This window comes from Miniopterus natalensis, chromosome X, assembly GCF_054644295.1.
Source record: "Miniopterus natalensis isolate mMinNat1 chromosome X, mMinNat1.hap1, whole genome shotgun sequence".
Classification (NCBI taxonomy): domain Eukaryota; kingdom Metazoa; phylum Chordata; class Mammalia; order Chiroptera; family Miniopteridae; genus Miniopterus; species Miniopterus natalensis.
Window position 1 is genome coordinate 10508664 of NC_142103.1, and position 72089 is coordinate 10580752.

Consider the following 72089-nt stretch of genomic DNA (forward strand, 5'->3'; position numbering starts at 1 on the left):
TCTCTTCAGCTTATTCCTCTTCTCAGGTGACACATTCCTTCACGTGAGTTTATACACACACACTAACCTATCCCCAAATTTTTGTCTTCAACTCAGAATCATCCCTTGATAATTCTGCTACACCTCTCAACATCTCATAGATGACCCATAGGGCAAACAACCCGAACATGTTCTAAATATAACTAAAAACTATTCTTCCCATATTCTCTACGCAGAAACCCACACTAGAGAACTGAGCCTTATCCTAGGTACCACTTTCACATTTAATCCCCACAGTGAAGCAATCACCAACACCCCCCCCCCATTTTTTTGTCTAAATATTAATTAAAGCCATCTTCTCTTCTCCATTCCTATTGTCACTGTTCTTGTTATTTCTTTCTAAACTACCAAAGAGGCATCCTAATTGGTCTCCCTACATCTAGTATTTACTCCTAAGACTCTCTTCCATTTTGAGTCCAGAGAGATTAAACTAAATCACAAAATATGCACTTCATTTTTCCATCAAAATCTTCAACGGCACCCCAGCCAGTGGCTCAGTTGGTTGGAGCATCGTCCCATACACCAAAAAGGTTGCAGGTTCGTTTCCTGGTCAGGGCACATGCCTAGGTTGTGAGTTCAGTCCCCAGTTGAGGTGGTTAGTGGAGGCAGCCAATCAATGTTTCTCTTTCACATTGATGTTTCTCTCTATACAGATGTTTCTCTCTCTCTCCCTTCCTCTCTCTAAAATCAATAAACATATCCTCGAATGAGCATTTTTAAAAACCTTTAATGTCTCCTGTGTCCACAGGCTTAAAATCCAAGTTCCTGGGAAAGGTATTCAGTATCCTCAGTCCACCCCCATCTACCTCTCCATCTCATTTCCCTCCACTGGCCCTTACCCACAGGTAATATTGCAGTTTCTTGTTTTCCTGCATATATTTTGCTGCTTTGTCTCAGTATAGTTCATTGGAGAAGCAGATGTTAAGATGGGATTAGACATGCAAAATATTTATTGGGAGAACCACTAGTAAAGGATAAAGTGGGAGAGGAGCAGAAATAGGTGGGAAGAACTTTGAAACCATGATGCTGGTCTGACACTTGTGAAAGAAGGATTGAGTAGGAAGAGCCTCATCATGCAGTGCAGTTCTGAGAAAGTCCTGGACAAGGCTGATGGGAAGTGCCCAAGCACAAGTTTCCCATTAGAAGAATCCCACAACAGGCAAGAATAGTCTGGTACTAGTAACCCTGCCATGCCTAATCATTGCCTGAGAGTTCCCCAGGGGGAAGCATGGCCTGGCAGGAACACTGCAATAGACTCAAAGGTTCTATGGCTAGAGTCTATCAGTCACCAATGACCTCTGCAGCAGGTTCTCTCATAGAAAGGTCTGGGTGGGGTATTGCCATAGCTGCTACATGCTTCTACCCCCATAGAATTTCCTCATGCTGTTCTAGCTACCACTTTTCACTGGTTGTCTGCCACCGGTAATTTAAGCTCAGCTATCACTTCCGTCATGAAGCCTCCTCTGACACACCCAAGCTGAGTCAGGAACCCACTTGAAGCATACCTCTATCATAGTATTTAGACATTTAGGAACCTGTTTCTACCCCTTGAATGAAAGCAGCTTGAAGGCAAGGATTGGGTCCCATTTATCTCAGTATTCCCAACACCTGACATTGTGTCCAATAAGCATTTGCTGCATGCATGAATGAGTAAATGAATGAATAAATAATACCCAGACTCAATGTCCCTAATTTACAACATCTCTAATCAAAATGGTCCCTCTATAGTCTCAGAAAAGCATTATTCTCATTATGTCTCCTTACTTTCCTTCATGTCTCCGCTCTTACCTAAAATGTCTTTTTGCCTTACTGAATGTTTTTCATTCTTCAAGACGCTGCTTAGTCTAAATTCACCTTAAGACCAGGCCTTCCATATATACTTCCATCTGCTCTAATTTCCTGTTATTCTGCATTCTCACTGCACTTGACAGTCTGAACCACACAAAGCTAGTATACTTGATTACACATGTTCTTGCATTACTCACTAATCATTTCTGGGGTGTTGAGCCTAGCTTGCCAATCAGATGTTAATGCCATAAGAGAAGGGCCTATGCTATATATTTCTTTGTGCCCACCTCCAAAATATAGCATAATGCAAAGTACTGATTACAAAAATTTAAAACTTTCAACTCTGAAGGGCTGTCAGTCTCTGCCTGCAGTTACCGGAAGAATGTGAAAACTCTCTTTTCCTAGAAATTATAATGTGGATGTATCATGCTTGAGATTTATTCAAGAGCCCTCTACTGCTAAAGCAGTTTAATCACAAATGTGAGGGCCATAGAAAGGGCTTAGAGACATAGGTGACTAAACGTGTTACTTCCACCAAAATTTATGACAGGAGTGACTTTTTCTTAACGCGAGATTCATTCTACCAAGTATTTACCCAGTTGCATTTATTCTACATAAAGGCAGCATTGTTTAATATCCCCTGTTATTTGATATGTCCCCAAGAATCTTTTACCCCAGTCTCTCATTGTATCTATACACTTATTCATTTGTTTAACATATGATTTAGATCTAAAATCTAAAAAGATAGGAGAGTATAAATGGCTAAGATTCCCGACACCAGAACCAGAATGCCAGGATCAAATCCTGACTTTATCACTTGTTTTGTGTGACTGCAAACAAATATTGCTATCTCTGTGTTATGTGTAGATGGGGGTGATAAAAGCAATACTTTCCTGAAAAAGTGTGAAATAATAAATATTTATAAAGTACTGAGAACAGTGTTTAGCACACAATGAGTGCTATATAATTTTTTAGCCACGATTGTCATTGCTACATACCAAGTATCTAGAGCTACCTCTCCTGTCTTTCCTGTATTCAGTTTATTCCATTCACAAAAGTGTTCCATGGGGGCAATTCCTCTAGAATGCCCGCTCAGAATAAACATACATTTCCAGGAACTTTGGTTACTCTATCAGATGTACTACTTGACATCTTTGTTTTTGATGGGGTGAGAAACAGAACAGGGGAAGCTTGGGGGAGAGTTTTAAGGATAAAGTGGTCAAAAATCATCCCATTTCCTGTCTGTGGATTGCATTCTCACAAGGCATCCCTTTTATTATAATTTGGCTTCTCATGTACATTTCCTTTTTTTGTTTGTTTGTTTTTGTTAATCTGCACCTGAGGATATTTTTCCATTGATTTTTAGAGAGAGTGGAAGAGAGAGAGGGAGAGAGAAAGAGAAACATCAATGCAAGAGAGACACATTGATTGGTTGCTTCCTGCATGAGCCCTGACCAGGACAGGGATTGAACCTGCAACCCAGATACGAACCCTTGACGGAGAATGGAACCTGTGACCCTTTGGTGCAAGGGCCGAGGCTCTAACCGCTGAGCCCCATAGGCCAGGGCTGGGGTATGTTTCCTTCTGAGAGAACATTTGCTGACTGGAGTTTTTGGGTCTTCCTGGCCATTATATTTTTCAAGAAAAAAAAAGAATAAATTGAATTGGAATTTTGGTTTGGTTTATAAATGTTTTCTGGTCATCCCACTGAGGCATATTTGATACTCCACCCTCCCAATTTTAGTTCCTATGTGGAGGCACTTGACACTCGATACGCCCAGAGAATCTGAGGTAAATTTTATTACTCAAGGGCCCCTAGGAAAGAAGGGAATCTAAACAGATCTGGACTTGCTTGGGAGGAAGAGGGAGTGCGTTGGGACTTTATAGCCTCTGGACTGTAGAGTCTAGAGGATGGGACTGAGGTAAAGCTCCCCATCATGGGCTTTGGATTTGCAGTTTCCCAGTCACAAAGGAGAAAACTTTGGGCTTTCTTATCAGCCTGCCTAGAAGTGTGTGTGGGGGGGGGGGGCACCAATCCATAAATGCTCCAAGATTGTGCAACTTTTAACTATCTATGTTTGTTATTTTGATTATTTGCTCTTTTCTTGTAAAGGTTATTTTCAGGGCCAGTAGCAGAAGAAAGTACAGATAAGAAAGAAGAAACCAGCTCCAAATAGAATTGGTAGGATTTGTTGAGTGGCTGAACTTGCTATGTGTTAAGGAAGTGTGATGGCAAGGTTTTAGGTCTGGGTAGCTCTTGGGAGAACGACCACTGTTGCCACAGAACTTGTAAGGTAAATTGGGAGAGGAAACTTTCTTTACCGTTCAAAACACAATGCTTAGAAAATGTCTGTGCAAGCAGTATCTTGGCAAATGTTTTTCTCGTACACGTATGTCTTCCTTCACATTTGAATGACTAGTATGGATATCTGTATGCCGGGAATAGCATGGAAGCGAACCACGTTTAAACAAATGGAGGGAAATTAACCAATAATTTCAATAACATGATTTTCATTCCTTTTATTCCTCAGGTTTAGACTTTCACCTCTCGGTTATAGAATTTTTTTATAAAGTGGTGCCTCTATCCCTTACACAGAGAGAGGATCTAAAATTTGCGTTCTCGTGTGCTCAGATCCCGTGGGCAGCCTGAATTTGGGACTTGCACCCGGGTTGCACGGCAGGGATGCGGGGGAGCCGGCATCGGCGCCGGGCCCACGGCGCGGGGCTTGAGCGCCGCGGCCTTCGAGACCGTGTAAGGCCCTGCACATGCACGCGCCCTCCCTCCGCCGTCGTTCGGCAAACTCACAGAGAAACCCGGATGTGCGGGGGTGGGAGACGAGGAGCTGGCGTCTACCCATGAGGCAGCGCGCGCTTATAGTCTGCCGCCGCGAGCTGCGGCGCTCATTCGGCGCCGAGTCGTTGGGCAGCAGCCGTTGCCGCTGCCGCGGCCGCCGCCTAGTGTCTTCGCGCTCCTCCTTTTTCCTCCTCCTCGTTCTTCTCCTCCTCCTTAGAGTCCCGTTCTGGCCGACCTGTTCTGCGCGCGGTAAGTAGCCCCCACCCCCATCCCCACCCCCGCCTGCGCCTCGGGGAAGCGGGCGGAGGCTGTCGCTCGAGGCTGTGACCGCCAGCGTCCGGCTGGGAGGGCGGCATCGGCGGCCTGGCAGGGAGAAAGGCAGGTAGAGGGGCTGGGTGCGGGCGGGAGTTGCGGGGTCGCCGAGGGCGCGGAGGAGGGGACGGCGCGGTGGCGCGGTGGCGCGGTGCCGGGTGGGCCACCATCTTGCGCCATCCCTGGCGGGGGAGGGCTCTCGGGGAGGTGGCTGCTCGGCGGCAGGGTTTGGCGGGCAGCTCAGGCCGTGGTCGCGCGGGCTGCCGCCACCGCCTCATCTCCTGGGGCCTTGCGTTTGTCTGTCCCCAGTCAGGTTCTGCCTTTGCTTTCGGGAGGCAGCTCCCTTTGGTCTTTTGTACATTTCGTGCCAATGTTTAGCGAGACCCGCCTACCCCCGAAGTCTCTAAAAGACACCAGCGAAGGTTCCGAACGCTCAGGCTTCAGAGGCCCCTGGGCCCATCGTGCGTGTCTAGGTTTCCCCCACCCAGATTTCTGGTCGGAGACTGCTCGCACCCTTGTTCTTGCCAAAGGGACTTCGCTCCTCCGTCCTAGAAATCGTGCTCCATTCCGTTATTGTCTAGCGGAGAAGAAACGTGGACCTACATCCACAATTTTTAAACAATGAGCTCTGCAGGTTTTACTTAATGGAAAAAATTATCTCATTCTGAGGTTTTATCCTTCTCTAGACACGGAGGGAGTTCCTCTGAACTGACCTCAAGTTTTAATTCTTTTATTAAGGAGAAAGAAGAATAAAATGTCAAGTGTACCAGCCTCTGCGAGCATGGGAGATCATCACGGGATTCTCTTTGTTTGCAAAGAATTTTTTAGTTGTTGTTTTTTAATATGTGGACATAAATTTGGCCTTTTCAGTTTTGGTCTGTGAGTTTTAATGTCTTTTAGTGCCATTCAATAAAATTGAAACCAAGAAATAGAGCTTTAAACCTCAAAAGTCTCCTCTTAGCATTTGTGAGCTGTCCCGCTATGGGGGTTACTGGGAAAACTCAAACTGTCTCCTTAAGGATAAATTTTACCAAACCTATGAAAGCACCGGTTTGCTATTAAATTAAGTTAGGGCTGTAGACCCTTGATGTTTTAACATTGATTCAAATTCCACTGTAATTGTATTTTGCATTTGCATATTTCATGGACTATTACCCATTTTGAAGTGGGCTGTGGGGTGCTGATACAACTATTTGGAAGGTAAGGAAACAGCCTCAAGGAGAAGACTTGACGGAAGTCATAATGGGTAGGAATTGATAGAACTGGTTCTTAAACCTAGGTCTTCTAACTTTTCAGCCATTGTTCAATTTACTGTATCATGCCCCACTTTGCATTGCAATACGGTGGTTAAAGAGAATAAACAAGGAGGCTAACCCAAAGAAACAGAAGAAATATTTTTCAATTCCCCTTTTAAATTTTTAATACTTCATCTTTTTTCAACATTTTAGTATTTAAATAATAATATTATTTCCAAGCATGTTGAAAAGTTGGAGAATAGCCCACTGAAAAAAGTTCTGATGTTGAAAGGCTCCAGATTTCAGCTTCCCCTCTTCAGCCTATTTACCTCAGTTAAGTTTTCTAGTCCAATCCATTTTCTCCAGCCCAGAGTTTTACTATTCAGCATCAGCTTTTTTTAGTTGAAGAGATGAGTAAGAGGAAAGGGATATATAATTCTGTACCTCCTCTCCCATTTGTTCTCTTTATTCAAGAGGACATTTAGAACCATACAAAAATATTTTTGTTGCTGTTATAATAGGAAAGGGGAAATACCTAAATGAATAACAATTTTTGTAAATAAAAAGTAATCCATAGTTTTAGTGACAGGATATTGGAAATTTATATTTAAAATATTTTTACTTCAAAAGTAACTTGAAAGGTCAGAAATATTTATGACCTGTTCACTAATTAAATATATAACTGAATATTTTTTCTGTCTCCCTACATCAAGAAGGACTTAAAATATTTGGTTTTCAGTCAGTTTGTTTTAAATGATGACTCAGAAAGACTTGGTTTACTCAGTAATTTGTATCAAAAATGTATGTCTAGCCCTGGCTGGTGTGGCTCAGTGGTTGGAGGGTCAGCCCCAGACCCAAAGGGTCTCAGGTTGAATTTCTGGTCAAGGGCATGTACCTGGGTTGCAGGTTCAGTCGCCGGCCTGGTTGGGGTTCCTGCAGGAGGCAACCAATCCAATTGATGTGTGATATCTCTCTCTCACATCGATGTTTCTCTCTCTCCCTCCCTCCCTCCCTTCCATTCTCTCTAAAACTCAATGGAAAAAATATCCTTGGGTGAGGATTAACAAAAACAAACAAACAAAAAGTGTGTCTAGACTTTTGATTCATTTTATGCAAAACAGTTTTCAGGAGTTGATTTTATTCCCTCCAAGTATGTCAGGAAAAAGTAGTCATCTCTATGTACCATCTGGGTCCAATGGACCATTTCATTTTATTTTTTATATTTTAAGTCATTTTACAAATAACTTACATAAAAATAAAGAATACTGAGCCCTGGCCGGTGTGGCTCAGTTGGTTGAGCATCATTCCACACACCAGGAGGTCTCGGGTTCAGTTCCTGGTCAGTGCACATGCCTAGGTTGGGCTGGATCCCCAGTAGGAGGCAGCCAGCCAATTGATGTTTCTCGCATTGATGTTTCTCTTTCTGTCTCCCTCTCTCTCTCCCTTCTTCTCTCTCTAAAATCAATAAAAAACGTTTTTTAAAAAAAGAATGAAATAAATTTTATTAGATATTTAATAAAATTTTAGACATGGTGTGCTTCTTTGTATACACTTAGAAAAACAGAAGATACGTTTCAGAAGCTGATATGTGATTCCAACTCTTTTGTTAAGACAGATATTGAAGACAGATGCAAAAGTGTAAATCAGTGCTGCCCTTCTCATTAATTTTTTTGTTTTAGAAAATAGTTACTTTCATTAAAACTTTTATGTGGACATGTACTGAGCTTATTGTTCCTTTAAATAAATTAATACATACTTTTTAAGTTTCAATTTCTAATATGGTAAGTTTCTTTAGATATAATCCACATAAACAAAAAGCTCATTGAGGTCCTTAATAAGTTTTAAGAATGAAAAGAGGTGACGAGACCAAAAATTTTGAGAACTACTGACCTGGTGTTCTTTATTTGTGACATTTTAACAGTTCTTTTACATGAACTAGAATTTGTTTGTTTATTTACTTATTTTAATCCTCACACGAGGGCATTTTTCCCATTGCCTTTCAGAGAGAGTGAAAGGGAGAGAGAGAAACATTGATGTGAAAGAGAGACATCCATTGGTAGCCTCCCTCACTGGTAGGGGCTGGGGATCGAGGTACATGTCCTTAACCAGAATTGAACCCAAGACCCTTTAGTCCTCGGGCCGACGCTCTAACCACTGAGCCAAACCAGCTAGGGCTCTTTTCTTTTAAGTGCAAAGTCCTGCACAATAATTTTTCATGTGCTTTATTTTATCTTCTCAGCCAGTATTACTGTTTTCATTTTGCAGATAGAAAACCTAAGCTCAAAGACATTGATTAAGCATCCTGTAGGTTTGATGGCCAGAAAGTCTTAGACTCCAAATTCACACTCATTTTTTCAGCCCATGTCCAGTGTTCTCATCATTGTACTACAGTTTTTTACTCAACATTTTCCCTACTGGATAAAATACACCTTTATAAGATGTGTGTCAGGGTCCAGCTGATCAAAAATGGGGGCGGGGGGGAAATCACAGCCCTTGTACCCAATGATGATTGAATTTTATTGAGGAAAATGATGAAGTTCTGTTTGCTGGATTTGGTCACAAAGGTCATGCTGTTCATTATATTTCTGTAGTCCACTTTAAGGTTGTCAAAGTAGCCACTGTCTCTCTTTTGACTTTACACAAAGGCAAAAAGGAAAAAAAACAAGATCTTAAGTTTTGATGGTGAAAGCACAGTAGTAATAAATTTTCATATTCCAAAAAAAACCCAAAACAAATAAAACTTCAAAATCAATGATGTCTGAATCAATGCTAATCCATTGAATGAAACAAAATCACTGCCTAATTTTTTCATACCTATAATTCATATCTATCTAAACAATAGCAAGATTTTTCTATTTGAACCTTTTTTATACCTTCATTTCTATAGCTAATATTAAACCATATTGTCACTTGCTCTTCAATTTAGTGCAGATGTGTCGTTTAGATATCCTCTCCCTCTGATCTTTTATTAGCCAGCAGCATTAAATGTTCTAGCGCTTGATGACAATGCAGTAGTAAATACAGACAAAAGCATGAGTACTGATAGGATCCAGCAATTCCACTTCTGGGTGTTTATCCGAAAGAAACAAAAACACTAACTTGTAAAGATATCTGCACCACCCATGTTTATTGCAGCATTATTTACAATAGGCAAGGCATGGAAACAACCTAAACATCGAGGGGCAGATGAATAGAGAAGATGTGAGATACACACACACACACATATATATGCCAGCTTATTAATTTTTAACAGCTTTATTGAGATCATTCATATACAGTTTACCCATTTGAAGTGTATACAGTTCATTGGTTTTAGTATATCCACAGTGTTGAGCAAACATCACCACAATCATCACCCCCAAAAGAAATCCCATACTCATTTGGAGTCACTCCCCATCTACCCCCAGCCCCAAAAAAACCACTATTCTACTTTCTGTCTTTATGAATTGGCTATTCCTGGACATTTCTTATAAGTGAAATCATATAATATGTAGTCCTTTTTACTGGCTTCTTTCACTTAGTATAATGTTCTCAAGATCCTTCCATATCATAGTATGTATCAGTACTTCATTCCTTTTTATGGCTGAATATTATTTCATTGTTTAGGTATATCACATTTTGTTTATCTATTCATCAATCAGGCATTTGGATTGTTTCCACTTTTTGGTTATCAATAATACTGCTATGAACATTTGTGTACAAGTTTTTATGGGACATATGTTTTCAATTCTCTCACCAAGAGTGGAATTGCTGAGTCATATGGTAACTTTATGTTTAACTTTGTGAGGAACTGCCAAAGTGTTTTTCCACAGTGTCTGCACAATTTCATATTCCCACCAGCAGTGTTGGAGGTGTCCCTTTTCTCCATATCCTTGCCAATGCTTGTTATTATCTGTCTTTTTTATTATAGCCATCCTAGTGGGTGTGAAATGGTATCCATTAATTTTTTAAATATTTTTCCTTGTGATAAAATACACATAATACACAATTTACCATTTGAACTATTTTAATCCATTAATGTTTTTAATTTTTTTTGTAGAATGAACTAAAAGAGTGTTGAATTTTAAATATATAAATCTGAAAACAAAAACTATCTAAATAGTAATTACAATTGTTTGTATAGACAATCTCCAAAAACTGAATGGGTGTGTTCCAGGAGGTGTTTGTCAGTTACTTGGAAGTCAGTTACTTGGGATTCATTTTTCCGCCATAGGACCAGTATATTAAACATGGGCATAGTATCTCTTCTGAGTCAACAGCTGGAATGGAGAGTTCGTTACTCTTCAGCCTATTTTGATGCCAACTCTGAGTTGCATAACCTAGAGACCCTTTGGGGTTGCTACTATAGGAGCACCAAGATTCTAACTGCATATTTTGCTGAATATTTCTCCAACAGATTATTTAAGCTCCCACAGAATCCTTTGCCCTGGAACCAAAACTCTGAAGTGGTGATGACTTAGATTTTTTGTGGTGATAGTTTTGGAGGGCTCAGCTACCTTACTGGATAGCACCGCTTTAGACTGAAGTTGTAGTTCTAAATGGCATCTGAGAATTTTTCACTTTTTAGAGTGTTTGTGAATGTATTCATTGAAGCTCCTCAGTGGCTGCTATGGGCCCCAAAAGCCATCTCCATAGTCATAGGCAGTAGATAGGACATGTTTATATATACTATTTGTACATTTAGTACTAATGTTAAGGTATTTGTGTCAATAGATATTTTATATGATCATTTAATAACAGTTCTTTATGAGTCTCATGGGCTGTGCAGTTGTGACTGTTAAAAAATATTCTGTATTCTTTGTATTAGCAGTAGGTCCTTAATGCTGAGCAAGAATTGTCATGTATTTATCTACTTGACGTGTGCATTACCTTAATTCTAGTTGCAGGACAAGTGATAACTATTCAAATAATTGAGTTAAAGACATTTAAATAGTCAAATCTCAGAACTACGGAAATTTACTTATATTGGGCATAAGTAGATTCTAGAGATTGTTGTACTAGTAATTCAAACATTTACAGCAGTAATTTCTTTTGAAGTGAAAGTAGTTTGTTTCCCCTTTGGTCTAATTTAGTCTAAAAAATTTGGAATTGGAAAAACCAGGAAAGCTCGCTTTTGCAGTCTGAGGATAAAAACAAATGTGAAGACTCAATTAGCTGTTTATCCTAATATTTTATATTTCTTATGTCTGATTTTTTTACTTTTTTGTTTTATAACAAATCGTTTTTAAGTATGTCTATTTCATACTTAAAAATATGTTGCGTGCATGAGAATTCAGAACACACATTTCTTTTTTAAAGAAAGCAACATTTTTGATAATGTTTAATGTACCACCTTTTTTAAAAGCCCAAAGACTCATAGACATATAAGTTTGTAAACTTCCAAAGGCAAGGCTATGATTTATTCATTTAAATTTTTTCCCTAGAACTGAGCACATTACCTTGAGCACAGAAGGCAATGAGTAATTATTTTTTAATCAGTTCATCTGTGATGAAATTTATCCAGTTACTTTTCTATTCCTTTTAGTTAGCATTTGTAAGAAACAAACAAACATAAACTAAAAATTTCTTTGAACATATTTTCATATTATAACTGTTTATTTCTGATATGAAGAATAAGTAGCCCGGCCGGCGTGGCTCAGCGGTGGAGCATCGACCTATGAACCAGAAGGTCATGGTTCGATTCCTGGTCAGGGCACATGCCCGGGTTGTGGGCTCGATCCCCAGTCGGGAGCATGCAGGAGGCAGCCGATTAATGACTCTCTCATCATTGATGTTTCTCTCTCTCTCCCCTTCTCCCTTCCTCTTTCTGAAATCAATAAAGACTATATATATATATATATATATATATATATATATATATATATATATATATATATATATAAAATAACAGTTAAAAGATTAATGTCATTTAGCATTTCAAAATTCACATTTAATAAAACATTGAAGAGTGATTACTCATTTTTACAAAACGATGCCTTTCATAGGTTATTTGTAATTTAATAATTCATTAGATTTCTTCAAGTAATAAATGCTTTATACATTCAGCATTTGATTTACTAAATTTGCATTTATTCAGATATGAACCAGTTATGGAAAGTGAGTAGCATGTGTGTATATCAACACATCAAACTCAAAAGCTAAGCTTTCCGTAGGAGAAAAGTATTAAATGTGTGTACATTTAATTTACAAATCCACCCTAATAGTAGGTATGTTTATTTTATAGATCAGAAAACTAAGACCTAACTTGCTACCTTGTCTGGAGTCACATGGTGAGTTTGCTGGAGATTGAAATCAGACCCAAAGATTTCTGAATCCCAAGTTTCATGTTTCAATATTTGGTGTTAAAGTGACTCATAAAATTGATTGATGTCATATGTTGGTGCTTAGGTGACTCTGCAACTTGATGGATGACAATAAACCTTTTCAACCAAAAAGTAAGTATTGGTGCTGCAAGTGATAACTCGTATGGGTGACTTTGTTACTTATAACACTGCTTCATGAGAGAAGGTGAGAAAGGTAGAGGTAGGCACATTAAAAAAAACACATTTATTAAAGTAATACATATTCATCATAAAAAAGAACAGTATACAATAAAAATGTTAGTAAACTGGAAATGAAATGTTTCTTCATCTCCACAGATAATTACCAATATTGGTTTTGTATACCTAATCAAACTTTTTATGTATAGACAAACTAAATTATTTCTAAATAAAATCATGCTATAAATACTGTTATATGCCTTTAAATAATTCTTATTTAACAATCTACCTTGAAATATATTTACAGTGGCAGTACCTAGTTAAAAAAATGAGGAAAACCTATGAAATAGATGTAAATTATTTTTTTATTATCATTATACATGGGTCTTCCTCATTTTTTTTAAAAGATAGCATTGCCTGGCTTTGCCTAGTTTCTTAGCCTGTAAACTATCATATGTTAAGTGCATATCCAGTAGACTACTGTGTGTAAGAGGAAATACAAAGGAAGAAGGAAATACCTTCTTCACTGTCAGGGAGCTTGCTTTGGAGTTAGGTGCGTACAGGTCAGGCACACTAATGGTGAGCAGCTAATGGTGAGATCATGTATGGTGAATTGTGAATTGCATGTCAATGTAGTAAGGTGCAAGAAAAACAAGGTTTATTGAGGAAGTTATCATCGAACCAAGAGTTGGGAAGGGGCAGGGAATTAATATTTTGTTGAATATCTGCGTGAAGTTAGGTACTTTGTATGACGTTTTCATGAATTTACCTTACCACTTCAATTAGGTTGATATTATACCAATATTAGAAGTGAGGAGACAGAGCCAAGCAGTTTCTCCAGTCATATGATTAGAAGTGGTGCAATGAAGAATTGAACTGTTCAATTTGATGTCAAGTTCATGCTCTTTCTACTGTACTTAAATAATGTGGACAGTCTAAGGTAAGGAGGAAGGACACTACAGGCGGAAGAAGCAGTACAACAGAGGGCTTCAGGGGACAAAATGAGGATGGCGCTCTGAAGTATTCAGAATGTGCAAATGCTAAACTAGGAATTACTTTTTAATTTTACTTAATATTCTGTGTGTGCATGTATTTTTTTAAATGTTTATATTTTACTTTTTTCAGCCTTATGAGTTCTTTACTGTTTGTTATCTTTAGGATATTTTTTGAAATTTATTTTATGTTGAAAGTATTACAGATGTTGCCTACTTTCTCCCCTTTACCCCCTCCCCCTGTCTCCCACCCATCCCCAGTCCTTCCCCTGTCTATTGTCTGTGTCCATGGGCTGTGTGTTTATGAAGTATAGTTTAGAAAGTATAGTTTATAGTTCATAAAATTGGTTACATTTGGGAAAGTGGGAAGGTTTTTTGTTTTCTTTTATGATAGGTGAACTACTAAACATTAAGCAACTTTATGCCAAGAAATGATTTTGGCATACCTGTATAGAAGGAGAAATTACGTGCTTTTTTTTTTAAATAACACCAATTTGTTAAGGTATTTCTTTTGTATGCACTCCTGAAATCATTGTATTTACATAGTATCTTTTTGTTGTTGTTGTTAATCCTCACGGGAGGATATTTTTTCGATTTTTAGAGAGTGGAAGAAGGGGGACGATGCTCTAACCATTGAGCCAAACTGGCTAGGGCAAGCACCTTTAAATATTGAGTTAAAAGTAGAAATGATAATATTATTTTAACCTAGTAAAATTACCTTTAGAAATTACTACATTTAAAGATAAATTAAATATATCTTTGTCTTAAAAATATGTTATTGTCTAAGCCAGAACCCTGGAATTGTTTTGTTTTTATTTTTGTTGTTGTTTCCTAGCCATGTCTCATTACATATATTAGCACCATTTCTATCCATCCCTGTTGCCATTATATTAAGTTTTCCCTCCATACTTTTTTCACCAGAACAATACACGCATAGTTTTAAAAAGACAAATATCAGAAAGTTTTAAGTTGCATAACCACCGTTTCTTGAAGGGTGTGAAAGAGCAAGAAGGAGGGGTGTGCACATGGGTATGAATGTGTTTGGGACTATATGCTCCCGTGGTTTTTCAAGGCAGCCACTATTATTAGTTTAGCTGTTTTTCTAATCATCGCTTCCATATTTACAAAATTTTAAAACACACATATACATAATGCTGTCTGTTGAATCATAAGTTTTTGCCATTATCTAATGATTTTCCTATTAAGTAATATGAAGATTTGGGTTTTCTTACACTTACCCCTCCCTCCAAGCATCTCCCAGCATAGTTATATTTCAATTTTTGGCTAAATCATATTTCATGTTTTTATTATGAGGACCGTAATAGTGTTCCCTGATGAGCATAGAGTACTATGGTATTCGTATGTTATGGATACGTTTACTTCTTTCTCTTTTTAAAAATATATCCAGTAATTTAAGTTTTTCATTTTTTTAATTTAGTTAGGGTCTATAGCCAAGTCATCTCACACCCTTCTGTAGCCTCTTAACTCAATTTTCTGCATGGTAAAATGTCTAACAATTTAATTTTTAATCTGTGTGTGTGTGTGTGTTTTCTTCTGAAGACATTCCTCGCAGGACTAATGTTCTCCTGCTCTACATTGCCTGGTTGCTGTCTAGACCTGTTGAACAACTATTGTCCTGGGACTTTCGTTTGTCTTTATATTGTGTTAAATGTCATGTTTTCTGCATCCTGGGTCTTCCTCCTTTTTTAAAAAAAATCCTCACCCAAAGATATGTTTATTTTAGAGAAAGGGAGAGAGAGAAAGAGAAACATTGATGTGAGAGAGAAACATCATCGGTCAGTTGCCTCCTGTACTCGCCCTGACTGGGAATTGAACCCACAACCAACTGAGCCACCTGACCAGGGCTCTTCCTTCTTAAGTGTCATATTTTGGTGGATTCTTTCTAAAAAAGAACGGATGAATGGGAGGTAAATTTTGTCTGATGTTAATGGTCTTTATTCTTTTTTTTTTTATATGTCTTTGTTGATTTCAGAGAGAGGAAGGAAGAGGGAGAGAGAGAAGCATCAGTAATGAGAGAGTCATTGATCGGCTGCCTCCTGCACGCCCCCTGCTGGGGATCGGGCCCGCAACCCACCCATGTGCCCTGATTGGGAATCGAACCGTGATCTCCTGGATCCTAGGTCGATGCTCAGCTGCTGAGCCACACCCGCTGGGCTCTGGCGTTTATTCTTGATGAAAGAATATGTACCTTATGCTTAACAAAAATCTTCGCTGGGTATACAATCCTAAATTGAAATTTATTTTTACTAAGACTTGTGTAAGCAGTATTATAACTTCTCTCTCTCAACTGTTACGCTCTCAGATGTTACAAAATTCTTATCTACAGCATTCTGAAATTACACAATATGTCCCTCTACTGTAGACTTCTTTTCTTAATTATTGTGCTGGTAAGCCCTTTCTATCTGGAGATTTATATCCTTAAGAACTGGGAATTTTTCTTGTATTTTTTCCTTTGATTGCATCCTCTCTCCTTTTCCTTTATTCTTTTTCTGGAAGTTTTATTAGGTGAGTTGTAACTTTGAAATTGATTTTCCAACAATCTTGTCTTCTCTATTTAGTATGTATATGTGCGCATGCACACACACATACACATACATACAGGGTGAGCAAATAGGTTTACAGTTGTGAGTACACCAGAGTTTATTCTTGTATTATTATTTATTTATTATGTTATTTTCCTGTACAAACAACTGTAAACCTACTTTTGCTCACCCCTGTGTATATATATTTTAGTTCCACTTATGGGACATTTACTCAATTTTGGCATTGGATTTTTTACTGAATTTTGGCTATATTATTATAATCTTTTTGTTTTCTGAATGTTACTTTTTATAGGTTTCATATCTTCGCTCTCTCAAAATGTTAATTATATTCTCTCTAATATTTTCTCCTGCCCTCTATATTCTTTGTTTCCTCTAAGATATTTGTTTTGTTTTATTGCTTTTGTCTTTCACATTGGAAGCTTCAGTCATATTTCTGATGCTCATTAGTTGTGCTTCCATATTTAAGAATGAGGCACCAGAATGATAATGAGGAGCTGTGTGTGCTTGGTCAGCACTTGGAGCTTAGTGGTATTCACAATATGTTCTTCACTTAGTTTCTTCATGTGAGAAATGCCTAGATCTGTCCTGAGATGGAATGAGCCTCACTCAGTGTTCCCTATTTTCGTCATAGCACCACATTCCTGCTTTGCCCTGTGCCTGGTATCCCTCAACCTGGTTTAGTTTTTCTCTTATGTCTCCCACCTGTTGCCTCTTAGTCTTAGTTTATCTCCCTTTTGTTAATGCAGAGGTTTGTGGGGATTTATTTCAGTAATAGGTACAGTCCTTTTCATCGATAGAATTGCATTCTAATTATAAAACTAAAGCTCAGCCTGATTGGATTTGGTTGTTCCTAAAATTTATTGGCCCCTGTAAGTAACTATTGCCATCCATCATTATCTAGCTACTTAATTTTACTAGTTCAGATAATAGAGGTAGAATTTTGAGTTTCTTAATTTTGCTACCATTTATTGACTACAAATATCAATCCAGTAATTGCTATTAGGTTTATTAAAGTACATGTTAAATATCATACTATGTGTTACAAAAAGTATTTTAAAAATAAGATCTTCTCTCCTTTTGAAAATCAGATAATTCAAAAATGGCAGAGCTGTTTATGGAATGCGAAGAAGAAGAACTGGAGCCATGGCAGAAGAAAGTAGAAGAAAATCAGGATGAGGATGATGACGAGCTGATCTTCGTTGGAGAGATATCAAGTTCAAAACCAGCCATTTCAAGTAAGCATTTGCTTTCAGTCAAGTTTTATAAGATGTTTCTGATGGAAAAACCTGTGTGTCGTCTTATATGTCCTTGTTCTGTAAGGTGAGGAGCATAGAGGTTATTAAGAATTTGTGAGAATCATGGACATTTACGCCATGGAACACTGTGCAGCTGTAAAAACGAAGGATCCCTTACCCTTTAGACAGCATGGAGGGACCCGGAGAGTATTATGCTGAGCTAAGTAAGCCAGGCAGAGAAAGACAAGTATCACATGATCTCACTCATATGTGAAATCTAATGAACAAAATAAACCAATGTACAAAATAGAGCCAGAGACATGACACATAGAACAGACTGAGGGTTCTCAGAGGATAGGCAGGGGTGGGTGGGGAGAGATTAACCTAAGAACTTATATGCATATATGCATAACCTACGGACACAGACAATAGTGTGGTGAAGGCCTGGGGGGAGGGGTGCAGGGGAGAGAGGATCAGTGGGGAAAAAGGCAGGGGAACATTTATAATACTTTCAAAAATTAAGATAAATTTAAAAAAAAAAAGAATTTGTGAGAATCAGAGGGAGAATGCAGTTGGGACTTTCACCTGACGGCATTGTAGGCCTTCTGAAATTGGAAATCATAATTTTTAGTGGAACAAAGTAGTCTATTTACCTGTTCATTTGTTAATTTTCTTTTTCTCCCTAAGCCCAAATGTACCTAGAAAAGGAAGTGTTCGGAATGCTTTGCTTAAAATACCAGAATACTAAATAAGTTTATGTTAGTGTCTGAGGGGGTTCTGACATCACAGTGTCATCTTGATTCCTGGCTACAAAATGGACAGATACGCCATGATTATACAGACTCTGGTCTCTGTACCAGCATGGGCTGTAGCTTCTGACCACAGCCACCTTCTAGCAACTGCCGATTACATTCATGAAGGGGAGAGCATGGTCTTCAGCCCATGTACTTGGACGGTACAGGCAGTCAGCACACTTAATCCTCGTGGCTTTCTAGCAGAGCATGACCAGTACCTTTGTGGATCATTAGATTTCATTCACAGTAATTAGACTTATCATTGTTATAATGTTAAAGTGAAGATATTGGTGATATTTCTTTAAATGTCCAACAAAAACTGTGTAACGTGCAGAAGAACAACATACTGAATATCAAGGGAGAAAGAGGAAACAGACTTTTTCCCATTACAGTTACTTTTTTAAGCCAGGAGAATTTACAAAAGAATGTGGCCAACATACTAGTGTTTTCTTACTTACCATGGCAGTGCATAATAGTATGGTTGAGAGACAAGTTTTTATTTTTCTAGAAGCCTAGTTCTTGATTCTCTTGACTCTAAACTTGAAATAGTACTTCTATTCAGTTTCATCAGAGGTAGAATAATTTATTTTAATTTAATTCTCAAAATCATTTCTTGTGGCAAATTGAAAGGTACCAGTAGTTCAGTGGTTAGAGCGGGTTCAATTCCTGGTCAAGGGGACATACCTGGGTTGCAGGTTTGCTCCCTGACCCCTGTAGGAACATGCTCAGGAGGCAGCCAGTCAATGTGTGTCTCTCATATCAATGTCTCCCTCTCTTTCCTCCCCCCCCCGGCCCTCTCTCCCTCCCTTCTGCTCTCTCTAAAAATCAACGGGAAAAACATCCTCGGTGAGGATTAACAACAAAAAAATTAAACTAGGCCTGTTAGCATGTTTGTTTATGAAAATGGAACAGAATATTATATTCTTTTATTGTTTCCTAATCACTGTGATTATTAATTTTTTTAAATGTTTTATTTATTGATTTCAGAGAGAGGAAGGAAGAGGGAGAGAGAGAGAAACATCAATGATGAGAGAGTCATTGATGGGCTGCCTCCTGCACACCCCCCGCTGGGGATCCAGCCTGCATCTCAGGCATGTTCCCTGACTGGGAATCAAACCACCATCTCCTGGATCCTAGGTGGATATTCCACCACTGAGCCACACTGGCTGGGCACTGTGATTATTTTTATACTGAAATATTACCATATTTCAAAATTACTCAAATTATCTTATTGAAGGCATAACAGTTCAAGTTGGATTTATATCAATTGTAGATGACTGTTAACAGTACTTAACTAGAATAAACCATATTAGTTTTAAGTGATTCTATCAAAAAGAAAGTTGACTCCAATGAAATTTCTAAATTTAGCTCAATTTAAATGATTTTATTGATTTTTTTATGTGTGAGCCATAAAATGTATTTAGCATAGGGAACATGAGCTAAATAGAACCACCATGGGGGAGGAGTTAAAAACTTTTTATTTGATAGACTACTGTCACCAAAAAGTACTATAGGAACAACTCTTTAATGGTCTTTAATAGCTTTTTAAATAGCATGAATTTCTGAATGAAAACAATATCAAGTAGATTTTTTCTCCTAGATGACTTCTGTAGTGCTTAGTCATAGAACACTGCATTTCTGTTAACATAAAACAACCCAATTTTTGTGTGACCCTTTGCTTTATAAATTATTTTATGAGCTCTGGTTCTTTTCTACTAGGAAGAAACACAGGAAATTTTTTGAGGTTTTATGGGATTTTTTTCATTCAATCAAAAGTGTATATATTTTTCAAATTCACTATTATTTTGTTAGTTTCAGGTAGATGCATAGTGGTTAGAGAATCATATACTTTATAAAGTGTTCTCCCAATATTTCCATTACGCACCTCACACCATACATAGTTATTAGAATGTTTTTGCCCTGGCTGGGTGGCTCAGGTGGTTGGAGCATCATCCCATACACCAAAGAAGTTGCAAGTTTGATTCCCAGTCAGGTCACATAGCAAAGTTATGGGTTTAATCCCCAGTTGGGACCCATATCAGAGGCATCTGATCAATGTTTCTGTCTCACATTGATGCTTCTCTCTCTTTCTCTCTCTCTCCCTCTCTCTTTAAAAATCAGTTAAAAAATACATCCTCGGGTGAGGATTTAAAAAGAAAAAGAATACTATTGGCTATATTCCCTACGCTGTACTTTACATCCCCATGACTACTTTTTAACTGTCAATCTGTACTTCTCAATCCCTTTACCTCTTTCACCCAGTCCTCCAGCCCTCCTCCCCTCTGACAACCACTAATCCATTCTCCGTGTCTCTGGGTCCATTTTAATTGTTTGTTTGTTTGTTTGTTTAAAATAACTGTAATTTTTATAGATATTTTGAACAGAGGTAACTCCAGCTCATCTTCAAAGGGAATAAAGAGTGAGCTACTCAGTCAAGGTATAGTATTACTGTACTATATTAATTTTAAAGTGAAATATTTTGACAAAATTGGTTGTAGAGAAAAATATTTAATGTGTTGTGTAATTTTAAAATGCAGGTGTTGCTGATGCGTTCACACCTACAAGTCAGCACTACGAAGACCCAACATCAAATCCAGTGGCCACCTTGCCTAGATATCATCCTCACTCTAAACCTTCACATGGCTCTGGTCTTCAGAACGTGTCTAAGCCTGTAAGTGTTTCTAAAACTGCACCGTTAGCTCAGGGACACATTGGATACTAATTCCCAGTTAGAATCGTGGGCTATCGTAGCTAGTCACCATTTTGGTAGAAGCGTAATCACTATCAGAAAATATCACCATCTTTATGATAGCTCAAACAATACTCTAAATAGTAACTGTAGTAACTAACAATCCACCCTGTTAATAAACCAGGGAATTATATTTAGCTTAATTTAAATAGGTATAATATTGAAAACTGTGCTATCTAAAAAGTGTGATTTAGCAGTGAATATTGCATAATGGCAAAATTCTTAAGATGGTACCTTAAACCGGGTGTTCTTAATTGGAAGACTGTCCTAAAGTCATTGTTGCTGTTTATTCTGAAAACATATCTTCATGGTTTAGTTTTTAAATTTTTAACAGAAATAATAGATAATGGTAATATTTAATATTTGTTAATCTGTTAATATTGATCTTTGTTCTAAATGCTACATATAAATTAATCTCATTTAATTCTTATGACTTCTCTTTTTTATTTTTTATTGAATTTATTGGGGTGACAATGTAATATGAATGTACAGGTTTCAGGTGTGGGTTTCTATGTTACAAAATCTGTATGTTGCTCTGTGTGCCCACCACCCAAAGTCATATCTTCTTCTGTCACTATATATAAAGACCCCTTTACCCCCCACCCCCTTCCCTCTGGCAACCACCACACTGCTGTTTGTGTCCACGAGTTTTGGTTTTATATCCCACATGTGAGTGAAATCATCTTATGACTTCTCTATGAAGTAGGCACAGTAGTTATCCCCATTTTATAGTTGAGGAAACTGAGGATCAGAAACACTAGATAATTCACTCAAGGCCACACAGCTGGTAAATGATGGGCTGAGATTTCAATCCAGGTTGACCCAGAGTTTTTAAACTATGCACATACACATCTATCCATACATTTAGGTATATACTTTTAAAAATAGAAGCATTGCCTTAGGGCAACAGTATAAACCACAAACTATTGAGATTCCCTGAGACTCTTTCAGGGTTCTGTGAGGTTAAAACTGTTGTCATAGTATTTGTTCTTTTCACTTGTCAACATTTGCACTGGTGATGCAAAAGCAGTGGAGGGTAAAACTGCTGCTACCTTAATATGAATCAAGGCCATGGAACCAAACTATACTAATAGTTTTTGTATTTGGTGACTGACGTGCACCCACAGTAGAAAATTTTCTTTTAAGAATATGTTTCATTTAAGAATATCCTTGAAGAAGCAATAAATTTTTACTAATTTTATTATCTCTCAACCTTTGAATACACTTCTTTTTTTCTTTTTAAATATTCTGTGTGATGAAATGGGTGGGGTGCAAAAAGCATTTCTGTATCTGCAGTATAAGGTTTTCTTGAGAAAAAGCACTTGTGTGATTTAACTGCAAGCTGAACTGGCCGTCTTTTTTTTTTTTTTTTTAATGGAGTGCTAGCTATTTTTACTTGAAGGAATGACTTATAAAGCACCATGTATGAATTATTTATTGCTGTATAATAATAGTACCACAAACTTAGAAGCTTAAAGCAATATACACTTATCTCATGGTTTATGTGAGTCAGGAGTCTGAGCATGGCTTAACTGGGTCCTCTGCTTCACCATCTCATGAGGCTGCAATCATGGTGTTTGCCAGAGCTGCAGTATCATTTAAGACTGCTTCCAAGCTCACTTGCTTGTTGGCTGTATCCAATTCTTTGTGGGTTGTCAGACTGAGAGCGTCAGTTTCTTGCTTCTTGTCAGCCAGAAACTGCCCTCAGTTCCTTGCTATATAGGCTTTCCTATCATGACTAGTTTCTTCCTCAAAACCAGCAAGGAAAAGAGAGTCCTCGGCAAGATGGACTTTGTAACAGTCATGTACATCTCGTCACTTTTGCCATAGTCTATTGGTTAGATGCAATCACGGGTCCTACACATACTCAAGTAGAGATTGCACAGGGTGTAAATATCAGTAGGGAGTCATGGGGGCCACTTTCAGGGACTGTCTGCCAACACAGGTTTTCGGTCCTCAACAATGTACCAAGTATGCCTTTCACAGAAAAACACTGATAGTATTCTTGCCAATTATAAATTCTGAACATTGAAGCAAAAATTAGAATTTTGAATAACTTGCATCTGCATTCTGTAACACTTAACCAGTAATACACACCGTGGGCCAGTAGTTAAAGAAACCTGAATTGAAAATGAGAGGCTTGAGTGCCGGTTTAGTCTTTGATCCTAACTAGACCATTGTCACAACCCCTCTTGGCCTCACTTTCTAAAATCAGAATCTTTACCCAGACTACCGACTCTCAAACTTGGATCCTCTAAGCATCCATGGGCTGTTTTTTAAAAAAATACTTAATAGTTGTTACCTGAAGATGGCAGGCTACTAGAAATGCAAAAAATAATTTTATTTTAGCTGGAATCTTATTAGCTTAGTGGTTTTCTCATACTATCCTAAGTTATTTCGCACTTGGGGTGGGGGGAGAGGATGCATCATTATTTAAATGCAGATAATTGAAAATTATTCCTACATTGGACCCAGAAAGAAAAAAATAACAAAGGGTAGGGGGATGGTATCTTTCATGTTAGAAAAGTTAGAAACTAGAGCTCATTCAGACTCAGAATTTTTGTTTCTGTGGGCATGGTTGTTTAATCAAAGCTCCTCAGTCAGGTTCCCAGTCCTGCTTTTAGAAAATAGAGCTTTTGCTAGGCTGGTGTGGCTCAGCAGTTGAGCATCAACCTATGATCCAGGAGATCACAGTTCAATTCCTGGTCAGGGCACTTGCCGGGGTTGTGGGCTGCATCCTGTGGAGGCCGTGCATGAGGCAGCCGATCAGTGACTCATCATTGATGTTTCTCTCTCTTTCTCTCTCTTCCTCTCTCTGAAATCAATGAAGGTATTTTTTTAAAAACAAAATAGAGCTTTTTAAAAAACAGAGATTTTCATCAGTTGGTGTGAGGTGAGGTGAGGCCTGGGTATGATACTTTTTAAAAAAAAACCTCTAGGTGACTCTAATCTGCAGCCAGGGTTGAGGACTCATATATATTCTTGAATGAATTGAGAATCTTATGTAAGGGTATTTTCTCTGAAATTTTAAAACTTTTTCATTTGCTTTAGCCCAACACCTTTTGAGCAAGCAGGGAGATACTTATCTTTTTTTTTTAATATATCTTTATTGATTTCAGAGAGAGGAAAGGAGAGGGAGAAAGAGACAGAAACATCAATGATGAGAGAGTCATTGACTGGCTGCAGCCCACAACCCGGACATGTGCCCTGACCGGGAATCGAACCCTGATCGCCTGGATCCTAGGTCGGCGCTTAACCGCTGAGCCACGCCCGGCTGGGCCTTCTTATCCTTTTTAAAGTCAGTGTGATAGAGCTATAAGGGCACAGGCTTTGTGATCAGGACAACCTAGGTTCTATTTCCAGGTTTATCATCAAGAAAAAGCTGAGCTGTACTGGGAATTTTACTTAACCATACTTAAGTTTACCTATTTATAAAATTTATAATATTAGGTCTTTATTAGTACTGTTATGACAACTACTTGATAGAATACATGTACTGCGAAAGAGGCAAGTACATTTTAAATAGACAATTGCCCTAGCCGGTTTGCTCAGTGTTTAGAGAGGCTGCCCATGGACTGAAGGGTCCCAGGTTTGATTCTGGCTAAGGGCACATACCTCAGTTGCAGGTTCGACCCCCAGCTCCGGTTGGGATGCTTGCAGGAGGCAACCAGTCGATGTGTCTCTCTCACATCAATGTTTTTCTCATTCTCTCTCTCTCTCCCTCCTCTACTCTCTCTGAAAAGCAATGGAAAAAAAAATATCCTCAGGTAGGATTAAAAAAATAAGTAAATAGACAATAATTAGTGGCTCTTATTTCAGTTGGAAAGTTGAATAACTTGAACCTTAGAAGTGACTTGCCCAAGGTTTCATAGTTAAATAAATGGAAAGGTCTTCTAAATCCCAGTAATTCCCACTTGGAGAATTATTTTAACATGTTATTTGTTGAATAATGTGTCTGCTCTCTGAAATGGTGGTACTTATTTGGCCAGAGTTATGACCTAGCAAAGGGTTTAAAGTATTAGCTTTATTTGGAGGAACTTCTGTTGAACTATTTTGGACATCACTAGTGAATATGTTCCATTTTTTAAGGGCAAATATTGGGGGAAAATATCTACCTTGCAGTAAGATTGTGCTTGGTTACATGTAAGTCATAAAGCCATTATTGATTTTATATAATATACATTAAGGCTCAAATACAGAAATCTGCCTGCTATGCCTCAAATTCTAGGAATGTAATGGGTCACTTCAATATCTGTCTCCATAACTTCTTAAGAAATCCATTTTAAAGGTAATATATATGGGAGGTAAAAAAGAAACAGGAGAAAATGCAAACTGTATTTTGCTGTTGTTTCTGCAAATGGTTATTGTGGTATATAGAATATATTATCAATCAGGATTATATTTTATACATAGATATCTGTTCTTTTATCACCGAAATTTATATTGGAAACATTTTTCTTTGTCATTAACTATTTCTCAAAAACATGATGTTGCATGATATTCTGTCATTTAATTTGTTTAACCATTCCTTCATTTTTGGACATACAGGTTTTCATTTTTTGCTATAAGAAATAATTTTCCATTAAATATTTTCATTTCCTTATATATTGTTGGAAGCAGAATATTTCAAATAATTGGATCAAGGATATGAACTTTTTAAAGCCCTTGCAGAAAAGTTTACCAAAACATAACCTTTACTTTGCCAATAATATGATTGCTTTAATTTCAACTTTTTATTTCAAACTAACTTTAGATTTCCAGAAAAATTATAATAATCCAGAGTTACCATATACTCCTTACCCAGTAGATGCTAATTTGGCAGACAGTAATAATTACCTTTGTGTTTTATAACTTATTAGTAATTGAATCATTAAGATTATCTTTATAGTAGTGACATACAGTTAAAATTACCTTTATACAAGTTTATGAAACAAAATAATTACAACTTTTTACAGGCATTTACGAGGAATTCATCACAAGTTGAATCGGATGATTCTTCAGATTTACTCTTTGACCTGACCCAAGACACAATACCACCATCCCAAGATGAATCAACAGTTTGTATAGAAGGTTTGGTTTAGCGCTTTTTATAAATACAATAAAAAGAGAACTGATGAATGTACATATGGAATGAATTTCTATTTTGAAGCCATGCCTTCATATTAAGTTTTTCATGTATTGTAAGATGGAAGCTAGTAGTTTCTGATTGCTTTTCTTGGGTGATTTTATGTAAAATTCTATTTAATAATAGAATATTTTATTTCTATTAAGTTGACTAACATGCATTCTTTCAGCTCATTCTCACTTGGAACCAGTCATAAGCTGAAAAAAATCTTAATTCATGTGAGTCAGGGAAGTCCCTTGGTGCCCTAATTGCTATGGTGGTTGGGTTTTTTTAAGTATTATTTGGTAGGTCATTAATATGAGAAAAATTCCATGTTTGTAGTTGATTTCTTCATAGACTAGTTAGTGCCTTTCTATCCAAATAAATGATGTGGATGTGATAGTTAAGTATTATTATAGAGTAGTATTATAAAATGACAGTACTAAAGGAACATTGATTTGCACATAGTAAGTACTCAGTAAATATCCATTGAAGGAATAATGAAAACTTCCCATTGAAGAAGAATTACCATTCTTTGATTGTATACCATAACAAAGTTCTTCATTACTGTTAAATAGTATGCCTTGAAGGGATTTTGTTGAGTTGAAAATTCCTTATAATCAAAGCAATTACTATTTCTATATTAGCAAATTTGATATATTTCACTAAATGGAAAGAGGTACACAGGAATTTTTTTGCATGTTTAAATTGTTTACTTAATAAATTAGTATGCATTTACCAAACCAAGATAGTAGGAAATTTATAGTACTATGCATACAAAAAAATATTTTCCCATTCTGAAAATACTTGCCTTGATAGTCACCTATCTAGGTGTCACTTATATAGTTAGAATAGGCAAGATCCAAAGTAAATAAGGAGAAAAAGTACTTGTCTGAAATCTGACTTTATAAAGTACATAGTCTTTTATTCATAGAAAAAGCTTGAATTCTTGAGCTTCTAGGGAGTAAAGACAGTGACTCCTCTCTCTCTATAAGTTACTCTTTCTATGTAAGTTGTACTATGAGGATTGGAACATTGCCCTAATGGTAAATAGGGTTATAGTTGACTAGGAAGATGTAGGTTTCAGCCTCTATCCTAAAGATTTTTGTGGCCTTTATAACTAACCTCTTTACAACTATTTTTCTCATACTATAAAAATAGATGCTGCCCAGCCAGCCTGGCTCAGTGGTTGAGCGTTGACTTATGAACCAGGAGGTTACGGTTCGATTCCCAGTCAGGGCACGTGCCCAGGTTGCAAGCTCAATCCCCAGTCAGGGGTGTGCAGGAGGCAGCCGATCAATGACTCTCTCATCATTGATGTTTCTCTCTCCCTCTCCTTTCCTCTATATGAAATCAATAAAAACGTTTAAAATATTAAATATTAAAAATATTAAATATTTAAAAATAAATATGTTTTTATTTTTTGTACATAATGCATTCATTCTTCAGACCTGAAATCAGTCATTTGTAGATACAATTTTAATTCTTGCTCTACTTATCTCAAAGCTTTTTTGAGGCTCAAGTGAGATAAGTGAGAATCAAGAAATACATTAAAGTCTCAAAGGACTTGACAATAAACAGTTGTTAACATGATAATTATGAATGCTTATATGTGCTATGTGTTCAGAAGAATGATTAATGGACTTCTGTCTATGATGATTATGGAAGGTTCTTGGAGAAGGTTGGATTTGAACTTGATTTTGCAGAATGAGGGTAGGGAGGCAACAGATATAAATAAGTCAGAGTCAGAATTTAAAACTATGGCGCTCAGAGTGATTTTTATTTAACTTGATTTACTCATACTTTAAAAAATTATATATAAAAGTCTATTTTTACTATACAGCCTGCTAGTTACCTAGTCCAAAATACCAGCACTTCATTGGTGGTTCAAGTAACCTAAGCATCTGAGAAGAATGTTAGCGTGCTTACACAAAAATTAGTCCCAAGTGCCTGCAGTATACCTGTCAGTAGTCATGTGCTTGAAGATGGAAAAAATCATTTCTATGTTGTCTCAAAGAATGAAACAGATTTGACAGAGGAGCCCACTAATGTAATACTGTTATTTTTCTGGCCTATGTCTATCCTACTGCTTCTCCTATTAGTGTACAATTGGGAACATTAAAATATGTGAAGTTTTAGAATTTTTATTACAAAGTACAATTGTGTGTTATTTTCAAAAGGACTTTTACTGGATCTGGTTATAGCCTAAATAACCCACCTCTCTTGCAGATGCTGTGAAGTACATAATCCTTCAGCCTGTATGGTGATGATTTTCAAACCCAAAACTTTTTAGCAATGAAACCTCTATTTAAACAAAATTTTATTTAAAGGTCTAATTTTTTTTAAAAAGGTAAAAGGGGAGCTTCTTTACCTAACATGCCCAGTGTATTCCCTAAGACAGAACCATTAGACTCAGGAGAGTAAACAGATTTAAACTACATATCAGGTTGTTAAATGGAAAAAGAACCAACTTGAGTTTTCCATTAGACATCTTAACTTTTTTAAGTATCTTAAAGGGTTTCTCTAATTTTTAAAATAGAAATTGTCTTTGTTTACAAGCTCAAATGTATTGACGCATCTAAAAATAAAGTCATGTTTGGAACTAAGCTTAGAGTATTCTCTGAGGTTTAATTTTTTTTCTGGGAGTTGTATTGGTCTGACTTTTTTCATGCTACTTACTTATATATTTCTTTATAAGTAGCATCTTTAGCATTTTTTACATTAAAGTTTATTTCATGAGTTTAAATATGTGTACTCCATAGTAAGCTGTTTGTGCAATTTCTTCTACCTATTATATAAATTTTGATCATTCTTTATTGTCATTTGTATGATATGGTGATTCAGTTGTTGTATTACCTTCAGTTTAGCTCTGAAGTATTTTTACTTAGTTTTAAAGGTAAGACCATTTTAATAGCTTTTGTGAGCAATGTTCTATACTAAAGCATTTACAATTTCTTTTCCCACTATTTAAATTGTAGCTCTGGATGAAACTCTGCCTATAATGAAACGTTCTGCTATTATAACAAACAGAGTTAATCCAAAAAAGCCAAAGACCAGTGAAGATGTTTCTGAAATAGATTCTTGTACTTCGTTATCTTTAGACAGCTCTCCTTCAGTGACATCCTCCTCAGTTATGACATCAAAAGGTAAATATGAATATGGCATATAAAAAAGAAATTATACTTATATGTAAATTTTAGAAATTGTGATAAATTTTAGAACTATTATTACTGTTTGGTTAAGGTTTAAAAAAAGAAAAATTTGAGTCACAAAAATCCTTAATTTATTTTAGATACCTCATCAACTGAACATAAAACTGGAAGGCCTTTTCAGAGATCTTGTCCAAAGTGCAATGTTCAGTTCAATGTTTTGGATGCTTTGAAATATCACATGAAGGTAAAAACTTTTTTAAAATTTTATTTTTAGAAATATTCACAAATCTCTGAAAATTTTAAATATTGTTATATAGTAAATGCTAGTTTCTCCAGACACTTAGATAAGAAATCTCCTCATTGGTATTTTCATGTAACTTTAGTAAAAATTGATATTCATAATGATTATACAAGATTTTAAAATCCTTCTCAAGCATCAGATTTTAAAAATTAAGTTTAAATACACTACAGTATATGCATATTATATTTTAATTTTTAATGAAAATAATGTATTAATCAGAATATTTTATTAGGTGCTTAATCTTACATGTAATTTTAAAATTCCCCTTTTACCTTATTTTTTATCCATAGTGACATATGTATGTCACATTACTTAATGAAAAATCTTACTCTTGCATTTTAATTTTCAACATTCAGACATAACCTCCTAATGGTAGATAATTTCATATTAAATGATAATTTTAACTCAATCTAGAATGTAGTTTGTGTAGTTATAAATTAATTCTAGCTTTATATTGGTGTAGAAAGCTCTCGAAGTTAAGTTTTAGTAATTTTCAAAGTACTGATGAAGTATGAAGTTTAGGTATAACTTCTCTTAAAAGATTTTAGTGGATATTACAGTGTTTTGTGTGTCTGTAGAAAGGTAGTCTGTATTCTTCTTGCATTCCCAATGTAAATGGCAGGAAGGGGGAAAGGAGGCAAGAAAAAAGACAACGTAGATTATGTGCAGGAGAGAAGGGATAACCCTAACCCTAACCTAGGGCAAGAGAAACAAAGGAAAAGATAAACAAATGGGACTACGTCAAACTTAAGTCTCTTTAATAGCAAAGCCCAGGTTCTCACAAACACTTTTCTCCTCATTTTGAAAATTGTATGGGGTATTTTCTTGAGTGTTATTTGGAAACTTGAAATAAGGGGTAGTATTTGTTTTTAGGGTATGGAATTTGATAGTTATCAATCAGATCTAATGTACTGGTATGTTATTTAGGTTTCTGTATCTTCACTTATATTCGTCTACTTGTTCTGTCATCCTTTGAGGATCTCAAAGTCTCACATTATTGCCACTATTTTCTTTGATATCTTCCAATTCTGTTTTATAGTTGTTGCCATTTAGGATATAGGAGAATCTCTCTCTTTTAACTTCATTATGAATGTACTCTTTAGCGTTTCTATAAACTGTCCCTTTTTTGGCCTCGATTCTATTTTGTTTGATATCAGGCTCACAACTTTTGCTTTCTTATTATGTTCATTTGCCTGTTATATTCTTTCTTTATCTTTTTATTTTCAACCCTTCAAAATCAGTTGTTTTTTGTTATGTTTCTTGCTTTCACCAGAGTTGTTTTTTCTTTTGTGATCCTACATGAAATTTCTTTTTCTGTAATAGTTGAGTTAAACATTTGTATTCATTGATAGGATAGATTTCATTGGTCTGACAGGTTTAATTGTTCATGATTCTGTCACAATTTTTCTTGTGCTTGCTTTATTTTTTAAAGACTTTCACTTCTCAATTGCATTGTGTGTATGTAGTTTGTCTTTTTAGAAAAGTTTATACTTTTGCTCTCCAGTTACCCTTAAAGAATTCTCCCTACAGAAATTCTACAACTGAAAATTGTGTAGAATAATTGAATTAGCCCTGGCCGGTGTGGCTCAGTTGGTTGAGCATCGTCCCATGCACAGAAAGCTTGCCAGTTTGATTCCTAGTCAGAGGCTGTATGTGAGGCAGCTGATCAGCGTTTCTCTTGCACGTAGATTTTTCTCTCTTCCCTCTCCCTCTCTCTAAAAAGCAATAAAAATATATTTAATAAATGAATTAGTTTTATCTCATTGGAAATAAAAAGCCCCTGTATGAAAGTATTACCCATTAGGGTCAGTTTATATGCAGTTTTGATTTTTTTTTTAAATATGTTTTTATTGATTTCAGAGAGAGGAAGGGAGAGGGAGAAAGAGAGAGAAACATCAGTGATGAGAGAGAGTCATTGATCGGCTGCCTCCTGCACGCCCCCTGCTGGGGATCGAGCCCACAACCCGGCATGTGCCTTGACCTGGAATCCAACCTGGTGATCTCCTGGTTCATAGGTCTACACTCAACCACTGAGCCACCCCAGCCAGACCATGCAGTCTCAATGTTATTCATGAGGTAGATTTCCAAGATATTTCAGCATTCTAGATAGAATGTGTTGAGGTTTTCAAGATGTAACTGATGCTGCTTTCTTTGCATCCCACACATTTTCTAGGCACCTTGAGTCTAGGGAATGGCATTTTATGTATGCTCAAAGTCCAGTTCCAACCAGGCTTTACTGAAATACTACTTTGTTAAACTATATTTTGACACAGATATGAAATGTCTGATTTTTGGCCAAGTAGCAAATTATTATTAGATATTTACATCAAAAAAGTTTAATTGCAAGGAAAAAGGTTGATATATAGCCATCCCTAATCTTAAGGGTCTCAATTTGTTTTTAAGTTATTTCTTTATTAAGATAAAATGTGTTTATTGTTTGAATTTTTTTTTAATATATCTATTGATTTCAGAGAGAGGAAGGGAGAGAGAGAGGTAGAAACATCAACAATGAGAGTTGTCTTCTCATTGATCGGCTGCCTCCTGCACATCCCGAACTGGGGATCGAGCCCGCAACCCAGGCATGTGCCCTGACTGGGAATTGAACCTCAATCTTCTGGATCCTAGGTCAATGCTCAACCACTGAGCCATGCCTGGCCAGGCTGTTGTTTGAATTTTTAGACTATATAAAGAAGCCTTAGAGCATCGACCCGTGTACCAAAGGGTCACAGGTTCAATTCGCCAGTCAAGGGCACATACCTGGGTTGCAGGTTCCATCCCCGGTCCCAATCAGGGTAGTGTGCGGGAGGCAATCAATCCATGTGTTTCTCTCTCATCGATTTCTCTCTCCCTCTCTCTCTCCCTCTCCCTCTCCCTCTCTCTCTCTCTCTCTCTCTCTCCCTCCCTCTCCCTCTCCCTCTCCCTCTCTCCCTCTCTCCCTCCCTCTCTCCCTCTCCCCCTCTCCCTCCCCCCCCTGCTCTCCCTCCCTCCTTGCCACTCTATCTAAAATTCAATGGGAAAAATATCCTCAGGTAAGAATTAACCAGAATTTTAAAAGTGAAGAAAGAAGCCAACATTTTGGTGAATATCTTTCCAGGTATAGAGCCAATCACAGTTTTACATGAGCTGGCCCTAGTTAATATAAACAGAATCATTTTTTTGTTACCTAATTATTTAAAGAGATATAAGTAAGGCTTGTATATATTTTTTCTCTTTCAGCGTTGTTGTCCAGATATGGTAAATAAATTTTTGGAAATGATTAAAGTAGAAATTTCAAGTACTGAAAATAAAAATAAGACTGGTGCAGAGAAAGAAAAAATGATCATGTTAGTTAGTGACTTTTACTACGGAAAACATGAAGGAGATGTTGACAATGAACAGAAGACTTACACAACTTTTAAATGCTTCAGTTGCTCAAAAGTTCTTAAAAATAATATTAGGTATGTAAATATCTCTGTTTCTGTTTGAAAGTTGGGATGCTACAGATGTAACTATTGTAGCTTTATTTTTCTGTGCCATCTTAGGTAAGCAATTTTCTCTTACCACCAAGAGCAAAGACAGATTATCATGTCGAAAAGCTTTTGTCCTTTCTTATATTTTAGGAGTTTGACACTTGGGTCCACTTAGTTGTATTTCTTTCAGAGAACTTAAGGACAGAATTTATTTTAACCTAGGGAAAAATTGCTTCTTTTTTATATTTATCATTGAACTAGGAGTTTTCGTGGGACATTATTATTTTTTAGCTGCTTTTGAATCTCACTTTTCCTATCGCAGGAAGAGCCACTTTATCCAGTTTGGCCTCCTTCATGCTAGTCTTATTTAATGCTCTAGGTTTTCAATTCATATTTGTAACTTCTAGCACACTTGCCTTGCAGAGAAAGTGATCCTTTTTTTGGTGATCTTTAGAGGAGTACCAGTTCTTTGAAACATGTCTGTTTTGACTTTATAGTTTAGCACATTTTAAAAGCAGAGATTTAATTCTCAGTGGAATTTTGAGGGTTTATACATATATGATTTAAATGTTAGGAACTTGTACTTTGCAGTCTTTGAGTTATATGGTATATCACATATCTATCATCCTAAGTGAGACAGTAATAAGACATTGGTAGTTTTCATTGTTTATACCATATAGCATGACATTGTTTTTTCAATATTTTATTACAAAAATTTTTAAATATTCAGCAAAGTTGAAAATTTTTAGAGAGAACATCTATATATATTTGCCCACCTCATTTCTACCATTAACATGTTACTACACTTGTATTGCTACATATTTATGCTTTCATTCATAGACCCATCTGATTTTTTTATACTTTTCAGAGTAAATTGCAGACATCAGTGCATTTCCCTTATATGAGATACATATATGTGTATGTGTACATGTACCTGTATTGTGACACACATATATATGTAAACTTTTAAAAATATTTACCCTTGATAACCATCATTTGTAACTAACAATCTTAGCATCCTATAGGTCATTTCTAAGCCCAGAATTTATTTTATTTTATGGCAAATTTTGAGGTTAGAAAGAAGTACATAGGAAAATACTGAAATACACTATAATATAAGCATAAACTAAATTATGAATACTCCATTTAGGATAGTGCGTTATGATTTTCAAAGATCTTTCAAATATTTTTCATATGAGTTTTCACACTTCTGTTCCTCCTCTTTATCAAGTCCTAACAGCCATCAATTGCTAATGGTCTCAGTAGCTTAACAGAAGAAAAATTACACTTTGAAATGTAACACTGAAACACTGTGACCTCCTTTCATTTTTTTTTTTTACCATTTTTACGTAAAATACATCAGAAAATATTAGAAATTTTGGTAAAATTCATAGGAAGTGCCTCACTGATTAAATTCCTTATTATACTTAAATGTTATGCATATGACATTACAAGTTCTTTTATTTTTAGCAAAAGACCATCTAGAAATTTTAAGCTAACCATATTTTATAATATCTAGGAGTTTTGTAGCATTTTTTACATATTAGTGAGTAAATGAAACCTGAACAGTAAATACTGTCATATGTGTTAAATAACATTTTACCTTAATAGTAAAATCTAGGATGGCAAATTGTTAGTTTTAGAGAATGGTAGAAGCTAATAGATTTCTATTCTCTGCCCTATCAACATATTGTTGGATTTTTGTTCTACATTGAGTATAACCAGCGTGGGGCTATTTTATTATGAGAATAGCCGCCTTAGGGGCTTGAGCAGTGTGAGCTGCTGATGGGGGCAGTATAATAATTGAAAGATAGCTAGTTGATTAAGATATTATTTTATACAAATAGATTTTATCTTAACGTTACGAACTAAAAAAAGAACTGAAAGTTTATTGGCTCGTGACCTTTATGTGTAAATAGGCAAGACTAGGATTTTTAAAATAGATTTGAATAGAGATGCTGTTAAAATGAGGGGGGAAAGACATTTCAAAGTGTACTGTAAGCATCTCTAAAATGAATAGTGTTTTGGAAGTGTGAAAAGATAAATGGTAAAACTTTATTCCATGGTGATTGCTCTCTAGAAAAATACTGATTTTTCCTTTAAGCAGCTGAAGCCTATTTTAAATCTTTAAGGCCTTCGTAAAATTTCTCTCATGACTCTATAACTGCTTTTGATATTAGGGTTTCCTTTCCTTAAGTATTTTATTTTAAATATAAATAGTACTTCATATATGGAAAAGAAGCCAGCTGTTTTTCTTTATTAAAAAGAAAAATTAATCTAAAATAATGATGAATAGTTATAGCAAATACGTGGTATTTTATATTAACTATTAATGGGTTTTTTTAAACCAAAGAGATTATTTTATACAAATAGATTTACTGAACCACTTAATGAAAGTGATTACTTGAAGTGCACACTTTTCTAGAGGACTTTAAGGCTTAGAGGTATTATTCTGAGTAATACAGCTGTCTTTTTAACATTTAGGTTCAGATACTTATTTGTGAGGGGGCGGTTTGGTCATAAATCTGAATATTTGCACCTTTTGACAATTATTTATAGGTTTATGAACCACATGAAACACCATTTGGAACTTGAGAAACAGAACAGTGAGAGCTGGGAAAGCCACACCACCTGCCAGCATTGTTACCGTCAGTATCCCACACCATTCCAGCTGCAGTGTCACATTGAGAGTACACACACACCTCATGAGTTTTCTAGTAAGTCACAATCTCACTGAGGTCCTGAACATCAATGATTTTGATCATCTAAACTATGAGGAATTCTGAAGAACCCTGACAGAAAAATAAGAATAAGAAATAGATTTTTTAGTTTGAGGGCAAAGTTGAAAAATAAATTTTAACTTGTAGAAACTTTTCAATAAAGTTAATTAAGTTGAAGTCCTTATAAATAGGCCCTATCTCCTGCATTGTGTATAAGGGGTGAGTTAGAAAACCAGAGTCCCTGGTTTGCAAATATGAAATCAATGGTCTTGATTTATACTCTAATAAGAAAAGTAACTGCTATGAAAGTTAAACTCACAGAGTGTGGAGTTAGACAGCTTGAATCCAAATTCTAGCTCTGCCTCAATACAACTGCGAGATCTCAAGCAAGTTAATTCAACTTTCTGTGCTTCAGGTTCCTCATCTGAAAAATGTGCATAAAACTAACAGTACCTCTCTCAATGATGGAATGGGAATTAATTAAGTAAGCTAATACAAGTAAAGTCCTTAGAACAGCATTAACAGAGTTAACAACTAGAATTGTTGAAACCACCATCACTATTACTATTATTGTTGTTGCTGCTGTTATAGATGTACAGAATGAGCCTTTTATTTATATACATCCTTAAAATGGTGTAATGTGTTTTTTTCCAATTTCAGCGATATGTAAAATCTGTGAATTATCATTTGAAACAGAACATATTCTTTTACAACATATGAAGGACACTCATAAACCCGGTGAAATGCCATATATTTGCCAGGTACACACACGTTTTATTGTGTACTTAGGTATTCGTTTAATTATCATGTGTCACAAAATAGTATTGTGGGTTTTTTTAATGTTTCTAACCATTTAAATAAAACAAGTTAGTAAAATTGAAGACCCTCTTCAATCATGGAAACTCCCTTGGTTTAACTCACATATGTGTGGGTGGTGGGTTGGATTTGACCTGTGGGTCATAGTTTGCTGACCCCTGTACTAGAAAAACAAAATACCCTGCTGGAAAAGACAAACATGTGGACTTTCTTACTAAGTAGGGACGAATATAGACTTGCCAAAGAAATTGTAAATGCTGTTAGTTATAGGGAACTCAACTAAATGCTTTGTGGCCACTATTTTTCCAGAATTTGAACTGGTTCCCAATAAGATAGCAAGATAAAGGTAAATTGCCGCTGTCATATCCTGGATGCTATTTAAAATCCAAAGAAGAGAATATTCCCATCTTATATAGCAAAATTAACTTTATAGGACAAGAGGTGTCAGAGTTTGAAAATTCAAGTCAAGATGGGGGGTGGTAGATCTGAAAAGAAAGGAATTTAGTCATGTTTAGGAATATATCCTTAAACTTTGAATGATAACTTTTTCAAAGATTATCGTTATTTGCAGTAATAGGGTTTTGATTGTGTAGGCAGCAGAGCTGAAATAGCAGTACATAATGTCCCTCTGAACAAATGATTTATCATTGCTACTTTGATGTAATTGCATATCAGTTATAAATAATCAAGTTAAACTAAACCTTTATATTTATAGGTTTGCCAGTTTAGATCATCAACATTTTCTGACGTAGAAACTCATTTTAGAGCATCCCATGAAAACACAAAGAACTTGCTATGTCCATTTTGCCTCAAAGTTAGTAGAATGGCAACCCCCTACATGAATCATTACATGAAACATCAGGTAAGATTTAGCAGTTCTAATTTGTTTGTCTTAGCCATAAGGTATATATATGAAACTTAGATATGTTCTAGAAGGAAAGCAAAGTCCCAAATGACACAATTTATAATTTATGCTGAATTACTTTGGAATTGAAGTGGAATTGTGAAACTTCCACTTCTTTTACTTGTCTGCTTCCTGGTAATGATGAGGCTCATGAATAGCGAAAATTCTGAAACATAGGTACAGGTGGGAACCCTAGAGTGGAGGGGAAGAGGGAATATCAGTGGAATATTTAGGTTGGATATTTCGGGGCTCTTATGAGTATTGAGAATGGGAATGATTTTGAAGGTAGTTAATCAGGAGCAGGGAAAAGGTAAGTATGAACTGAGAGATATGTGATTGAGGACTCATAATCTTTTTTACTTTTTCTCTTCAAACTTTATTTCCAATTTCTAACCCATTTTTTATTATGAGAAGACATGTGGTTCTCCTCAGTCACCTGGAACAGTCTTTTGTAACAGTCAGTGACAGAGGAAACAGCAATGAGACTCATTTCTAGATACGTGAACTATGCCAGAGAATTATATTTAGTTTATAGCTTGTTTCCTGGATGACTTGCCAACTCCACTGTGTGATTTCTCAGATACCATTATTAGTGCTTTCATCTTGCCTTTGAAGCCTCATTTTATTCTTTCTTGTTCTTTTCCTGACACAATTTGACCATCCTTTATTTGGGCTGAAACTTTTTTTATTAAATTTATTGAGCTAACATTGGTTAATAAGATCATGTAGGTTTTAAGTGTACATTTCTATGATACATGATCTGAATATTGCATTGTGTGCCTACCACCCACAGTCAAATCATCTCCCATCACCGTATATTTGGCCCCCTTTGATGTAAACCTATTCTTGAGTGTTTGAAAGAGCAGTGGTACCTTTGCCAAAATCAGAAGAAGTCAGTGAATTCCCTGAATCTGATTATGTAATCAGGTTTTATCTCCTCATGATCAGCTCATTATATTTTCTTACAATTGATTGCATTGCCATGGCCAATTTATTTAGCGTCACTGCTAACATTGTTTTTAGTTCCAATCATTAGATAATCGTGAAATTAACTTGTAGTTCATCAGAAAAAAATCAGAAAAGTAGCATATCCACATACATTGAGGATCACTTAGGTTGTGACTGGGATGGTACCAACATGCTTTTTTTTTTTTTTCCTGGTGTGCCACCTCACCCTTAAGAACCTGTGGCAAAATCTTTCTGTTCTAAGGTTTCTCCACCAAGTTTCCAACAGATGTTAATAGATGTTCTGCTCTAAAACTGTTCCTAGAAAAAAGAAATTCAGTGAATGGTAGATTTAAAAAATTAAATTAATAGCTTTCTGTTTATTTTTTAAAATCTTTCAGAGCTTTTAATGTGCTTAAAAAAACATCATAAATCTCTAAGCAAGGGATATTGTATGTATTGTTTGCAAAACTTATTTGACCGTTGAACCCTTTATTTGCTCAAGACCTATTAACATTTCTTGAGGAACAGGATTTGGGAACCACTGGTCTTGGTGCTCTATATTTCATCTTTTGACCTTTGATTTTGAAAGAAAGTAGAAGATACAAAGCTCTGACTATTCCATTAGAAAGCTGTTAACATAATTCTTTTTCCCATGCTTTACTAAGCCCCAGGGTGAAATATAGATGTGGAGGGAGTAATAAATGCTTAGAAAGGTAAGAAAGAGAAAGCTGGGCCTGCCATGAGGACTGTGTCTCTTAAGTGGTTTACATAATCAGTGGCCACTCTTCATACCCTAAGTTGTATTTCTCAACTTGCCATGTGTGTAGGAAAGAGTTAAACCCAGCAGGTCTGAGTTGCTCAAATCATGCACATTTTCAGAAGGGTCTACTTTCAAAATTGGCCTTGGCTAACTCCTAGAAACTTATTAACCTTTGTTATTAACTGACAAGTGTTTTACATGCTTGGAACCTTGAACCATGTTGTACCAGCTTACCTAGATCATTTGTGCAAAAAATATGATTATGGTGAACACTTGCTTTTCTTCTGGGAAAGAAGAGTGACCAACCAGCTTCTTTGTTCCCGAGCAGCTATAAGCATGGCGTTCTCATATGCTGAGATATTGGAAAGACTAGGAAAGGAACAGATTTTTTTTTATAGGGTAAATGGGAAATTTAGAGTTCAGTTTTGTTCGTGTTAATTTGAAATGTCTATTAGATATCAAGTAATGATGATGAATAGTCAGTTGGATGCTATTTTAAATCATGGAACCAGATGAGGATAGGCATAGATATAGATAGAGAAAAAAGATTTCTGAGAACTATATTCTGGGGAACTTTCTGTCTTTCCTTTTATCTTGCTATCTGTTTTTTCAATATGTTTTTATTTACTTTGTGGGGGGGAGAGAATCATTGATGTGAGAGAGAAGCATGGATCGGCTGCCTCCTGCACACCCCCTACTGGGGATCCAGCCTGCAACCCAGGCATGTCCCCTCACCAGGAATTGAACCAGCAACCTTTTGGTGCATGGGACATTGCTCAGCCAACTGAGCCACATCAGCCAGGGCATATCTTGCTATCTGTTTTTTGACTGAGATTTTTTTTTTTTTTTTACCCTTTTTCCCTCTCTTGAGCACATGTAGGTGAATCGGTTTACATTGCCTGTACCTATAATATGATCCAATGCACCATACTTCTAAAACAGTCTTAAAATGAAACTAAAATAGTAATACAAACACATTATACTTATATGTTGCTTTGAAATTTGTAAAGAACTTTTATCAATGCCAGTTGTGCACCAGAAACTGTTAGGTACTTTCATATATGTTACCTCATTTGGTTTTCCTAAATGATTATTTGTGTTTTAAATGGAAGTAGTTGTGGGCCTAAAGAAATACAACTTTAGAGAAAACATTCTTTTGTATCTGTATGTTGTTTTAAATTTACATAGAAATAAAAATATAATTTTAATTAATGAAAGTATATACATAAAGATTGTTATTGATAATATATAATATATAGTAGAAAGAATACTGGCTATGAGCAAATGACTTACCTATCTCTTGGGTCCTATTTCCCATTGGTAAAGTAATAATAGGACTGGGTTTGAGAAGGGACGCAGTCAAGGGGTTTAATCATTTCCTCTGTTGGACTTGCCACATTTCAAATGGTCAATAACCAGATGTGGCTAGTGGATACCATATTGGACAGTGCACCTGTAGAACATTATCATCAATCTAGAAAGTCCTATTGGGCAGCACTGCTTTATACCATTTGTATAACATAACTTTTTTGTGGAGAGTCTGGTTAAATTTGTTTAGTGTTAGAAAGTTCAGTATATTTTACTAACTTGTGAAACAAATGGAAATAACAATAATTTTAAAAGAATTTGCTGTTTTCAAGAATAAAAATATAGTTTAGCTCATTTTCATATTATCGTGTGCTTGAAAAGTTTCTACTTCAGGTTTAAATTTAAAAAAACTTTCACCTTACAAATGGTATAGAACTTTGTCCTGTTGGAACCTAATTGATGTAATTTTCATGTTGGTTGCTTATATAGTAGCAAATACTTTTGAAACCCAAATAGTAATGCAAAAAGTGCTTTTAAAAAATGAAACGATATTTTGGTGTTATTTATGATGGAATATTGTAAAATACTGATTTTTTTATTTAGCTGTTTGAATTAAGAACAATTTCATGGAATTTGTGATAGTAGAAATCATTATTTCTAATGTTATTTGTAAACAGAAAAAAGGAGTTCATCGTTGTACAAAATGCAGGCTACAGTTTTTGACCAGCAAGGAGAAATTGGATCACAAGACCCAGCATCGGACATTTATAAAGCCCAAAGAGCTAGAAGGCTTGCCTCCTGGTTCAAAAGTGAGTTTTAAATATATTGTATTTTAACATTTTGTGTGATAATAGAAATAAACTCCTGCCAAGTTTTATCTATTGAATATAATAAAAATTGACTTCTGATTGTCATTAACATTTTAATTTTAGGTTTCATCTTATATTTGAAAAGAAAAACTTTTTTCATTCTTTTCTGCATTGATATGTGCTGTATTGGAGTATATTCCTTTGTACTGAGTGCAAGTAGATTAACTGTAGTTTGAATCAATGGGTTGTTTCAATATTCTGTAAGCTCTTTCTGAGCTACTCCAGTCGACAGCATATATGCCTGCTTCAGCCACTAGACTATAAGGTCAGGAATTATGTTTAATTTATCTTTGTGTCTGGCATTTGTCATAGTCCCTCAAGTGCCATAGTTTGTTGAAGTTGGTATTACTGAGTCTATTCTCAGAAAAGCAAGTTCTGCTTCTGCTTCTGAATAGCATTGCTGTTTTAGGAGCACAAACACATTTGACTGCAAATTTCTTTTTCCCTGTTGGCCTTATGTACATTTTCTCTGACTTTTTTATGTAAAGTCAGCTCTTGGCTATGCTCCAGTGGAGGGATGCATAATCCAAAGTAAAAAAAATTTCCCAACATTTCTATTTGGCTTTAAGTACTTACCTTTGAGTGTGGATATGTCTGCTATTTGAATTAACTAAAATAATGTAAAGCAGTGCTCTGAAGATGTAGAGAGAAGCTTTCCAGTATCCTTCACTGCAATCTATTCATTCCATGCTGAGACTAGACATGCAGAATACTGATGTGAGCAGTGCAGTCCTCCCTCATATCTTCCCTTATTAATTATAGTAATAATTAGTATATTGCATTATAATATCATTATATTAATCACAGTGATTGGTCCTAAATGTCTTGTAGCACTTTACAATTAAGCTTTCAGCATGCTCTTTCATACATTCTATTATTTAATCCATGTAGTAATTCAGTGAGGTGGACAAGGCAGGTGTTATTCCCATATTATAAATGAGGAGGCTTAGAGAGGATAAGTGCTTGCTCAAGTTCACATGGCTAGAAAGAGGTAGTACTGAGATTTAACCTTGGGTCTTTCAACTCCTAGTTCAGTGTTTTTTGTATGATACCAAACCTCATGTATTACATACGACTTCTTCATTGGTTGTTCCTCAAGTACATGGGGGTGGCATAGTCAGATGATTAAAGAATGTAAATAGGCAGCTGTGTTTTTCGTTATTAACCAACAGGTATAATCAAACATTTTTTTTCTCAGTACTAAATGATAAATTTTAGGTCCCTTAAAGGAAATTCTGAATGTTATGAAACACACCACGATATCATATGAATTGATGTAACCTGCACAGTAACCTTTGGAACCATTAATTTGGCCTAGTGAGCTCCCAGAGACAGCAGGTCACATTTGCTAGAGATCTGTTTTATAGTTACCAAAAAGTAATGCAGGCCTTCCCAGAGTTATTATTTCCGGCCTTTGAGATTAAATTTTGACCTCTAAATTTGTGAAAGCTATTTAGTTATATCAGAGTATAAAATAGCCATGGCATATGCTCTTTTGATATTCATATAATTAGCACTCCCACTTATCTATTCATATCCATGTGAGCATATAAATATTATCAATACAAAACTGTAATATTATAACAGTAAATAAATATTGGGGTAAATTTCATTTAATTGGTATGACCATTTAGAATAAATGGAAGATTTAACTGATTGTAGTTTACACTTGCCATTTTCAAAGTAATGATTTTTAACTTTTTATATTGCAGTGTTTTTTGAAACAGTTTTATTGAAATATAATTCATATACCATACTGTTGGCCTATCTAAAGTGTACATATCTGTTATTTAGCACATTCAGAGTTGTGCAAACATCACTACAATCCATTTTAGAACATTTTCATCACTCCCAAAAGAAACCCCATACCCACTGGCAGTCACTTCCTGTTTCCCCTCCACCAACTCCAGGCAAACTTGAATCTATTTTCTGTCCCTGTGGATTTTCCTATTCTGGACATTTCCAATAAATGGAATCATACAATAAGTGATTTTTATGATTGACATTTCATTTAGCATAATGTTTCTGAGATTCATACATATTGCAGCTTGTATCTGTATTTCATTCCTTCTTATGGCTGTATCAGTACTTATGTATTAGTACTTCATTCTTTTTTTATGGCTGAATATTATTCCATTGTAGGGATATATCATATTTTATTTATCCATTCATCAACTGATGGGCATTTGGGTTGTTTCCAGGTTTTGGCTATATGAATAATACTTCTATGAAAATTAATATACAAGTTTTTATGTGAACATAGTTTTTTATTTCTCTTGGATGGTATTGCTAGGAGTCATACTGCTGGGTTATGTGACAACTCTTATGTTTAACATTTTGAGGAATTGCCAAACTGTTTTCCAAAGCTACTGCACCATTGTACATTCTCACCAGCAACATGTGAGAGTTGCAATTTCTCCATGTGCTTGGCAACACTTGTTATCTGCCTTTTTCATTATAGCAATTCTACTTGGTCTGAAGTGATATCTCATTGGAGTTTTGACTTATATTTCTTGATGACTAGTGATGTTGAGCCTATTTTCATGTGCTTATTGGCCATTTGTATATCTTCTTTGAAGAAATGCCTATTCAGATCACTTGCCCATTTTTCTAAATTTTTTTCAATTATAGTTTACATTCAGTATTATTTTATTTTAGCTTTGGGTGTACAGCATAATGGTTAGACAGTTATATACTTCACAAAATGTTCCCCCTGATATTTCCAGTACCCACCTGGCACCATACCTAAGTATCACAATATAGTTGCCCATTTTTAAATTGGGTTATTTGTCTTTTTTTCCTTTTCACTGAATTTATTGGAGTGACACTGAACAAAATTATACAGGTTTCAGGTACACAATTCCACAACACACCATCTGTACACTGTATTGTGGGTTCACCACCCCAGATTGTCTTTATATTGAGTTGTAAGAGCTCTTTATATAATCTATATATAAGCCCCTTCTTAGATATGTGTTTTGCAAGTATTTTCTCTCATTCTGTGGGTTAACTTTTCACTTTCTTAATGGTGTCCTTTGAGGCACAAAAGTTTCACATTTTTATGAAGTCCAGTGTATCTATTTTTGTTTTGGTTGCTTGTGCTTTTGGTGTCATATTTAAGAAATTCTTGTCTAACCCAAAGTCACAAAGATTTATTATGTTTTCTTCTAAGAGTTTTATAGTATTAGCTCTTACAATTTGGTCTTTTGATACATTTCGAGTTAATTTTTATATCTAGTAGGGATCCAAGTTCATTTGCATGTAGATATCCATTTGTCCCAGCACCATTTGTTAATAAGACTATTGTTTCCCTCAGTGAGTTGTTTTGGCACCCTTGTCAAAAACCAATTGACCATACTGTGACTGCTTACAGTGACCTTTTTAATATTATTGTGATGATTAATTTTATAAAAAATATACATTGCCTTCATATTTATAGGTTACTATTCGAGCTTCATTTGGATCTGTTCATTCAAAGCCATCAACTCCATCTTCCAGTAATACTCCAAGCACTTCTTCTCTTCAGGTCTCACCTCCAAAGTCTAAAAATACAACTGCTAAAAATTCCACAAAATCAAATGCAAGTAAATCTAAGATACGTAAGGCTCGTTCAACTACATCCACTACAAATAAACTAGCCAATGCAAGTAAGCAAGGTAGAGGTACATCTAAATGCAAAGCAAAAGCCTCTTGCAAGCAAAAGAAACAACGCAACAGAAAGAACAAAATCAGCATAGCTTTGAAGAACTTAAGGTAATGTCTTTTATTCCTGATTTGCAATGTTAATTTAATATTAAATATTAAAGAATTTATTTTATAATTTACCATACCACAAAACTCCCTTGCACATTTACATGATGATTGCTTATCTGGCATAAAGGCCAAGCAGTAAAAGGGTGCTTTTGACAACTCTTGGGCAGAACTTGAATTACTATGTTTATTAATTGTCATCTTTTATACTAATCGTATACTTTGTGTTTATATCTTGTGGTAGTTGAATTGGTTAATATGATCTTTTTTATTCCAGGGAAAGGTTAACTGCTGTTAGATTTTTTACACTTATTCTAGCTTATTTCAAAGAAAATTTTCAAGTTATAATCTCTGTTTAAAGATGTTAACTTAAATATCTTAGCTTCAATTAATAAAATGTTAAAAAAAATTAATAAGGCTTTACCGTATTATTTTTGTTTTACAATATAAATTTTATCATTTTTTTCTGTCTCCATAAGGTGTTATCGAGGAGTTCACAAGTGCATTGAGTGTCATTCCAAAATAAAAGATTTTGCAAGCCACTTTTCAATATATATCCACTGTAATTTTTGCAAATACAACACTAACTGTAACAAAGCCTTTATAAATCATATGGTGAGGTGAGTTAAATATGTACACTGTCAATCAAAACTGCCATTTAAAATGTTTGTTTTTTCCCAAACAATTTTGCCCTATTAGAGGCCAGTTCGTCACATCAAGGAGCTAGAGTGATCTAACAATAGGGAACTCCTAGGCTATTACCCAGTACTATTTTCTAGCGTAATAATTCATGAAATTAGTGGCACAAAATTTTCAAGAAGTTAGACTAATGAAATTAAAGTAAGTTTGTTAGGGAAATTTGTTTTTCTTTGTCTTTCAAAAAGTGGTTATTTCCAAACATAACATTTTAAATGTTTTCAAAATACTTATTGAATAAATATTTATAACCACATGAGCAGTCACTGTGAGAGACACTAGATTTGTCAAAGATGCTACGGCCATTATTGGCCTTCACATATGTGCACTCCCTCTCTCTGTCCATCCACCCCTTTGTCTCTCTCATCCATCCCTCTGTCCATTTGTCTTTCAAGCCATCTATCTTTGCATTCATTCATTGAAATGTGAAATGAGAGACTATAGGGATATTCCAGTCATGATTCTACTGTTGGAATTTCTTTTCATACATCAATTCAATTTATATTTATTTGAGCATGTACCATACACTTTATGCTAGAAAAAGACTTCGGAGCCCACATTATTTTTCATTTCGATCTCATTTGTATGTGCTTCCTTCAGGGTGGATTATTTTTAATAGACAAAAATTTTTTTGATATAATTATGCTAAGTTGATTATTCAAATTAAGATAGTTCCATTTATTTTTAGTCAGAAATAAAATATAACGAATGAAAGTGGTTTTCTCTTAAATCATAACAAGACCTCTGTGTTACTTTCTGGTCGTAGTTAGCTTTCACTTCCTAGGATTTGCCCATACTTTTTATGGCTTGCAAGGTTTGTTCTCCCTTGATGATGAGCCTGACCTCATGGTACCTTGACTTCTTTAAAGCCAGCACTTCACATGTTGTACCCCCTTCTTACCATCATCCCATTTTACCACATCATATACAACATTCGCTTTGAATTCTCATTACTCCATGACTTTCAGAGTTTTGACCCCTCTTTTTAGTCCAGCAGCACCAGTCCAACTTTATAGTCAACCTCAGCCTCAGGGTCATCTGTTTGAATATTGCTTTGTTTTTGTCCTATAATCCTTTACATCTTAAGTATGTTCTTTTATTGATTTCAGAGAGGAAGGGAGAGGGAGAGAGTGATAGAAGCATCAATGATGAGAGAGAGTCATCCATAAGCTGCCCCCTGCACGTTCCCTACTGGGGATCGAGCCTGCAACCCAGGCATGTGCCCTGACCAGGAATCAAACTGTGACCTCCAGGTTCATGGGTCGATGCTCAGCCGCTGAGCCACACCGGCCGGGTGCACCTTTAGTCCTGTTTAACCTTGCTATCCTTGAATCTTTTATCCTTTTTGATCAGTCTCTATGCTCAGTTATAGACTACAAAGCTGTGCTTGATTCAGTCAGCCCTTAATTCATTTTCCACTTTAATTTGGTCTCCCTTTTTGAAAATACCTTTGTTTTTACCTACAAGATCTGTTTAAATCCTTTTAAATACTCTCAAGATTTTATTCTAGTCTCTCAGTTGTTACCCTTTTTTGATTGCTCAGAGGTCACCCTTTTCCTGTTTTCCCAAGATTAACTTTTCTACCTCAAGTCTTTCCCTTCTTCCAGACATTAATCTCACTTCTTTAGAGTATTGGATCACTCACTTGTGAAACTCTCCTCAACTTCTCGTCAACTGTTACCACCATTTGTTTTACTTCCCTTTTAGCTATGCTGTTTCATTACCTTTTTCCCTTCAGCTCTTTTGGCCTCTCCGTTTCCTTTCTTGGTACTAAACCACTCTCAGATTTTTATCTTCCCTTTCAACTGCAAATCCTCCCATTCCAGGGCTGAGTTTTCCTAAGCTCTAGCTCTTCGTCTTTATTTGAGAAGTATTTTCAGCTTTGACTCACTGGCATCTACAAAGAACACAGATAAGTTGAAAACATTGTTGTCTATCCAGGATCCAAACTATTACTGCCCAATACCCTTTAGGTTCAGTCTGTCTTATGGCATCACTTGCAGAAACATGGAGCATCAGCGAGAAATGATGCACTTTAAATTTCTGAAGTCTGTAAAGTTCTCTGGGTCTGCCACCATTCATCATGTCTGCCTAGCAGTCCGCCTTCTGCAGTTCACCCCTCTGCCTGCCAACTACTGCAGTGGTTCTGTACCCATACCTCGGTTGCCCTAAACCAGGCCCCAGCCAGACTTTCTCTCATATTGCTCGGAACATGCTGGCCTCTTACTCTGTACCAAACAATGGCTGCCCCAACAAGGCTTTAATTCTGCCCCTAGTTTATAGAAGATGAAATTGAAAAATATTTTTGGCTTTTCTTAAAACGATGGGTCATTCTGTGCTCTCCTCTCCCATTTCCATAGGCTCCTCAACTGTCTTCTAGGTTCTCCAGCCCCATTCCATCCCCAGATATTCCCAGTTGGCCCCAGGCTTCCTTCGTAACCTTTTCCTAATTTCCAGTGAGCCCCAGCCCTGCACTGCATTGTCATCACACACTGAGCGCCTACTTGTCTTTAGCCCCATATATAACTAACTTCTTTTCTAAGGACCCTGTAGGCCTCTGCATTTCCCCTCTTTCTGTGGCACCTTGCTTCCCGTGTTGCCTCAGGTACCCTCCCCTGTATGGTGCCCCCTCCCTCCAACCCAGTGTGGATTTTGTCATACATTCGAACTCTGTACAACCAGAAGCTTTATTTCCTCAGAGGTTGAGTACCTTTATTCCCAGTGCATAGTAACTCTAACCATAAGTCAGGTCCAACTTCCCCAATGTGTAGTTTGTCTCATATTGAACATTTAAAGTGCCTTTTCCTTATTTTTTGTTACTCCTTGGAATGCCCCTCTCCTCCCCTCTCAGTTTACCTTTTTCCATGAAGTGTCTGATTGCCACAGCCACTCACAGGAATCATTCCTTTCTTTGGGTTCTGTACCGTTCAGCCATTCTACCTCATGTAAAATATGTCTGTCTTATCTACTTGAGAGAGCAGTTCTTTGTACTCACCGTGGTACCTACTCTGGGTACATTTTTGGGGATTGTATTCAGCCAGAATCTTTCTTTACTCGTGCATAGTTGATGTGCTGGTGATAGTTACCTTGTGTCTAAGGGTAATAGATGGCCTGGTGCATTGGCTGGCTTGGGTCTGTCAGTGCAAACTAGGGCTGGTGCTTCTCGAAATTTATCTTGCATAATAATCACCTGAAAAACTTACTGAAACTCATTTCTGGGCCCTACTGCCGGAGATTCATTCAGTAGGTCTGGAGTGGAACCTGAGACTGTATTTCTTTAAGGTCCTAGGTGATGGAAACACTGCTGGTATGTGGACCACACTTTGCGTAATTCTGCGCTATGCTAATGCTGGCTAATCCTGCCTGGCTTACTAATACAGGAAAGCTCTCCTTATCAGCTTAAAGGGGGGCACAAAAGCCATTACCATTGGCTGCAAAATTTGATCTGTGGTTTTCTGTTTTGTGTGCAGAGGAGTTATTGTTTTAACTCCTGAGATCTGTTTCCTTTCATTCACTTTCCTTAAAAGCTCTCCTAGTAATTGCAAAAGATTCTTTAAATGTTTTACTTTACTGATGGTAAGTGATGTCATTTAGCCCAGGTAGCATTTACTTTGAGGGTCATTCAGATTGTCCCTACTCTCTAAATATATTAAGATTAGAGAGTGATGATTATTATTCATAACTGTTTGTATTGCAGCAAAATACACTATTAGCAAATACCTTTTACATTGTTTTCAACTCTTAATAGTTGGAAATTTTAATTTGATGTTCTTTGCATTTTTAAGTCTGAGATTTTTTTTTTTTTTAATCCTCACCCAAGGATATGTTTTTATTTACTTTAGAGAGAGAGGAAGGGAGAGAGAGAGAGAGAAACATCGATCAGTTGCCTCCTGTACACACCCTGACTGGGCACCTGCAACCTGGGTATGTGCCCTGACCGGGAATCAAACTTGCAACCTTTTGGTGTACAGGATGACTGAGCCACACTGGCCAGGGCAACTCTGAGATATTTTATATATAATGTTGAGGTACTGATCATTGAAGAATATTCTCAGGGAAATGTATTGTTAGAAAATGCACAGGTGAAGTGAAATGTAAAATAAAAATTTTGAAGTAAACAGATGACTAATACAGTTTTATAATTTAGACCAGGATCTTTTATCCAAGATTAATAAACTAAACATAGACTTGAAATATAGTCATAAAATTAATATGATTTATTGTATAATAAAATCTCGTTTGTCTCTTACCTCTCCAGCGCTCATAGCAGCCATCCAAGTAAACAGTCTCCTCTTTTTCATAAGCATTGTGGAACTCTCAGGTAACTAGTTGATCTTTTTCCATTTTCTCTTTTGAAAAATTATAGTAACTTTTTCTAATCTGATGCTGGAGTGCCTAGTTTGGAAAATGAAATGATTGCTACTGAACATAACAGAGTTCTATTATAGCCTTAGATCAAAGAGGGGATATATTCTTTGTCTAAACTTTGTTTCAGTGGTGTTAGTCATTCAGATGAAACTTTGCATTAAAAAATAAAAATCAGGCTCTCCAACAATATTTGAATATTAAAGACATTTAAGATACCTAGTAAAGTAACTAATGCTTTTTTTTATTTTGATCAATATATAGCTTCATAAGTCATAAGGTTTTTTCTTTTTGAAATAAAAAAAAAGTGTGCAACTTATTTACTGTGCAGAAGGGATTGTCGATGAGCATAACTAAAGGTACTGATAATTTTAGCTTTGGTTATGCCACACACACACTTAGCTTCAAATCCATTGAATAGCTACAGTAATACAAGGAGGTTTGTAATAAGCGCTATGAGAGTTGAAGATTTCAAAGAGAGGAGAGGTTTCTACTTATACAAAGAGGCACAAGGGCATTCTGGTTAGAAGAAGTAGCAGGAATAAAAATGCAGGAAGGAAAAAAGCAGAAGTCGTATACAGTTTGGACAGAGCATGAAGTTCGCATAAATATAGGGTATCCCAAAAAATGTATATACACACTTTGAATAATTATAAAGGTAATGTTTATTAAAATACATTTCATTTTCAAAATTGAGCTATCAGCCATTAAAGTGTGTATACATTTTTTTAGACATCCTGTAGTGTTGAGATCAAAGTCTGGGGGAATAGTTTTTAGTTTAGATCCAGATTGTGGAATCCTTGAAAAAGGTTAGGAAAATTGGACTTAAGTTTAATTTGAGGACATTGGGGAAACCATGGGTGTTTTGTGCAGAATCAAGAGCACTGAAGAAAGATCAGTTTGGTGGGGTATAAAAGGTGAGCTATAGCTGTATAAGGCACATAGACTGGTCAAGACTATTGTGGTAGTTAAGACTGATTTACTAAGAACCTGGGTTAAGGTAGCGATGTGATATTACATCCTGTTTAAGAACATGGGCTCTGGAATCAAAGTGCTGAGTTTCAAACCTGGTCCTGGCCTTGGTAAGTTACCAAACCTGACCCTGTCCTCTATAAAAAAAAAGTTATAATTACAACACCTACTTCTTTGGGTTTCTATAAGATTTAGATGAGATATGTCTAAAACCTTCAGCCTGACACAGGAAGTGCTCAATAAATTGTTAATATTATAAAGTGTTTGAAATATTGACAGTTTTAAGGAAAAAGGGAGTCAGAGATAACTACAGTTTTGAGCCTTTGTGTTGGGGACATGACGTCATAAGAGAGACCATTCAGAAAGAGTGATTCTCAGGGGTGGGGAGGAAAGCACATGGCTTCAGTTTTAGGAAGATCATTTTTGATGTGCCTACATGACAGCCAGATGTAAATACACAACAAACTATTAAGACTAGAGCTGCAGGGGAGAAGTCAGTCTACTAGTTTTTATTTCTATACAGATGAAATACTGAAAGGATTTAAATTTAAAATGAACTATAAGAGTCTATGCTTTGTTAATAAGCTGATAATAACAATAATTACATTATTTTTAATGATTTATTTTTAAAGCCTTTTCATTTTTTTCTGATTTTGTCACTTAGGATCTTAGATTGTAGGCTCCACAGAGTGTATAAAGAAAGTCCTCAGCATATGTATATTCTTGCTTTGCAGATGGGCAAAGGTACAGAAAGTTTGTACCTTGCACATGTTATACAAGTTGTTAGTGGAGCCACAACTGGGCTTCAGGTCTCTTGACTCCTATCTTTTAGCAACTAATATGAGGGAACCGTTTCTAAAGCATGAAATGTTAGCATAACTTAGACATGGCTATGCCATTTTCTAAAGCACCACTTCAGATATATCAGGCTTGTATAACAAGATTGAAAAGTGATGGTCATGATGCATAAAAAGCAAATCAAGAGGTATTACATAGAAAAATAATTATTGAACCTGTATGTGGATTTTCATAAAAAACAAAAACCTTTTCTTTCTGTCTTCTTTTTTTCATAGGGGCATTACTCTAGTGTGCCTTAAATGTGATTTTCTGACTGATTCTCATGGTTTAGATCGTATGGCTAAACACTTAAGTCAACGTAAAACTCATACTTGCCAAGTTGTAATAGAGAATGGTATGTATATATATGGTATGGTATGTTTGAATTTCTGATATTCCTGTACTTTTGATCAGCCACAATATGGGGTCTTAATTTTATTAAACTGATAGTCTCACTCATCATATAACGCAATTTTAAATATAAAACTCTTCTTCTAATTTCAGTTCCCAAAAGTACCTCAACTTCTGAACCCACTTCTGAGTAAGTTTATTTTCATTCAGTGCCTTTTTTTTTTTTTTTTGATGGATTTTAGCACTGTTGCAAATTTTTAATGTATCATTAATAGAAATGAAAAATATTAAAGTATTTTATTTTTGTTTTTGTTTTTAAAGCTGCTTGTTGAAATAGATTCCTGCTCTATGGAGCTCGTGCAACCTGGTGCAAGACAAGTTGGAATTTCCTAAGTTCAAAGTTCTGAAGTGTTTTCTTACACAGAGCCAGTTTCCTAAGTTCAAAGTTCTGAAGTGTTTTCTCACATAAAAATGGTTAAACACCCAAGTTCATGACACTAGCTCTCATTATTCAACTCTTTTCAGCTTTCAGATGGCACTAGATTCTTATTCCACCTTATCTTTGTGTCAGGTTAACATATCTTAACATGCTCTTTTTTCTCCAGTTGGCTCTCTCCAAAAATAACTTTTGTTTGCTATGGTCTTTCTTTGCTTTGCTTAAATAATTTGTGTTTCTCTCTGCTGTACTTGCCTTCAGAATATTGCATTCCAAATGATATGGCTATTCATCTTTTTTTGTCTGTTTGTCTGATTTCTTAGTTAATTTCTTATAAATCTTACATTTTTAGGTCAGATAGCTGTCTTTCTTCTCGTTCTTTGTCTGTCATTGTTCTATTTTTCATATTTTTCAGATGCAGAAGCAACACAGAAATTTCAAAAAATGTCCAGGGTACTCCTGGTCAGTGTCCCCCTTCGTTGGACACAGCCGATGCCTGTTGTCTCTTTCCAAGGAATGTGAATTGTTTAACTGTGAGACCTCCTCTAGGTTGGGGCCTTAGGAAATCAGATCTTGGGGAGAGTCCCTTCCTTCATGACTGGCTGATGCTAATTTGGCCAGAGGTGACCTCATGGCCCACCAAATTGAGCACAACTTCCTACTCGGGGCTTTGGTTCTTGATCTTAAGCTATGGTCGATTCTGACCAAGAAAAGCCCATCAAGTCAATGTTTTATCACCCAAGTTGAAGTTAAATCATTTTGGCTGCTGCTCTTTAGTCTTCTAGCATGCATGCAGTCCAAGGAATACAAAAACTGGCTGTATAGGGAACCAAGGTCATTTTCATGCTTTTGGAAAAAAAGTTTTCCAAGATTACAGTTCCAAAGTTACAGTTATTTGTACTGTCACTTAAAGTTTTATCCAGTATTAACCCTAGGAGTTTTCAACAGTACTAATACTTTAAAAATTTTAAAGTTTAAAATTTTATCTTGGTTTTATGTTGTTCTTCAACAAATTTATTGATGTCTTTTATGTCCACTTTTATCTCTTTTCTTTAAAACTTTTGTGTTTGTTTTGTTTTGTTAAGAATTCCAAGAAATTCTTTAGAATTCTCTACAGATTTCACGTAGCTACCTATTGGTAGCTTCTTAATTTGGTAATTGTTCAGACCATTAGATGTTATTACATCCTCTGTCCTACGGGACTATTATTAACATCATTTTAGTGATTATAAGTTCAAAGGCAATGAGTTGGCAAACCACATTTCCTGTAGACCTTAAAACAAATTTTAAAGTTACATTCTATACATCTAATACATAATATCATCTTAGCCATTAATGTAATTCCTTTGGATAAAGATAATATATTCAAAAATATTGGGACCAAAAAACGCACTTGTTTCTTGCCCATATATAAATATATATATAGATGTATATTTTTTTTAAGTTGGTGTTTGTTTATTTTGGTTACATTTATTATAGATTTTCTGAACAGTTTTGATGTTATCACTTATTTTTTTAATAAAATTTGTATTGTCAAAGTGCCTCAGGAGTTATTTTTTAACAAATAACATCATATTAAAAGCTATAGATTTTCTCATACAACTAGGAGCATTGCTTTGCTTCTTGCATGGGAGCCTGATTACTTAGCCTACAGACTGAGGGCTTTCTCTACTGAATGTGTTACTGTTTTTCCTCCAGCACAGTTAAAAGCTCACTATTTATACTTTACTAATTTCTTGAACTTTAAAGGCTGACAAGAGTTCCTTTGTGATCTTAATAACCATGAAGGTGGGCAGGCTCTGAAGTTGTTTGATTCAATCATTAGGGGTTTTTCACCTCTTAACATCAGAGCCCTTGAACTATACTTTGAAACTGTCGTAGGCCATTTGGGCGGCTTATAAACAATAGAAATTTTTTTGCCTCACAGTTCTGGAGGCTGGGACGTCCATGATCAAGGTACTGGTAGACTTAGTATCTAGTGAGAACCTCTTTCTGATTCATAGACTGTCATCTTCTTGCTGTGTCCTCACATGGCTGGAAGAGCAAGAAAGTTTTCTGGGGTCTATATTATAAGGGCACTAATCCCTTTCATGAGGGCTCCTCCCTCATGACCTAATCACCTCCCAAAGGCCCCATCTCCAGATACCATTACATTGGGGGTTAGGCTTCAATGTATGAATGGGGGGAGGGGGACACAAATATTCAGCCTATAACAAACATATTGAAGGCCAGTTTTAATGACCATTTGTTAAATAGTCTAATCTTTGTAATTCATAATCAGAAGAGTTGAATCTATTAGTTTTAATTTTCCATACTGATCTCTGCTGTAAATGATTTTCCAAAATCTTCAGAAGTACATTCTTTTTGCTAGTGAGCTCAATGTTATTTTCTTATCTGTCTCTAGGATGGTTTTTCATCTACCATCTTTCTACCCTTTTTTTTTGTTTTACAAAAGTGGTAAAAATATATAACATAAAATTTGTCATTTAAAAAACTTTGCTGCCAGCCGGTGTGGCTCAGTGGTTGAGCATCTACCTATGATCCAGGAGGTTCGATTCCCGGTCAGGGCACATGCCCCGGTTGTGGACTTAATCCCCAGTGGGGGGCATGCAGGAGGCAGCCGATCAATGACTCATCATTGATGTTTCTGTCTCTCCCTCTCCCTCTCCCTTTCTCTGAAATCAATAAAAATACATATTAGGAAAAAAAAAAAAATTGCCATTTTAACCATTTTAAAGTAAACAGTTCAGCTACATTAATTATTAATTACACCAAGTTTTAAACTTTTGCCCAGAAATAACTTATTTGTGGTTTTAACATAGGATCTCTTTTTATATAAATATTTTCTCTGCTTCTGTCATAGTTCAAAAATATACATTCTTGCTATGGCAATATTTTAGGTAGGGGTACAGCTTTGTGTTCTTCCATAAGATTCTATTTCTTATGGCACATGTTAACTTCATTTTCTTTAAGTATAATACTCCTAAAGTTCTGTTTTCTGTAGCATAATGTTTACTTGTTTAAAACATTTTAGTCAGTACTAAGCTTACTTATTTACAGGTGGTTAGTTGAGTTTTAATTGGTGCTAATAAGTTTTCGCTTGACAGGTCGATCCCTTTACCTTTAGGCTATTCTAACAGTAATGCTTCACCTGATTCAGAAATAGCCATGTGTGCTTTTGGTTACAGCTGAATAAAAGATGTGACTGACTCAATTTCAGCCCATCACCATTACTAGAAAAATAACAGGAGACTTTGTTTCTTGCTCTTTTATTGTCACACTTTGCCAAAACACTTCTTTGGGCCCCATTTATTTGCTCAGCAAATATTAAGTGAGCAGTTATTATGTGTCTGACACTGTTCCGGGTGCTGGAAAATAGACTGAAACCTCTGCCCTCATGGAGCTTACATTTCAGTGGTGGAAGACAATAGAAAATTATACAGTGTATTAGATGACAATATCATGGAGGAAAAATTAAATGGGGATAGTGAGTGAGGGGCTGTGGGTTGAGAGGCTGCCATTTTAAATTTGATGGTCAGGGTAGGCCTCCATGAGAAGATGACAACTGAGTAAATATCTGAAGGAGATGAGGAAGTGAGCTACTTGGGAATCTATCAGAAGAGCCTTCTGGGGGGAGGGTAGCAAATGCGAAAGCCTTGAAGGGGGAATTGGAGCCCTCATACATTGCTGGTGGGAATGTAAAATGGTTCAGCCACTGTGGGAAATGGGTTGGCAGTTCCTCAAAAATTAAACACAGAATTGCCACATGACCCAGCAATTCCACTTCCAGGTATACATCCAAAAGGATTGAAAGGAGGGGCTCAGATATTTGTACATGTTCAGAGCAGCAGCATTCACGATAGCCCAAAGACGGAAACAGCCTGAATGTCATCAACAGATGGAGAAATAAATTGTAATATATCCATACAATGGAACATTACTTAGCCATAAAAAACAAGTAGTGATACATGCTACAATATGGATGGACCTCAAAAACGGTGCTAAATGAAAAAAATAGGTTACATATTGTATGATTTCATTTATATGTAATATCCCAAAGAGGCAAATCCATAGAGACAGAAAGCAGATTGGTGGTTGCAAGGGACTGGGGAGGGAGGAGTGGGGAGTGACTGCTTAATGGGTACGGGGTCTTTTGCCAGTGATGAAAATGTTTAGGAGCTAGATAGAGCTGGTGGTTACACTCCATTGTGAATGTACGAAATGCCACTGAATTGTTCGTTTTAAGATGGTATTTTTTCCTTTATATTGAATTTATTGGGGTAACACAGGTTAACAAAATTATACAGGTTTCAAGGTGCACAATTCCACAACGCTGAGATGGTTAATTTTATGGTATGTGAATCTTGTACCAAAAAAACTTAGCAGGCCCTGGCCAGGTAGCCCAGTTGGTTAGTGTCCCGCTACACCAAAGTTGCAGGTTCGACCCCGGTTGGGACACATACAAGAATGAAGTAATCATAGGGGGGGAAAGGGGACATCTGTAATACTTTCAACAACAAAGATAAATTTAAAAACTAATGAATGCATAAATAAGTGGAACAACAAAACGATGTCTGTGTGTGTGTCCCTCTCTCTTTCTCCCTCTCTAAAATCAATTTTAAAAACTAAGCAAACTAGTAACATGAAAACAACCTCCTTAACCTAACCTAATAATCTACAGCTAACAGGAGGAGGAAGGAAAAAGGGGGAGGACTTTGAAGGAGGATCATGCCCGACCCAAGGAATAGCAACAAGACTGACGGGGCTACAAAAGAACATGGGTTGGGGTGGGGGGATAGGAGAGAATGTCACAGTATGGGGCCTGAGGGGCAATTGGACCACGTAATACAGGGCCTTAAAAGCCATTGTAAGGACTTGACTTTTATCCTGGGATAGCAAGCCATTAGTGGATTTTGAATAGATGTATGTTTACACTTCAATGAAAAACAAAAATCTTTAAATGTTGTCTTAACAGAATCCGTGTAGCTGCTATCTTGAAAATAACCTTCAGGGAACCAAGGGCCAAATGGAGGAGAGCTGCTAGGAGACTATCGTGTTCATCCAGGTGGGAGATGATAGGGGTTTAAACCGCCGGAAAGACAAACCAAGGTTTAAATCCTGGTTTTGTATCTAGCCTCAAGTAAATCACCTACACTTGTCAGGCCTCGGCCTCCTTATCAGTGAAAGGTATGTAATGATAAGCCCCACAGATAATGCAATACAGATAGAAGGACCACAGATGATGTGTTAGATAGATAGATGATTGATTGATAGGCACATAGATAAATGTTGGTGCTGGCCTGACAAGTAGACGCTCCAGTGCTGCCGCTTACACTACTCCCGCTAATGCTGGTGCTATTTCTGCTGCTGCCTCCACTGTTAGTGCTGTCACTGCTGTTTCTGTTCCTACTGCTGAGAGGAGACCCTGGAAAGGACACAGCAGTGGAATCTTCTCATTGACAGTTTTAGTGGCAATCCATCAGCACCGGGTTATCCGGAACTTTGGCCTCTAGTTCCCAGGTCTTGCAGTACGTTCCTCCAGACTTCTGGGTAGATAGCATTTTATCACAGTGTTCCAGTTACATGGGGTATAATTCTCTAAAGTTGGAAATGAGCCTCGTTCTGGCTTTTTCTGCGTAAAGACTATGAAACGACGCTGCCTGTTGAAAACTAGCACAGAATCCACCCTGGCCGGTTTGGCTCAGTGGTTAGAGCGTTGGCCTGTGGACTGAAGGGTCCCTGGTTTGATGCCAGCCAAGGGCACGTACCTCGGTTGCAGGCTCGATCCCCGGCCACGGTCGGCGCCTGTGCAGGAGGCAACCAATCCATGTGTCTCTCTCACATCGATGTTTCTCTCTCTCTTCCACTCTCTCTGAAAAGCAATGGGAAAAATATCCTCAGGTAAGGATAAAAATTTTTTTTTTTTAAGTACAGAATCCAGGACTTTATGCAGGACTTTATGACATTAGAATAGAAGGAATGTTTTAAGTTGTACACATTTCCTTTTCTTGAGAAAATATTGAGACTAGAATGGCATATTTCTATCTAGCAAATCTTCAGAGTCTCAGAGCATAAGAATCCTTGAGTAAATCAGTACCTCAAGCTGAGAAAACTAGGCTATTTAGCCAGTTGTCTATCGATTGAATCAAATGTCCTCAAGACCACAACTTGAAGTGATTTTTAAAAGTTGATTTAGTTGTCTTAGTGACTTTCAAGTGGCTTTATGGTCAAATGACCTCAGTTCTGAATAATTTAAGAGAAGAGTGTATTCAGCACAGCTTTATTTTTAAAACTGAATGATCAGGAAAAACCTGAATGGTCTTCCATATTCCTTTCTTCCTAGTGTCCTTTACATCAGGATCATTGAATAAAGTATAATATACAAATGTTTCTGTGAACAATAAACGATTTCATATGCACAACATTTCTTATTTTAAGTCTTTTTAAAAATCACGTAAAGATGATTTGCAATCCCATTTTACAGATGAGCAAACTGAGGTCACTTGTAATTCTGAAAATACAATGGTATCAGGAAGTACTGACTTGTTCACCTTAGGGAAACATCGTCCTCCCTGTCCTACTTTCAGTCAAACCTGAGCATTTTCTTAAATGGAAGATTTGCCATTTCAAAGCTGACTTCTGATCTGTAGACAGGTAAGCAATCCTTGTCCAGAGGCCTAAAACTTCATAGCTGGCTTAAAATACGTAGGGCCATCAAGCAAAGCTAGTGCATGATCACACTATTTTTGTTGTTCATGGGAACAGAGAACTGGAAAGGATCTTAGAGGTCATTTCTTCCCATCTCTCATGTAGTGCAAGAAGCCTTTGTAAAATACCTTTTTTAAAGGTTCCAATTGTTCAAGCTGGTCCGTTCCTAGACTTCTCACCCCCTTGCCTTGGCCTCTCCTCCTAGGAGTACGCTTTGCTCCCCAGGGGCCTACCCCCAGGTTCAGCCTGCACCTGAGCAAATAGTGATTTCATTAGCTTAAGCCCTGGCATCTGGCGTCAGCTGCCAGCAAATCTGCTGCTCAGTCCTGAGCGCGGCAGAGGGAGAGCCCTCAGTCTCAAGCCCAGGAGCACATCTTCCTCTCAGGCTTGAGAGCAATAGAGAAGTTAGCGTTGTGGTCCTAGCTCTGCAGTGAGACAGACCGGGGTCATCCCTGCTCTGACGCTGGCCAGCGGGATGACGCTGGGCAAGCTGCTGTGGTCACTCTGTGCCTCAGGGGCTATTACGAGGATTAAGCATGATAGACCATGTTAAGCACATGACAGAGGACATAGTGCATAGTAAACAATAAATGTGAGCTGCCACGGATCACTGTCATTATTTCAGTTGGAGGTCTGAGGTTGGAAACTAGGCTAGGTCTGATACCATCTTCCCTATCTAATAATCTCCCCGGAAAGATAAACAGGATCAAAATACCTGGGGTACCCCCCCCCTTTATCTGAAGCATTGGGGTTTCCACCTGGGACCGGAGGGTAAGCGTCAAGCAATCCAGGTCCTCATCCCTGCCTTCACCTGACACTTCCTCCAGTACTTCAAGAGTAAATGCAGTGGGTCCCAAGACATTTTATCACTGGGGAAGGGGTTAAGTACCAACCACAGTCACTTCAGGCCATGAGGTCCTTTTCTCAGTTTATTTCAACTGCATCCTGGCTTAGGGGAATCTTCCTTTTACCCCCGGTGGTCTCTCTTAAGACTCCAGGGTTACTTACCTACCCAGCTTCAAAGTCTGTGTCCCTCCCTGGGCAGGTGAGGTGCTTCTCAGTGTCCCCCCTCCCTCCCTGCTGCCATATTTACAGATTTCCCTTGGGAGAGTAAAGCCCCAGTGGTTGGGTGCAGGGAGCTTGCTTAGAAGAGCAACCTTTAACATGAGATCTACTCTCAACACATTTTAAAGGTTCGTACCATAAAAAAAGGGGGTGACCCTGGCCGGTGTGGCTCAGTTGGTTGGTCATTGTCCCATGTACTGAAGGGTCACCGGTTTGATTCCCTGTCAGGGCACAGGCCCGGGTTGCGGGCTCCATCCCCAGCAGGGGGCGTGCAGGAGGCAGCCGATCAATGACTCTCATCATTGATGTTTCTCTCTCTCTCCCTCTCCCTCCTTCTCTCTCTAAATATCAATAAAAAATCTTTTTTAAAAAGGGGGTGGTACAAAGAAAGTTTTGGAAGAGATGGATATGTTTATTACCCTGACTGTGGTGATGGTTTCATCAGTACATGCATATGTGCAAACATCAAATTGTATAAATTAAATACGTTCGCTTTTTATGTATCAATTGTACCTCAATAAAACTGTGTTTTAAAATTTGTAACCTTACTAATTCTAGGTGTCTGAGTGCCCAAACTGGGACAGGATGATTAGCTCCTTCTGTACGCCCTTCCATCCCAGGAAATGGTCGGTACAAGTCAGAAAAACTCCTACTGGTGAACACCTTCCAAACTTCACTAATTTTACCAGCAGAGGGCACACCGCAGACATGCAATTTCCACTGAATTCTGTCTTGTGCCTTGTGTCCAGAGTGGTGCTCACAGTGTAGAGGGGTTTATATTCCGCATTAGCTCTTCACTTGTCTCTCATGGTTAAGAGGCTCTTGCCTACTAGTTTCAGACGAACAGCCTAGGACATTTGGTATGACTGGAAGGAATAGTTTTATTTCTCTAAGAAAGGATCTGCCTCACCAGGCTGGGCTTTCATAGTCACTCAGACCACTAGTTTTGAAGTTGTGGCTCAGGAAAGGTAGTTTCTTTTCTTTTCTTTTTTTAAAATTTATTGGCTTGAGAGGAAAAGGGAGGGAGGGAGGGAGGGAGGGAGGGAGGGAGGGAGGGAGGGAGGGAGGGAGGGAGGGAGGGAGGGAGGGAGGGAGGGAGAGACAGGGGCAGACCTGGGGGCACATTAGAATCAACTATGGACAAATTTTTAAAATGTTGCCAACTGGTTTCATGCTGTTGGCTGTGAAGCAGCATTTGGGAACCACTTATCTAGGGGAATCTCTGGGACCCCATCTCAGTCTTGCTGCCCCAGCGCCAGCCCTTAGGGGCGTTGACAATCAAGGAGACTTGGGTTCAGAACATGGTTTGAAACCAGTGGCCATTCCTTCCAGAGAGAGCAAGGCCCTTCCCAATGAGGACAGAGGAATGGTGAGTGGAGGGAAGTCTCGATAAGGGAAGGTGGCAACTCTGTCCCCTCAGTTGTCACAGGAGAATAACTGGTCCCTTTTTGCATCTGTCACTCAAAATTGCTCAAAATTGTCACTCAAAAAGAAGCTGGGCCTTGCTGTCCAGGGGGCTCTCAGCGTGTCTTCACATCCCCCATCCTCACCGCACACTCCCAGGATCGGCTGCAGTCAGCTTCACTGGGGGGTGGGCTTCTCCAGCTGTTCTGGGCTGGTGGTGGAGGAGGAGTGACAAGATCCTATAGCCCCTAAGGCTGAGCAGCAGAGTCTGGCTGGCTGTGTGGTTCCCAGCTATTGTCCAAGGCAACGACATTTTAGGGACTCTTCTAGCCCAGAGCTGGCACTTCTCTCAGTCACCTGGGCTTCTTGCAGGTATCTGGTCAGGGCCATCCCATTCAAGGAGGAATGTCCCAGTCCTGGATATTGAATGGCCTGCTCACCAAACCCCATGGGTCAGGGGGACTGGCTGGAGTCAACCTGCAGCTTGGAACTAGCTGGAAAGACAGGTTGATATCAAACAAAGAACCTAGACTTGTAGTCAGATCTTGCTTCACCACTTACTACCCTGCACAAGCCACTCACTCTTTCAGTGTATCCATGTTCTTACCTGTAAAATGGAAATCACCGTCCCTACCTAATAGGGGTGAAGAAGCATTGCATGAGCTAGTGAAAGAGTGTCATGGGTTAGCACCAGGCCTGGCGCATAATAGGCATTCAAGTGTTCGTAGTTATTTACCCAGGTCCTGTCTCTGTAGCACTGGTGAAGACTCAAGGGTACAGGTCTGGAAAGTGAAGAGGAGCCATAGAGGAGAGCTTTTGGCCATCAAGGATCATTCCAGAGACATAGCGAGGCTGAATGAGGAACCTGGAAGAGCCCTGCTTCCCTTGAATGCTCCTGCCCCTCGCCACCCTCATCCAGGGTGTCATGGTTCTCCGGCCTCAGGAGTCCCCTTCCTCTGGGTGCGCCCTGGCTACAGCCCATTCCCAAGTCCTCTTGCTCAATCTGAGGGAGGCCTGAGCGCCATCGTGCCAACCATCTGGTGCCAGCAGGAAGTTCTGGGGCTGGGAGAGTGGGTGGAGCTCAGAGATTGTCAGGATTCCTGGGCCTCAATGGGGAGCCCAGGGACTTCTTGGCTGTCCCCCGGCACCTGAGGAAGAGTAATGTCATGCTGCAGGAAAGGACAGATTCAAGCAGGTGGGGCACAGAGAATAGAGGCAGGTAGGATTGGTGGGTGCCTGGTTTTCACAGCAAAATGACCAGAGCCTCAGCAGGACCCAAGGTGAAAATCCAGGAGAAGTTCTCAGTCTAGTTTTTAAGGTGGGGAACGGAAGCTGTAGCCCCGCGGCCCACATTCAGGAGTCACCCAGGAAGGGGAGTCTATTCCTCTCAGAGGTGCTGTGAAAAGGGGAGGCTTTCCCATCTTGCGGGTCAGCAGGCCTGCTGAGTCTCTCCAAAGGTAACTGAGTCTAGATGATGCTGACCTTGCACTGGCTTCCCACTGCATTTAAATAAAACCCCTGCCCACCAGACCTGGCCTTACCTGCTTCCTGGCCTCATCTTCCACATTCTCTCCTTTTCTCGCTCAGCCACACTAGTTTTCTTTCTGTTCCTCAGCCACGCCAGCCTCACTTCTGCCTCAGGACCTTGGCATCTGCTGTTTCCTTTGCGTGGGGTTCTCTTCTCCCTGACTTCACAGTTGGTTGCTTGTCTCCATTCGGGTCTCAGTTTACATGTTATCTCTTCAGAGATGCCTTTTGTGACCACTCTAATGAATATGTTGCCCTCCCCCCACCTCCCTCATTCTCTATTCATTTACCCTGTTCTCTGGCCCTTAGAATCCTTATTACTCTCTCAAATGATCTCATTTATGTGTCTCATTTCTGGTTTAGTGTCTGTCTCCTTTACGAGAGCAGGATTTTATTTTGCTCACCTAAGTATCCCTAGGGCTTAGAACAGTGGCACATAGTAGGTGCTCAGTAAAGGTTTGCTGAAAGGCACCAGAGGCAATCCTGCTTAGAGGACTTGGAATGTCATCTTGACCTTGTTACAGCACAAAGGGGCCCTGTCCAAGACAGGTCAGGACCCAGACTGAAATGCACCCATTAGAATGGACAAGTAGCCCTGCCGGGCATGGCTCAGCAGTTGAGCATCGACCTAGGATCCAGGTGATCGGGGTTCAATTCCCGGTCAGGGCACATGCCCTGGTTGCAGGCTCGATCCCCAATGACTCTCTCATCATTAATGTTTCTGTCTGTCTCTCTCTCTCTCTCCTTTCCTCTCTCTGAAATCAATAAAGATATATTTTTTAAAAAAGAACGGACAAGTATACGTTCAGCCACTGAGAGGTGACCCAGGTCACAAGGGCCAAATGACACCACAACAGCAGTTCATGTCCTGGGCAAGGAGCCAGCATATGAAGCCTGAGACAAGCCCCTTGTGCGCGCCACGGGGAGAAGCATAGCTGCAGGGGTTTCAGCAGGCAGTTCACCAACAGACCACAGCCGGCTCTCAGCCCCTTTAGTGAGATTCAGGAGCTGGACAGGGAGGGGACAACTAGGCAGAAAATGGCACTGTGATACTAGGCAGACCCCAAAGACTGGGATACAGTCACAAGCCAAGTAATGCGAACCAGCCTGGGGGCTAGGCTGAGACTGAGGCTGGGTGGGGGTGAGGCGGGGGATTAGCCAGTGTGGGAAGAAGAGTGTTGCAGGGACAACCTGGAAGGACCAAACAGGCTATTTTTTGGGGGGGGTGAAGTGCATCTGGGATGGATTACTCTTTGCTGGCAGGGGGCAGGGGGCAGACCTGCATTCACCTACCAGAGAAATGTGCTAAGGGGCTGTCTGCCTAAGACCATCTCCCCACAGACCTCTGGCAACAAAGGCACCTTAAAAAGCATCCCCAAGTAAAGAGATCTACCTGGGGCTATTGTAGATATGCCCTTATAGCCATTTAGTTACTTTAACCTTTGGACAAGGGACTTTCACATACCTAGGACCAGCCACATAAAAAATACCTACAGGTCCCGGCCAGGCGTGGCTCAGCGGTTGAGCATCGACCTAAGATCCAGGAGATCGCGGCTCAGTTCCCGGTCAGGGCACATTTCCAGGTTTCGGGCTCGATCCTCAGTTGAGGGCATGCAGGAGGTAGCCAATCCATGACTCTCTCATCATTGATGTTTCTATCTCTCTCTCTCCCTCTCTCTTCTTCTCTCTGAAATCAATAAAATATATTTTAAAAAATACCTACAGGGTTCTTACTGGAGAGCCACCAAAACTCCCATTTAGCTCAAAAGGCAACAAACTGTCCTGCCTGGTGTGCAGACCTCCCCACGCTGGGCTCTCCCACTAAGGTTGCTCAGCTGTCAGTAAGCCAGACTCCTAGCTGTCCTGTTCAGCCCCCAAGGTCGTTCCTGCCTCCTGACTTTGCCAATCCTCACCCCTTTAACAATCCAAACGTTACACTTTATTCAACATACAAAATAAGTCCAATTCTTTTTCAGTGACCCCTCCTTAATGTGGAGTACATACCGCTCTCAATTCCCATAGCACAACCACGCACTTGGTGATACAGTTGCCTCATTTTCGTTCCCAAGTAGTTTCAGTGTGTGTGATAGTCCCACAACTAGACCAAAGGACCTTTGAACACAGGGGATGAATCCTCTTCTTGTTATGATTGCTCCATGGCACACAGCAAAGATCCAGGGGCATAACAGATATTTGTTAGCTTGAGCCCTAACCTCTCTAAGAAAGGGGGACAGAAACACTTTTGGTGTCAGACACTGCTTAGTGGAATATGGGAAGAAGGAGCTAACCATTTGGAAGCAACCGGGCCCGTTGGGCAACATAGACTTTTCCTTTTTAAACTTTGGGAAATAAGGAGAGAGTAGTCTCCTCTAGGGAACCTAGGAAATACTGATGAGTCAACATCTTTCGAGTCTTCCCTATCTTATTGGCACTCTAGAAACCATATCTGGCCTGTATCCCACCCCCTGCGGGTGTTTCTGCCCCCTGATGACCCTGAGTCAGACAACGAATTCGTCCTGAAGAAGTGACTCAATGAGCTCTTCAGGTGGCACAGAAGGCTGATAGGGAATGTGCCTTGGCACAGACGTATCCTAGGAGGGCAAGCTGCCTCTTCTACTCATGAAAGTCAGAAACGTCTTCCCAGAGGAAAGCAAGACATGAAGGCATGCGGTAATCTATACAAATTTTATTTTAAATCAATTTGTATGGAAACAAGCAGGTGTCAGCGTTATGCAGGCACGGGAAAAAAAAAAAAAAAAAAGGGAAAGAAAAAAAACCCTAGTGATAACTGATCTTGTATTTACACCATTTGGTTTCAACAGGGACAGGAAGTTTTACTGTTAGCTTCCTGTGGGAACTCCAGTTTCTGCACCTTCCCCTGCTGCCTCTCAGCATCACGATAGAGCAGGGATTTCTGCGCCTTCAATCGGCAAGCCAGGCACATGAAAATCGACTCCACGTTCTGGCTCTCTTTGGGGTCCTTGGCCGATGTCTCGAACAAGAGCATGTTGTGGGCATCGGCAAATTTCAGGGCTAAGTTGGAGGGCACCTGGATCTGTTCCGTCAAGTCACACTTGTTGCCCACAAGCACTTTCGGTACTAGCGGGGGCACGGCATGGCCGTTGCATTCTTGGATCCACATTTTGAGGTTGGTGAAGGATGTCATCTTGGTGACGTCATAGACAAAGACCACTGCATGCACGTTGCGGTAGTAATGCTCGACCATGCTTTTGCGGAAGCGTTCCTGGCCCGCTGTGTCCCACACCTGAACCTGAAAGATACAAAAACCCGTGTTTGGAGTCAGGAAAGGAAACATGAAGTGAGAAGAGAAAACCTGATGCTGTGGCATTATAAAATGGAGGTGACAAACCCTGACACAGGAAGTGGTTCTTTGACAGATTGGCAGAATGGACTTATGAACGTATAGAGAGATGCTTCTTTCAGGGTTTATAAAGTTTTTCTTAAGGTTTTTTTGTTGAAAAACTGGGATGTACATTGATCAACTTTTCGGAGGGCAACCTGGCAGTATTATCAAGAACCTTAACAATGTTCAAAACTCTTTGAGCTTATAATCTCACTTCCGAAAGTCTATACGAAAGCAACAGCAAATATGTGGTCAAAATTTTGTACAAAGGCCTTAATCACCATGTTATTTATAGTTTTAAAAAACAAGAAACAACCTAAATGCTCAGTAGGAGAGGAATAGCTAAAGTTTATGTATATATCTATACAGTGGGTTATTATGCAGCCATTAATATATTTTCAAAGAATAAATGGTAGAGGAAGTGTGCACAAAATATAAGTGAAAGCAGAATATGAACATTTTCATATGCTTTTGTCCCAATTATAAAAAATATTAAACTGCCCTAGCCTGCTTGGCTCAGTGGTTAGAGCGTCGGCCTTTGGACTGAAGGGTCGTGGGTTCTGTTTCAGCCAAGGGCACGGACCTCGGTTGCAGGCTCCAGCCCCAGCCCTGGTCGGGGTGAGTGTGACAGGCAACCAATCGATGTGTCTCTCGCACATCAATGTTTCTCTCTCTCTCTCTCTCTCCCTTCCACTCTCTCTGAAAAGCAATGGAAAAAAAATATCCTGGGGTCAGGATTAAAAATATATACATTAAACATAGTCATATTCATAGGAAAGACTGGAAGTGTATACACCAGAACATTAATAATTATTTAAGGGCAGTAGGACTATAGGTGGCATTTATTTAGGTCTTTTTGTTGTTGTTGTATTTTCCAAATTTTCTACTATAAGCATTCATCACTTTGTTTTGGGATTTTGTTTTCATTTTGCTGGGTTTTTGTTTTGTTTTTTTTTTGGATGACTTTTTAAAGAAAACAAAGTATTTAAATCTCAGCTTGTAGCTCAGTTTAAGTTCACTTCTTTGTTATGTAAAAGGTAATTTAGCTCACTGGATTTTTCTTCTGCATCTTACCTTTTGGGACAAAGGCCAAATTATGAAGGAAAAATGCTGATATAAGTAACATATACAAAGACACAACTCCCAAGGGACACTCTGGATTCGATATACATTCAACCCAATCTATTTCCCTTTATACATCCAGAGTCTTGGACAAGAAAAATTCATACTCAGAATAATGGTCCCAAGGCCCTATACAATTCTCAGTTATCAAAGATAATTTTATTATGGCCACTAATTGACTACTATGGCTCTTAAAACTAAGTATAGCCTTTCTTTGGAGTTATCAGTCAGTCCGTATAATCTAGTAAATATAATTGAATCTCCTTGCTGAGTGAAGATCTTAAAAGGGCCCCAGAGTCATCATTCTAAACATCAATTTTCATTGTCCAAGCTCCCCTTCATTCCCTGTATGGACATGGCCACCACATGCCTTTCACACGACTTTCAGATTCACCCATTCTTTTTTTTTTAAATATGTTTTTATTGATTTCAGGGAGAGGAAGGGAAAGGGAGAGAGAGATAGAAACATCAATGATGAGAGAGAATCATCGATCAGCTGCCTCCTGTACGCCCCTGACTGGGGATCGAGCCCACAACCCGGGCATGTGCCCTGACCAGGAATCGAACCCCGATCTCCTGGTTCATGGGCTGACGCTCAACCACTGAGCAACACCAGCCAGGCAGATTCGCCCATTCTTGTATCTCGATTTTCATGTCCCTAGGCCAGACTCTCCTCTCCTCACTTCTGGACTACAGTGAAGTTTTTGGATTCTAGATGTCTCTACTCCTGTGCATCCTGCATACTGCTTTCAAACTTGCCTTCCTAAATCCCTGCTTTTATCAGCATGTCATCCATCTCATCAGGAAATCATGTTAGCCTTCTTCTGCATCAAATGGAAAATTTTGTCGGCCGTAATTCGACCTCACCCAACCTCATTTTAAACTGCTCAGCTACACCTGGTTCATTCCCTCCTCTGTACCGTTGGTCCTGCTAGTTCACCCGTGCCCTACAGAATCGGTTTCCCCCTCAGGACCCTACTCAGATCTCACCCATTCTTCAAGGCTTGGCTCAGGCCTCCACCATCTTCCTAAAACCTTCCCTAACATCTCTTCAATTCTCTTTTCTTAGGTGTTTCTACTGCACTTTGAGTTCATACCACACCATTTAGAATATATTTGTTTGTTCTCTAGTTTGTTTTCTAGATGCCTTTGGCATCTCTCCAGCTAAACTGCAACCGTCTTTTTGTGCATCAGATCACTCGTCATTACATTACAGTTGTCATCAATATTGTCATCATTATCAAAGAGCAGTATTGGCCTGAGCTACAGAAACTACAAGTAGTCTGGCATCCTAGATATCTGCCACGGCGATTTCAGAGGGAATATTCAACTTTGGTAATGCACAAAAACTTAAGTCCTCGAAGCCTGATTCGCTTTGGCAAGCAGAGCCAGGAGAGATTTTCATTTCTTCCACCGCTCTGGTGCTCCGAGCAGGAAGCAGGAGAAAGCAGGCCAGGAGAGGAATGGAGGTCAGTGGGAAGAGAGAAGATACAGCACAAGAATATCCTGATCCCCAACTCCCCGCCCCCCCATAGCCCTAACTCTTGCCTCTGAGTAAGGCTGAATCCCTACCAGCCCTCAGGCATGTGGCAGATGCTTTAACACCATGAGCCCAGGACTCTAAAAATACCTGCCACTAGCAGGAACGCGGGTGGGAGTGTGTGAGGTGTTTGGGGCTGAGTAGGTTGGCCGTTTGGCTTTTTTTTTTTTTTTTTGGCTTCAAAATTGTGTGTACCACCCAAGCTGCCGGAGCTGCAGGGAGGGCCCTCTCTGCTGGGGACCGACTTTGCCTCCAATGACGCGGGGAGCCTTGAAGCTTTTCTTTGGAGGCTCCGAATTTAAACTGGAGGCACTGCTCCCATTCTAGCTCATTAGAAACCCCATTCCAAATTCTTCGGGCCTCTGTGGTGAGAAGTGAGCCAAGAAGCAGGCTGCTCACAGCAGAAAATCGGAAGAACCATCGCAAAGGGAGAGCACAGCAGTCAGGCTCCCTGGACTCACAGCCACCTCATTTTCGTTTGGAGGTGGGACATTCTCTCTTCTTCCCAGCACACTTATAGCACCTGGCCCCTGCCCGGCAGTGAAAGCACCTCCTTCCCCTTTTGCAGCTGGCACTCCTCTCCTCCGTCCTTCATTTCCTGGGGGCACTGCATCCACATGGTGCCCTGGGGCTGACACCTGCCCCTTAGCCATGTACATGCTCCTCAGATCCTCTTTTCTCTAAGGGCCAGTGGGGAGTAATGGAGTCAAACCAACTTGCGTGCAAAGCTCAGCCCAATCACGGACTACTAGCTGGGCATCCCAGGCAAGTAGCCTACTCTACCTTCAGCGTCCTCCCCTGGAAACAGGATGACCACAGCAATCTTGTCGCGATGCCGTGAGAATTAGCATCCCTTGTAAGTACCTGGCGCAGGGCCTCATACACTCTCCCTTCCTCCCTGACCCGAAACCTCCCCCATCCGTCTGGCCCGACAAGTAACTGAGCAAGCACTGCTGAAACACAGCAGCAGCTTTGGCATGGGGAGGCCTGGCTTCTAGCTCCTTCGCTTAGTAGCTATTCGAATGACTAGGCAGATGAAATAACACACGAGAAAGAGCTTTTGCAAAACATAAAGTGCTCTGCGAATGTTTGTTGTTGCCACTGTCTCGGAAGGCCCATCAGCCCTGCCCTGGTAGCACTGCTCCTTGGACATGCTGGTTGTCATCCTGGAAAGTGCAGGAAGCTTGGCTTCTAGACCAGGAGATAGAGCCAAGGCAAAGGCAGTCATTGGGGAGGGGGAGGGGACAGGAATGCCAGCAACCTGCCTCGGGTGGCTGGGGGCAGGCCCAAAGTAACAGGAAGGCACAGGGTGGGGAGCTAGCAAAGAGAAATCTAGCCTTTTTAACTATTTTCTTGGGGCTGCCGCTGCCTGAGCAAGCTTCAGCCAGTCCCCCACTCCCTGCACATGCTCAGAGCTGACATGGCTATTTCTTTTCCTTAGGGAACATATCTGGCCTCTTTCTATAGATGAGGCATGAATGTCCTTTGTTGGAGGCCAGCGGGGGAGAGTAGAAGTGGAAAAGGGGAGAAAAATACATCTGTAACCTTTGGAGGGTGCCCGAGTGGATGACGGGAAAAGTTTTAAACCAATCTTTTTTTTAACTAGCTGGACTGTCCCATCTGCGTCTAAGATCCACACGCAAGGCTGACCCAGAGATTGGCAAAAGGGGACAGAGACAAAGAGAAACTAACGCACAGCAAGCGAGGAAGCAAGGCAGACAGGGAGACACACAGATAGGTAATTAACCATTAAGCTAACTGGCAGAAGATGGAAGCTCAGGAGGCCTAAGGAAGACATGATGTCATTCTGACTGCAGGCAGCTTCTGAAGGAACACTTAGCTCAGCCTTTGTCCACTCGGTAATGTAACACAGAAAGGAGTTTTTCCAAGTGATCAGCAGAGGAAGAGATATCCACAGTCCTGGTTGGCTCCTGCCCCATAGCCACGGCTGACCTGTAGTTTGCCTGGTCAGGAGGGCTAGTGCTTGAGGGGGAACCAAACTAGGCAGGAGGGGGTGCTTCCATGAGAATTTACAAAGAATGGCTCCAAAAGTAGTTCTGAGTCTCCCCTCTAATACCTCCTTCATCCCAGCCCTCACACACTCCTAATTAGCATTTTCCAGGCTTTTAGTCTGAGACAGGCTCAGTATGATTTAGCTGGACCTATAGGAGACAGACCCATAATGATCATCATGGGAAGCTCCACCCTTTCTTTGGGGTTTGGGGCATGCCTCCACCAAGCCTGATGTCAGAAAGGACTGTCAGCATTTCCATATGATGTGTTTCTGTGTCCCTGTCACAGGTACCTGCATGAGTTGCATGGACCATGGGACAAGCCCAGAGCAGGCATTTATATGGAAAGAGCACCGAAAGGGAAATTAGGAGACCTGAGTTGTAGGCCTGGTCCTCTGTGATCTTAGGCATGTCACTTTCCCTCTCTGAGTCTCAGTTTCCTATCTGTAAAATTTGGATGTTGGATTAGAGATTCTCTAAGGTCCCTTCCATCTCTGAATATTTTCTGATTCTCACAGCTAAGGTGAGACAGTCAAGGTACAAAAAGTAAAACCCAGGTACTCAGCTCAGCATCTGGGGTGCAGCTGAAGGAGACAACTTGAAGGACCCTGGGACTTAGGGCTATAAC

General features: G+C 38.4%; 2 protein-coding genes across 6 annotated transcripts in view; one reads left to right on the top strand and one right to left on the bottom strand.

Annotated features, from left to right (window-relative positions):
* Positions 1-4766: 4766 nt before the first annotated feature.
* On the top strand, positions 4767-52935 carry ZNF280C (zinc finger protein 280C). Of its 4 annotated transcripts, XM_087829435.1 has the most exons (21): positions 4767-4870; positions 12392-12437; positions 12556-12602; positions 13434-13587; positions 17292-17438; positions 20604-20669; positions 20770-20903; positions 25937-26051; positions 29064-29231; positions 29378-29481; positions 32755-32975; positions 35547-35704; positions 36368-36468; positions 37239-37385; positions 41121-41252; positions 44752-45065; positions 45542-45682; positions 50017-50079; positions 52169-52287; positions 52437-52473; positions 52605-52935. In XM_087829435.1, the coding sequence occupies exons 5-21, from the start codon at positions 17303-17305 to the stop codon at positions 52618-52620; spliced, it is 2172 nt and encodes a 723-aa protein (XP_087685561.1). In that variant the 5' UTR covers positions 4767-4870; positions 12392-12437; positions 12556-12602; positions 13434-13587; positions 17292-17302; the 3' UTR covers positions 52621-52935. The 4 variants fall into 4 exon arrangements, with proteins under 4 accessions (XP_087685561.1, XP_087685560.1, XP_087685563.1 ...); XM_087829434.1 differs by lacking the exon at positions 13434-13587; XM_087829437.1 differs by lacking the exon at positions 13434-13587 and having other exon boundaries at positions 35547-35635.
* A 13159-nt stretch (positions 52936-66094) lies between these two features.
* Positions 66095-72089, bottom strand: part of RAB33A (RAB33A, member RAS oncogene family) — a 9852-nt gene continuing 3857 nt past the window's right edge. For both annotated transcript variants that reach the window (XM_087813533.1, XM_016215941.2), the window contains one exon: positions 66095-66694. In XM_087813533.1, coding sequence (XP_087669659.1) covers positions 66239-66694 — 456 coding nt within the window. In that variant the 3' untranslated portion in view covers positions 66095-66238. The remainder of the gene's footprint in view (positions 66695-72089) is intronic.

Excerpts from the sequence above, each read along its gene's own strand:
- ZNF280C (XM_087829434.1), top strand. The coding sequence starts at position 12,572 with ATGGATGACAATAAACCTTTTCAACCAAAAA. Across the intron at positions 12,603-17,291 it reads TAAACCTTTTCAACCAAAAA|ATAATTCAAAAATGGCAGAG; the intron begins GTAAGTATTGGT and ends TTTGAAAATCAG. Across the intron at positions 26,052-29,063 it reads ATCAACAGTTTGTATAGAAG|CTCTGGATGAAACTCTGCCT; the intron begins GTTTGGTTTAGC and ends TTTAAATTGTAG.